Source organism: Mchenga conophoros, linkage group LG12 (genome assembly GCF_057382185.1).
Source record: "Mchenga conophoros isolate Kocher_MC1m ecotype Shallow Benthic linkage group LG12, M_conophoros_male_GT1.1, whole genome shotgun sequence".
Classification (NCBI taxonomy): domain Eukaryota; kingdom Metazoa; phylum Chordata; class Actinopteri; order Cichliformes; family Cichlidae; genus Mchenga; species Mchenga conophoros.
Genome location: NC_140537.1, coordinates 31706043 through 31777761, shown reverse-complemented (window position 1 = coordinate 31777761; position 71719 = coordinate 31706043). Strand labels below are relative to the sequence as shown.

The 71719-nt window shown below is 39.0% G+C and overlaps 4 protein-coding genes across 7 annotated transcripts; 1 reads left to right on the top strand and 3 right to left on the bottom strand.

Annotated features, from left to right (window-relative positions):
- Window positions 1-11574: 11574 nt before the first annotated feature.
- Window positions 11575-13627, bottom strand: LOC146562974 (transmembrane protein 17A). The gene is made up of 4 exons (XM_085293179.1): window positions 13341-13627; window positions 12965-13071; window positions 12465-12578; window positions 11575-12219 (listed from the first exon to the last, which is right to left on the bottom strand). Exons 1-4 carry the CDS (start codon window positions 13465-13467, stop codon window positions 11899-11901), a joined length of 669 nt encoding a protein of 222 aa, XP_085149305.1. The 5' UTR covers window positions 13468-13627; the 3' UTR covers window positions 11575-11898.
- A 251-nt stretch (window positions 13628-13878) lies between these two features.
- Window positions 13879-15696, bottom strand: selenoe (selenoprotein e). The gene is made up of 4 exons (XM_085293180.1): window positions 15535-15696; window positions 15232-15308; window positions 14890-14968; window positions 13879-14190 (listed from the first exon to the last, which is right to left on the bottom strand). The coding sequence occupies exons 1-4, from the start codon at window positions 15640-15642 to the stop codon at window positions 14047-14049; spliced, it is 408 nt and encodes a 135-aa protein (XP_085149306.1). The 5' UTR covers window positions 15643-15696; the 3' UTR covers window positions 13879-14046.
- A 10770-nt stretch (window positions 15697-26466) lies between these two features.
- On the bottom strand, window positions 26467-44993 carry scarf2 (scavenger receptor class F, member 2). The gene is made up of 11 exons (XM_085295269.1): window positions 44312-44993; window positions 41783-41841; window positions 41587-41688; window positions 40616-41135; window positions 39939-40157; window positions 39599-39727; window positions 39152-39255; window positions 37883-37997; window positions 37486-37583; window positions 32532-32687; window positions 26467-31963 (listed from the first exon to the last, which is right to left on the bottom strand). The coding sequence occupies exons 1-11, from the start codon at window positions 44419-44421 to the stop codon at window positions 30801-30803; spliced, it is 2775 nt and encodes a 924-aa protein (XP_085151395.1). The 5' UTR covers window positions 44422-44993; the 3' UTR covers window positions 26467-30800.
- A 1269-nt stretch (window positions 44994-46262) lies between these two features.
- On the top strand, window positions 46263-59117 carry prodhb (proline dehydrogenase (oxidase) 1b). 4 transcript variants are annotated; one of them, XM_085295266.1, is made up of 14 exons: window positions 46265-46893; window positions 47695-47903; window positions 50886-50920; window positions 51014-51163; window positions 51311-51375; window positions 51454-51570; window positions 51748-51821; window positions 52330-52411; window positions 53140-53232; window positions 53661-53807; window positions 55143-55318; window positions 55984-56082; window positions 56189-56277; window positions 57293-59117. In XM_085295266.1, exons 1-14 carry the CDS (start codon window positions 46546-46548, stop codon window positions 57481-57483), a joined length of 1875 nt encoding a protein of 624 aa, XP_085151392.1. In that variant the 5' UTR covers window positions 46265-46545; the 3' UTR covers window positions 57484-59117. The 4 variants fall into 4 exon arrangements, 3 of the variants coding, with proteins under 3 accessions (XP_085151394.1, XP_085151393.1, XP_085151392.1); XR_014894703.1 differs by lacking the exons at window positions 56189-56277; window positions 57293-59117 and adding an exon at window positions 55500-55644 and having other exon boundaries at window positions 46263-46893; XM_085295267.1 differs by lacking the exon at window positions 55984-56082 and having other exon boundaries at window positions 46264-46893.
- Window positions 59118-71719: the final 12602 nt, after the last annotated feature.

Sequence of the window (71719 nt, the reverse complement as noted above, 5' to 3'; positions counted from 1 at the left end):
GAGAGATGTCAATCAAGTCGACCCCAAGGTCCAGGCCAGTTTACTTGTGTGAGTGAGGATCTAGGAGACCTATTTCATGCCATCAGTGTCAACACTGATAGCAGATGAAGCGTTCACTGCCGATGCTGGATCGCTACATTTAGTCCTATTCAAGATTTCTTTTTACTCTTCATTGTTTGGTTTCATTTTTTCCTTGTGTATTTGTTTTTGACAACAAACGTTTTTAGTGTTTGCAGTTTAATCCTGCCCGCGATCGAGCTATGTTAGCGAGATTTGAAAATTTTCTAAGCAATCTTTCTCTCCATTTTTTTTAATCCATTCTGTTTGGCTTGTAATATTGCTTCTATAACCTAATCACTATAGATAACGTCTAGATATATTAATGAGCAAAAATATATAGGATATAAATGGAATTTTCCCAAGATCACAAAAACAAAAAAGAAGGATTTGAATGCATTCTCTCAAGTCTTAAAAACCAGGCGTATATAACAATAGCTGGAATATCTACAGTATGTTCCTAGTGGAATCCACTAAGTCGGTTTTATTCCCCATTCGCACTTATATTCATGTAACACTTCACTTCATGCCTCTAAGCACTTAATATCATACTCACAATCCAAAGGATGAATCAGTTAAGAACACTTCAAAATGCACACTAAAAAGATCAAACCACCAACCTGCTGATTAATACAGTAGATGACCTGCTCTACCCTCTGAGTGCCCCTGCACAAAGTGTACAATCGTTCTCTTTCCCTGAGCGGAAGCCTAAAAGACAAGTTATATGTAAGTGTTACAAATAACTTGTCCTAATACTAGTACAAGTCTTATCCTAATGCTAGTTTTAGGGATTTAGTTTTGTCGCTGATTTACTTAAACTAAGGTAACTGTAGCAATCAGCCAGCTGTGACTGGCAAGTCAGCATTTTTTCTTTCAATTTATTAACCACCAGTTATTGTTTTCTGCAAATGTTCTCAAGAGTTTCTCTAAGGAGCTTGGAAAGAAAAGCGTCTGGACTTCTTTCGTCTGGACGCTTTTCTTTCCAAGCTCCTTAGACTACGATGACCTGGATGACTGAGATGCTTCACAGACTCTAGAGTTTCTCCTTCTCTGATTATAGTTCCACATCATTAGCACTGGAAATAAATATGGACTTACATCAGCATAACCACAAAACAGCCTTGGATGAAACACTTTTCTTCCAGCACTGAAGTAAAACACAGTCTCTTTTTAGACAGTTGTTCATCACACAGCAGTGACTTACAGGCATATGCTTGCGTTTTTAAAAATTCATTTCTATAAGTTTTCATCACGATGCCAGATTCTGTACTGTCTTGCTTCTGTCTTTCTCGGTAGTTGTCTTCAGTGTCATTATCATTCACGTCATGCTCATGGACCAGAGCCAAGACCTTGATTGGATCAAGAGTCACAGAACTTCAAGTTTTAATTGAATTGAAGCTGCTCTCCCCAGGAGTCTACCAGTGGTCCGTGGAAAGAAATGACTAAGCAGGGCATTAAGAATAAGCATGAGACGGTTAAGGGTGCATTAACTGGAGGCTTAAAAGAGGCTAATAGCAACTGAATATCAGTACTGTGCCAATAAAATTTTTCTTCTAAGTGTAGCATGACATCAGAATTAGAAAAAATAATAATATAAAAACAAATCAATATTCTATGCTTGCATGACTATTTCGTGAGCGTGTCTTTCAGCTCTTTTCAGCTCTGTGTATGCATATGCATATACTATATGTGTACATATGGGACTCACTTGAAGAACTGTCAGCACCCTCTGATATGTTTTTCCCTCAGCTGTTTGTCAGCTTGCAGGCAGCTCGATCATCCGGCTAACTATCACAGTTAAAACATGTTTTCCCATAAGCGCCTTTGGAGAATTCTAAGAAGCTCAGTGGCTTCCAGCTTCTGCTGTTGCTGCCTCCTGACAAAAACAGAGAGGCAAAACATGCAGAAAATAGAGTTCAGAAGCAACCACTTTAGGGGAGATTGGGAAATAAATCATGCTTTGTGAATGAATTATTATTATTATTATTATTCAAAAATTGATTAGCATTTTCTTGTGTTTGGGCGTACAAGCGCACCCACACACGCGCACACCAAATGTTTTCATACTGTCGATCAATTAGCTTAACTGCTCTTATCCTCCTGGAATCTCACAGACCAAAGACTTTAGTGCTTTTGTCTGAAAACACCTCAAACAGAAACCAGCCCAGCCTGAATCAAACTGGCAGGCCTGCAACTGTTTCATCCCAGCTTGGAAATGGAACTCTGCTGCTCAGTTTTTTTAATACAAGTGCCCAAATGAGCCTCATATTCATATTCATATCATCAAACTCTCTTTTGAGAACAAAGGAAGAGCTGGTCAAATGCTACTATAGCAAGCGATTTATCTGAAGAACCATAACTTCATACAGAATATGTAATATAAATCAAAGGTTTGAGAAAATAGAGCTGACAGTGATTTAACTTTTGAAAAATCTTGAAAAATTAGTTGCATAGCTGATATCAAATTGAAGATTAAGCTTGAAGAAAATGTGAGATGGAAAATCAGGTCTTGAAAGCACCTGCAGTATTCTGGGCATTGTACTAGATTGTTGTGATGACAAAGGACCTGAGCCAGGAGGCAAGGTTTTTGATTTATCTATAATCCAGCCCTCACCTATGGTGAGTTCTGACCAAAACAATGAGACTGCAGATACAAACACTATGAATCTGTTATCTGTGTGAGGTGGCTGTAGAGATGGAGTGAAGAGCTGGAGTCTGAGTCTCTGATGACTCACTTGGTTGGTTTATGCTTCCAGAGCGCCTTACTTTAACTCTCTGGAAGGATCTCATCTGGCCTTGAGATTCCTCAGGAAAAACAAACAGCAAATTGTTGCTGGAGATAAGAGTGCCTGAAATACTCCCCTTAGTATTTTGCCACATGGGTAGTGCCAGCAGTGGATATTCTGTAGTAAATTACTAACCACAGTGATATTTCAGATACTTCTGGAGGTCACAAAGGAGCTTAAAAAGAAAACAACTGGACTTCTTTAAGTTTCGTAATGTCATGTGACCCTCTAAGCAAGTCCTTAAACCAAAGGGAAAAGCAATTCATGGTGTTCCACTGATTGTTTGTATTGTGAGAAAGTCTATCCTTGTCACTTCTGTCTGCTTGCAAACTACTGAAAACACTACCAACAGTTAATGTGATGAGTAGAGTGTGGATTGTAATGTGGAGGATCTAAATGTGAATGTGAAACCAAAGAACGAACTGAAAATGAGCCTTTAATGGCTGATGCAAATAGAAACAAAAGGGAAGAAAGCAGTCATCCAAAAACCAAAGCATGAGGAATAATTCTAAGGACATGAACAGCCTACATCCAAGGACAACTTGACAAGGGTAAAAGGACACACTGCACTATTATATATGCATATAGAGGACTATTCATTAATGATAAACAGGATGGAGAGGAACACAGGTGAGCAACAGGTGAAAACAATCTGGGGATCATTGGAAAACACTAAAGAAGCAAAACTAACAGAAAAACAACAGAAAATAACCAAGGGAGACAATAATACTAACACTAAATAAGATTTATGAGACAAAGAAATGAAAGGGACCAAGGTATAAACACAGTATGAGACAGAGCGAGGCCAAAAAGAAAAGCTGGGGAGGCTACTTCTACTAAATTATAATAAAAATAGACACAAAGCAAATCTCATCACAATAAGTAAACATAAAACTAAAGACCTTGTAATGCAAGAATAAGACTGACAGAAAACTAAACTAATAGGAAATCTAAAAATTCAAACAAAAAGTTAGAACCTCAAACACCAGAACAACAAAACACCACAAATAAACTAAGGTTGTAATATATAAGCTAACAATCAAAAAACAAGAATTCAGCACAGACCAAACAAGAGAACCCAGGGATCACTACAGGTATGCTAAAGAATGTTCACAGCATGCACACTGTGATATAGTGAAATCTGGAGGGATTGGAAAGCTATCTTGTAAGATTATACTTGCACATTATTCATCCTAGTTATTTGTTAGGATTTTCTAGACTGTTGTTAAGCAAAACACCATCACACAAATGAAAACCAGCTGTAGATTTGTGTAATGCTACTGGTTTTTTTTGTTTTGTTTTTTTGCCTGTCCCGTTTTGGCTCTTTTGCCATCAGAATTATTGTCTAAAGGCGAAGAAAGATGCCCAACGGATTTACTTTACCAAATGGACCATCCCAGCCTTGCTGTAATGCTCTATTTGATTCACCTTTTATTGTTTATTTTTATTTTATTTTCACTTGCTAAATACAGGACCGATTTGACTGGGGAAAAGAAAGGGGAGAAAGAAAGAGGGAAAGAAAAACAGCAGGGAAGAGGGATGGGGATAAAGGGCAAAAAACAAAAAACAACAAAATAAGTTAATTACCTGATATTTGTTGTCTTACACACACACACACACACACACACACACACACACACACACACGACGGAGGGTTACATTGCATCATATTGCACCATGTGCCTTCTAATATTAATGATATGATCATCACTGATTTTAGTATTACTAATTACTAAAATCTTGGTAATACTTTATTGATCCATATATGCACGTACACAAAACTAAACAGATGTGCATTATGTCACATCTGTTTATTTTGCAGTGTAATGTGGAGTTGCAGCATTTAAATTACATGCTATGAGATTTGAGACTTACAGCAGTGTTTGCTCTCCCTTAGCTCCTCCTAAAGCCTGCACCTCACTCCTCCAGGTGCAATTAAAGCACTGAAAAATTCTCTGTGTTGGAGGAGAGGGAATAATTCTCAAGTTCACGAAGGAGAAAGAAAGCATAAGTTAATATAATGAAAAAGTCAGGATAACTGCAGACTGCATTTTCCAGCACTGATAACGGTAGTGTATTCACCTATACTTAGAGGAGCATTTCCCACCACACACACACACACACACACACACACACACACACTTGAAAAATAACTTACAATTACACCTCTTTCTTTGCAGGCACCTCCCTGGAGCAGGACAATATCGAAGGTCTTGAAAGCAAAATAGTGCATTTGTACAGTCTCTTCAACAGCCAAGACTATAGTATATCCATGAAGTGTCAAACGGAAGTGCCCTTGAGAGAGATGACTAACCCTCATCAGTTGACTGCTCCTTTGATTAGTTAAATGGCTCAGCTGCAATTCACATCTGCCCAAGTGTAACATTCCTGTCCTCTTTTCATTTATTGTTTAAACCAAACTCACTGTAGTTTATTGTCGAAATAACTTTGAATAACTTTGTTTACAAATTAAATGGACTTTGTAGAAGTGGCAGCAAATTACCATAAAGCTCCAATATAGGTACTACCCAAGGGCCTTTATTACACAGGTTGCAGCTTGTGACACAAAACTGAGAAAGTCATATGGAAGACCATGTATTAACGCTACTATGTTATGCAGGCTCTAGAAATGAAATGAAGTACTTCCATGCATCATGTGTAACTAGAACCCGCGTCAAAAAAAAAGAAGAAAGAAAAACATGGAAATCTGGAATTATAACAAATAAAGCCAAAAATGAATATAACAGGATTCCAGTCCTTCATCAAGGCTCTGAGTGCTTTTTATTGAATCTTGTCTGCTAAGGGAGAAATAAAGGCTGGCTGGCTCTGGCTCATGTAAGGCCAGAGAAAGTCTGTAAAATAACACAAACCAAAACCTCCTCCCTCCAGTGCAGCAGTCTGTCAGCCATACCAGGATCCTGATGGCAGCTGCATGTCACCAGTCACACCATGTGTGAATACAAGAAGACAGCTGAGCTAGTGAGGCCCCAGGTTGTGCCAGACGAGTGTAACTCTCAATTCACTCCGCAACTTCCTGCTGCCATGCGCCCCAGTCCAAGTTCATTCTTGTTAGCCAAAAAGTCTTTAAGGACTCCCTCAACAGTTGCAAAATACAAGTGGCAGCATGCTGCTTTCAATGACATTGAAATCAGGTAATGGTGCATTCCCTTTATACTTCAATATATATTAATGCTTATAAAAAAATAAAAATATCATCTGCCTTTTGTCTGAGTGAAAGAAAATTGCTGACAACAAAGATAAAGAACAGCTGGAAAACCTGTGCAGACAATATATGGCAATATATGCAATTTCAAAACACGGTATTTTGTTTACCTGTCTGGCTAGTCTAGCAGTAAGAGAGCCAAAGGGACAAATACCAGGTTGATTTGAAAGTTTTGTTGCAGATTTTAAGCAGCATTTTTGCATTTTGCAGATGTGCTGCTAGCAACCTCACATCACACTGATTCCACTGGATCATATATCAAGGAAGCTTCTCCGCCCCATATGATTTGGGTGGAAATGTATTTGGACCAAGGTTGGATCAGCTTCTTCAGACCACAGATAATACCAATACTGTCAATATATTGTGCTGTGAAAATAGATTTAGCAATAAGAACATACCTGGAATTTTTGCCCTAATTCCCCATATTATCTTCAGCATCCACAAGAAGTTAGGCTGTTTCAGAAGAAATCAATAGATACATGTGGTTGAATATGGGAGCATGGGGGACTATTCATCGCATGATATTTGCCTTCAAATCTCAGATCATTTATTTATGTATTTATTTATTCCCACAATGATCATTATTATGCCACCATTCCAAAAAAACAAAACAAAAAAACCTTATCACAGCTAATGCATCTGTCAGATCGTCTGTATTTATGTTTGTGTGTCAGATGGTGAGGTATTCAGTTGTTACTACAACACTAAGGGCAAGGAATATGGCAGGCAGATGGATTGCTTCAATGGTGTAGTTAAATATCATTTGTAATGAAAGAGGATTTACAACTTCTGCTGCTGAACATTTCAGCTGTTGGTTGGCAAATGTAAGAGTTACATTTTCTGAGCAGTGAAGAGTGTTGGACTATCTAAAATTCACTATCGTCTTAGAAGATTTAAAGATCTACTCAGCAGACACCCTGCTGTAATCTTGGTTGTCGATAACCATCCACTCTCATCACATGTAATTCAGATGCAAACATGTATGGATGGATATGAGAAAGACCCATTTCAAAACAAGCAACTATTGCTTAGCTTGTTTTCAAAATCTTAATCTGGAAGTGAAGATGCTCACATTAGAGCACTGGGTCCTGCTTATAGGAATTCAGAGAAGGGGCAGCCAATCACAGGAGGGCAGGATTTTTTTTTGTTTTTTTTACTTCTCTAATGGAATCCAGATATAACAATATAGAGCTGGAAATTAGTGTTTAGTAAGGCTGTTAAAAACAGCGCCCCTCGATTTACACTCAAGACAATAGATTCTCCCATGTCATCAAACCCTCAGATTTAATACTGCTGCTATAGATAAAATATTCCATCTGTACTGTATGCTGAGTATCCGTTTAAACCACAGGGAGAAGTGAATTGCCCTGCCATTCCACTCGCCCAGGTAATCAGACCCCAAATTGAAAATATCCAGCTGCCAATTTCAGTCCAGTTTCAATATTCCCTGCCTGCCAGTGTGATGTCGCGTTTCCTGCAGGCTGTAAAGGTGGAGACAATATAAGTGGCTTATGAATGAAATTTGAATTTCATGGCCCAATATCATTTAGAGTCAGTAATTGAGCAATATGTGTCCTCTATAAAATGTCTTCTGCTTATTCTGATTTGACTGGTGAAGCAGCTGGGTCATCACAATGGCATCAAATAACAGAACCATACATGTGTCTCCATCAACTACCGTATTGCCCCTTCTTTGCAGACACTAAGGTCTAACCAACTGTATCTAGGAAAATGAATTAAAAAAAAACAAGATTGAAAAATATCCCAGAGGATTTACCACTGAGCCCCTGTTAGACGTTGTATATTTTTGAAAGAAATTCCCCTCAATTTTTAATGGAAACAGGTTATAGAGGTATAGCGGTGTGCTCTAGTGGAGGGTCGGCTGCTAATGTGCTATTTATTTAACAAGTCTTTAAAAAAAAAAGGGGGAAACAAAATACAAGAAGGCTTCAGACAGTTAAACATTTTAATATTTTAAACAAGAACGTGAAAAAAAAGTGAGTAAAATTGAAAAAACAGTTTAAGTACTTTAAGTGTGTCGCAGTCTTCATAAGCCACACCTGCAAGTCCTTGTCCTCAGCTGTTTTGAAAGTTCTTTAAAGGTTTGTTTTTCTCAGGCTATGAGACAGCTCCTTTTTTTTTTTTTTATATATGCTGGATTTGCTTTTTAAGTTGAAAATTTTATTGTGTGGCATTTCTGTGTGTGTAATACCTGAACCTAATTCAGTGCTGAATAGCGGTCCCAAACTTCTTTTTTTTTTTTGCTTTGGCTTTTGTCCAATTCAGAAAGCAACACCAGCAGGGCTGAAGAGTTTTGATTGCCCTTTCAATACAAACCCAAGCAGACATTACCTAAACAACAGTATATCGAGCATTTTTACTAAAGTATTTTCAGCCAAAGAAGCATTTATTGTTTCATCACAACAAAAAATGTTTATAGAAAATAATTAGCATAAAAAAAGAAACAAAAAAAAAAAACCCTAACGATTTAGTAACTGGTACTAACAACTTCTCACCATAATTTATATTGAAGCTGGACTATAATAGTCTGTGAGGGTAAGGCTCATTGTATAAGCACCTGGAATTGAGAGGGCAGGAACACTTCCAGGCATCTTGGCAGCACTGGCAAGCTCTCCACCATGAAGGATTACTGAAATAAGGCATAAGGATGTCCCTGTGATGTCTTGGATATTGCCTCCCGCTGGTGCTTAGCACAGCCTCGTCAGTCACATTTGTGATTACCTCTGAGCTGTACCCAATCATAATTAAGGTGATGACATTCTCACTAATGCACGGCTGACGATGAGCTATGCTGCTGAATTTTGGACACGACGGGAAGAAGAAAACTTTTGCAGAAGAGCATAAAAAGCATGAGGCAAGCAATTTGTTTAGTGAGACGAAAAAGAAAATGCAACAAGACTATTAAAGGCTATTGTTCGGTGCGTGCTAAAGAAAGGCGATTTGATGAGGGAAAAGGTGCAAGGAGCTGCTTCAGATGTGACCACTGTGTCTCCAGGGGGGTGATTTCTATTTCATTTCTTCCCCACCAGCTGAATAATCTCACTCTGCAGCACCTAATAGGAGTTCATAATTAAAACCAGATATATAGAGAAGTAGGATGAACATGAAGTACTCTCTGGAGAATGGAAAGTCTGAACATGATGCTAAAATAAAGATGAAAACAAGACTGTTGTACTACTATCTTTTAGTAGCCACAGTGAATGTTTAGTGGCAAAAATACATACATTGAAAAAAAAGCTCTTATTAATAGTTTCAGTCCACCTTTTCTCTTTTTGTCCCTCTTTGACTTTACTGAGGAGAATAAAGACAATAAACATGATTTATCACTGTGCACATGAATTGACTTGTTCTATAAAGCTATGAAGTAATACAGTAGTTCTTCTTTAAAATCTGACTCAAAACAGCATAGAGCCCACAATCAGCTCCTACTCTCTACAATTGTCTAGTTAATGTGGGAGGAATTCAAAGTAATGACAAATTACTCAAACTCTTTTTTTCCTAGTGCTGAAGGAAACAAATTTCAGCATGATCTGCACTGTAACCATTCAGCCAAACACAACGAATTCATGTACGATTATTTTTATGACAGTGACTTTTAGTGTTAAAAATGTCAAAGCATGAAACATGGTCTGAGGTGTGAATGCTGGAACACATAATCACAGCAGCTGCATCACTAGTTCAAACAGTTGGGACCGAACACTACCCAATGTATAAAAACTGAGAAAAACTAATGGGTACCAAGGTGCAGCTGGGCAGGCAGGCAGGTGAACCTAATCAGGTGATGAAGTGAGAGACTAATGATACAACCCGGCATAAGTGGAGATGTCCATGCACGTTCCTATCAAAAACCTATGCTCTAACTTTCAGTTACACACACTCATCACCCCTCAAGTCACTAGTTAGACTTAAAAAAGGAAGATGCCGGAGGGTTGACATGGTAATTATTTCTTCTGTAGTCTTTAAAAGAATCCCCACTTAAACACTGTGTGTAAATATATTGTGCAGGTAGATTCTTACAAAGATGCAGGGACACATTTTTGCATGTTTAAATATGGCCATAAATCACTTTTGTGGTGCATATTTATGCTGTTGCAGATGACAGCAGCTTTAAATTATTTCCTTTTTATGGGTTTAGATTCTGCTGCTAATAATAAAATCATGACTAAACTACTTTTTTCTGTTTTTATCAGTGGTTTACTTTATTTTGCTGTTGTGGTGGAAACACCACACCAAGCTGTTTCGTTATCAGTACTAATGGCTGTTTCCTTAAACTCTCTAAAGTTACATAAATACATAAATACATAAATACAACTTATGGCTTTACAGTTTATGTTCAACTAACTCTTGAATTCTTAGGGAAGGGAGGGGGGAGGGGTTCAAATCCTTTTTTAAAAGATGCAGTAATATGCAAGCTTATGTTTAGGGTATCGTTTACGCATCTGCTTCTGCATACAGTGCATAATTTCCACCCTCTAAAGGTTTTTCTATTTCCTCCTCTCCATGAACCATGCAGCAACCACTGCAGCTTGTTGTTTCCTGAATGTAAAGTAGAGCGGAATAAGCATGTTGTATCACAGAAACTGTGTCTCTCAAGTAACCGGGTTCTTATCTGTTTAATGCACCACTCCCTAAATAATTTCTCACCAGGAAAGAAATATTAAATCACACAACAATGTTATTTTAAAAACCAGTCAGGCATATACAATGACAATTAGAAGTAAGAGGTTACAATTAAAATGATGTTATTGATTTTCATGTATACTTGACTTGGAGTTAAAAACGATTAAAAAAATACCTCATTTCCGAATGTAGACAGGGCTAACCTTTAATTCTCTGCCAGAGGGTTTCCTGATCAGGACATGTGGTGCATAATAATCTATACTCATTGGACTTTGCAACACTGTCAGATGATCCCCCATCCCTCTTTTGGTCACTGACTGCCACTGTGTGGTCATAAATATTTAACACAGTTCTGCTACAATTCAGTTTACACTCTTTTACTGTACAAGGTTTAAAAAATTTGATTCCTGCAACCCACTTATCAGATTGTAATACGGCATCCTGTAGCCATGACTGAGATAAATTAGAAATCTTTTTTTATTGAAGTATCACAGTCCTCCCAGAAATAGGCTGAAATATACCTGGGGAGAGACTCAACTTTTCTTGTGGGCAAGAAGGTAATCTGCCTCGGCAAAATAATTCCGTTCCACCAACACTACAGGCTCCATCATCCATCATCATTAAGAAAGGAAAGGAAAAAAAGGAAACACTATAATACTGATGAAAGCAGCCACAAGCACTGTACTGCCTTGTATTTCTGATCTAATTTTATTGTTTGATAGTGTGTTTTACCTTACTCCCCTGTAAATGTGTCACTCCATGACAGTTTGGCTGACGTGGCATCAAGTTTTGACATTGAGGCTTGGGCTAAAATGTTGTTTTTCATCTTTTAAAAACATCAGTAAATGTCAGAATGTGGCATCAGAGTTAGTATGTGATTTTTATTTTATTTTTCAAAGGTCTGTCATTTTATACACCATCAAAAGCCATACAGAAAGATCTAGAGCACCCAAATTTCAGCACAACAGTGGCCTAAAAAGTTCTGAATTCTATGCAGTCATAATAAACGCAGACCCGCAGAGCAGAGTTTTACAAAATAGGTGGTTTCTAAATGCTTTCTTTTAAATAATAAATGAATGCTCACACTCATGCTTTGGCAGCTGTTGAAGATTTTCTGGAAAGTTTCAAATATGTGGTTCCTACAACACTAGATTTGATACCTATGTTATTAGGAAAGGATGGATGTTTGCTTTAATTGTAGATATCCTGGGTGGCTGACACTGGCAGCACACTGCGGTGATAAGAAAGCCCATATACTGGGCTCATCCCTGTGTGGTGGAAGCTGTCCACCTTGCCAAGCTGCCGCAGATGGAAGAGCAGGGTGAGCTTTCGGGTCATGGTTCTAAGTGCCAAGAAGGAGGCCAGGATCTGGGCGAGCAGGAAGAGGAGATAGAGGGAGTGGACAGCTCTCTCCAGAGGCAGGATGATAATTCCTTCATCGGTCAGGAAGAACAGCAGCACTGGCAGCTGGAACATGAAAGACAGGAGCCAGAAGGCTGCCAGCTCTGGCACCTGATGACAGGGAGGAAAAGAGAGAAAATTTGGGTTGGCATGCACAAACGATGAAAAGATGCAGCAGTCATCCATCAAGTGCTCTGGTTGAATCCACATGAAAGCAAAGACACACATTCACTAAAACTCAGTAGGCACTTGTAGCCACAAGCAGGTAGAAAACTCCGCAGTTTCCTCCTCTGTGTTTTTTCAGGGTTCATAAAAGAGCTTCATGTAGTTCAGTGCAAGATATAAATTTGAAATACCTTTTCTTTGAGGTTGCCAGTGTAGCCCAGATAAAGTCGAACCACTTCGATGACCGTTAGTAGGATCATCCCAGTAATGAGCAGAGCTTGATAGTACCCAGGAAGATAGTAGAACTGGCAAAAGTGAAGGGCTGTAATTAATGAGCATGATCAAGGAGTGTGTGTGTGTGTGTGTGTGTGTGTGTGTGTGTGTGTGTGTGTGTGTGTGTGTGTGTACACACAGGCATGTTAGATTTTTATGTAAACTTTTTTTTCAAAATATTGATGAAACAAGTTTTATTTTTCAAAAAGACAGTGGATGTTGAGTTCACTGCTTGTGCCTCTTCTGAGTTTATGTGAGGAGGCTTAGTGTTCATTTTGAAGACACCACTAGATGGAGCCAAAGTCAAACGTTTTCGAATTGATACACTGGGCTTAGTAAATAGATTCGGTTCATCAAAACCTGAACTGTTGACTTCAAGAGGAATACTTCTATTCTCTTGTGTGTGTTTGGCACTAACCTTTACTTCCAGCATGAACACAGCTGAAAACCACCAACAAGGAAAATAAAACATATTGAAATACAGGAGCATTTGAAGGGGGAGGTGAGAAACCAGCTCGTTGACCACTGCAAGACAAATAACAGTGCACAAAACATTAAGTTGAAAAACTGAAGTGAAATTTGACCAAACGAAGAAAAACCTTTAATAGCTGACGTTACAACAGATCTAAAAAGAAGCAATCTGCGCACTGTGATTTACTTGAGAATTAAGTCATAAGATGTCTTGTCCAATCTCTGATCTCTGCCTTTACATTCTCCAGTACGAGATAGCATTGTGCTGTATAGTAAACATATTAAACTAAAGTTCCAAACAGTCTTTGGAAGCACAAACTAACCAGATGCATCCTCTTGCTCCCTGGTGAAGTCACTGTCTGCTGTCCTGTTGTTTGTGAACACAGAACCTCCCATAGACACCAGACCCAGCGGCAGGTTTTCGGGAACAGGCGAGTAAAACACAGGCATTGTTGACAGAGGTGGTGATCATGACAGAGCCAAGGAGTCAGGAGGTTTACAGTTCCAAAAATATGTTTTCAGTATCTGTTGCTCATTTTTGTCTTAAGTTAATCAATCGCACAATACCAGGCTAGAAGAGATACAAGTGGACACATAAAGGCACATGCTGGCAGACGCTACTGCTAATCTGATTATTGTGAAGGAGGCGGGCTGAAGATTAGCCTGAAACAGTTGCATGCTTACTTGAAGTTAGTGTCCATCTATGATGATAATTTGATTTTCTAATTAGGGAATTCAGCAGATACTTAAACTTTATAGAGATAAAGTTGCACGTACTCTTTGCAGTATGTTTGAAAATTCTACATTCTTTGTACACATATTTAAAGCGAAGGTTCACTCTGGCAGGTTTTGGTGTATTTTATAGTCTTTTTATTTAAATTCTGCAGATAAACACAATGACATAAGACTCTGCTCAATGCACCCGGCCAGCGAGTCATCAGAGTGGTGCCTGGCTTATTTTGGCCTTTGGGCCTCACTCGTCATTATTGTGACCATGGTGCAGAGACAGAGTTTGGCCACAAGGTGTCATCACAGCTCGTCCCTGGGGGCGCGCAGGGGAAAATGCTGAAACTCCTCTGGCACCTCTTCCCCTTTCTTGGACCTCTTGTAGAAGCCAAGTGAGTCTAACAAGCTGCTGATCTCGTCTGCCTTCATTTTCTTCACAGAAACAGTCTGATCCACAGACACATACACATACACAGGAGGGCAGACATGTTTGGTTCACAACGTGGTTAAAGGCAGTAATGCTTGTATATTAGCTGTATATGTAGATATAACATGATTTACTAAACCCCTGTTTTTACTTGGAAGTGTTTAGCCACTACAGATTTAGAGGATCCAGCTATTTTTTTGTTTCTCCTTACCTAAAGTCAAATTATAATCTCCCAGAGAAGCCACATTAGAAAAACTTTAGCCTCTAAACGAAGCTTTAGATGGAAAATTTAAAAGGCTTTACTCAAGAAAGCAGTAATACCTGGCTTTTTTTCGATGTAGGCCAGCATTAAGAAAATTCATTTTTATTGGTTTTAATGGAGAGGCTAATTGGGCAATAACTGCAACAGGGGTTTTCTACCCTGGAAAAATAAATGACATGTGAGAAGTGCTTTCAAGGCACACAATTTTCAAAGTCACATCAACTCTCCTGTCTCGGTACAAAAAATATTGCTCCATTCTCAGAATCCCCAAGTTCATATACTGTATGTATTTTTTTTTAACTCTCATTCAAGTACATCCTCTTTCTTGGTATCTGACAGATGATCTGATATCACATGAAGTAATATCGAAACTTTCCCACATGAATCCTGTTTGACATCTCTTGATAAGCTCCATCACAAGGCAGCGGAATAAAAGGTCCCTGTACTCACTTCTCACCTTAACAATCTCATCCTTTTCATTGTAGAATATCAGACGGGGTTTCTTCTCTTCCGATGAATCATATTCCAAGTTGTGGCTACACAGGAAAAAGCAGATCAAGGAAAACAGGTAGGGGGGGTTGTGAAGAACAAGGCATATCCATCTGTTTCGCTATTTTTAGGCTCACTTAACATGATTTTTTTACTTGGAATGCTCACAGAGCTGGCACTGAACTTGGCAGCTTGCTAGGAATACTGTTTTGTTTACAAAAGAGGTCATGAGAAAATCAGTAGTGATTTTTGTGGAAAGCTCACAGCTTAGCAAAGAATCCTGAGGAACATGAAAACAATACAAGGATACTATAAAGCCATTCGCTCCATGAGAAAATGATAGAGCTCAGGCATTTTCTTTATGCTTCATCCGACCACACTGGGAGCCTGCAGGGATGACAAGAGACATTTGTTAAAACAGCATGACAAAGAGGAGTGTACATATCTCATTCTTTATGTAATCAAAGGTGACAAAAAAGGTGTCACATTACAGCAGAAAATAAACTGCAGCACAAGACCTATCCATCACCATGCACACTATTTCCTCACTTGTTTTTTGAATATTATGTGTAGATTTCATTTTTCACTTCACAGGAGTTTGCTCTATACTTACCAGCAGTTTAGCTCTGGCTATAATGAGCTTTTCTTCACCTACTGTGTCATTGTTAGCTTCGGATAGCCTAAGAGCGAGGGTAAGAGTAAGCACCAAGAAGGTCCACATTTTTACTAGATGGCAAAATCTTTAGCTCCTTTTTCTGAGTTGAAGCACTGATAAGTGACCCTTTAATACTCTTGGACAGTTTTTTCAGGGTGGACAAGACCATGGCCACCTCTGTAGGGGAGCAATGCACACCTGGGCTGAGCTGTTAATCTCACTTTTGTGATTTTCTGTCATAGATTGTGTGTTAGTATAAGAATTAGGCTGGTAGCTTACCAAGTAGGTAACCACCACATACTTATTCAGCAACAGAGTTAGCTGTTAGGGTGTTTTTCTATATGTCAAAGGGGCCCCCAGGTTTATATTTTATAGTTTCTTCCAGATCAGATGTCATTGGGGGAACACAGAACATCTGCACTCTTATCAGTTTTTCCCATGCAGTAAACTTGCAGGTGGTTAATGGTCACAGAGAACCACATGTTACTACCGACTCACTCCCCCAATACAGCTAAACTGGTTCATGACTAAAAACTTCATGAAACCATCTGCCATCGCAGGAATAAGAACATGACAATGTTAGCCTATGATCACATTCACATCTATGGGCAATTTCAAATAACTGATAACCCCAACTTGCACTTCTTTGACTTGTAAGAGAAAAAAAACCCACCGAAACACACAGAAAGTCCTCCACATGTCACATTTTTTCCAAGTACTGTAGCTTTATAATTACATTTACATAGAAGACGACTATAACTGCTAATACAGTAAAATATTAGAAAGATCACTGAGTGTACAGAACATTTCAATGCCAAATATTGAGTATATTTGCTACAGATACAGTACAACTTTTTGCACTATTTGGGGGCAGCAGCAAAAATTCTGAGACTGACAAAGCATCCATCCATTCAATCTGATGTGTAAAAGGTTTCACAATGCAACTGTCTATGCATAGGTTCAAACGACACAGAGAAAAATTCTAATTTACAGCATGTAAAAGAAGTATTGAAAACATCACCAATTTTCTGAGTAAATATATTTCTAAAGCTGCTATTGGCATGAAGTTCTCATCGACTGTCATTAACAACCCATCAAATCCACACATGCAAAGAAATCAAATCATAGATGTCTAGAAATTATGTCTAATAATGAGAAAAGACGCAGGGAAAACATATTGAATACATTTACTGAAATGTATTTCATACTTTGTACAAAAGCCTTTGTTGGTGATGACAGCTTCCTGTAAGAAGAAGCTACATTGTTTGCCTACTGTATATGAAGCTGCATTGCTCAGGTGTGACACTGGCCCATTCTTTCACACAAAAACAGTCTGCATGGGATTTGGTAATGTGTTCAATGCTCATTATACCTGCTGTATATGCAGTTTTAGCCACTTTGGGATTGTATGGAGTCTTAATACATCCTTTTATCTGTGACAGGCAGAGTAGCTGCCTTACCCTACTTCCAGTCATTGTACTAAGCTAAACTATCACCGTTCAGTTCTGGAGCTTTACTGCACAGACATGACGGTGTTAGGGATCTTCACATGTAACTCTCACCAAAAAAGCTATTAAGTATATTTTCTAAAACATCGGACTAATCCATTAAGTCTCAGCGATATCCTTTTATTCCGCATTGTTTAGGACTTTGAACAGAATGTTTCTCTTGACACACATTTCTTAAGTCATATTTTGTAAATCCTGCAGTTATGTAGTTGAACAAAACACTAGCTCTATTCTGATCCATGAAAGCAGTATATGGCTTGTTCCCACTGTTTTTTCATTCTGACTTTCCCTTTTCTAACTTTCTTTCTATGCAATGTTTAATTCCATTGTGCTCTCTCAATGAAATCAGGCCTTGTGACAGCATAGCACATTTGCACTGTGTCAACACCCTGGGGGGAAGAAAACATCTCGGCCCTCCAAGTTTACTCTACTGCTTTGTATTGTGCAAAACTCCAATTCATTAGGTCACCATAAGAGGGCGGTAACACCCACATGTACACTTCCTGGCAGTTTGGCGGGTAACGTGTACTTCCAAATCCTAGCCACAGACAATTATGTTTCCAACAAAAATAAACCATTCCTGCCTGGAATGCTGAAGCGAAAACCATCTTTCTGTCTCTGTCTTTTCCAGACACAGAGCGTTGCAGCTCAGAGTCTTGCGCTCTGCATGTACTGTTTGGGATTATGTGTCAAACGGCAATAAAACAGTCCTCTTTTTTAACAGGGTTTCCTCCCCTTGGCAGCTGTTGTAAATCTACAGGCTTGTACACTTGCAGCAGTTTTACGTCTGCATCTTTGTATCGTACTGTTCCAGGTCTCTCTTTCACAATGAAAGTTGGACCCAAAAGAAGTGAATGAGAAATAAGAATTTTGAGAAAAAGGATGGCTTACATGAAAAAGAGAGAGAGAGAGAAAAGCACACAATGAGCGGTGGGGGTGGGGAGAGCTTGCCGAGGCTGACTCCTCAGTCTATACGTGTGGATGCATACCATATGTGTTCACAATCAGCATGTTTCAGCTTACATCACATGGTGCATGCCAAAAGGGGGCTGTTGTTATTATTACTCTGCTGACAAAGGGGAAATACAGTCATTAATAACTGGAAGGTTATGGAGCTTAGACGGGAGATGATGAAAACATTTACAAAGTTCGCACTGAGCAACTTTTTCCAGTAGGAGTTTTAAAAATTGCAACACTAGCAGCTGTTAAAAGATCAAAAGCTACAACACCTCACTGCAATCCTCCCTCCTTCAGAGAGCTTGTTATAAAGATACACACTTCCTTTTTCTCCAAAGCACCGGATGCTGCCTACCAGCCGGCAACCAACAATTACTCTGTGTGTCTGTTCTCTTATGATGTGGACAATTATTTGTGGGTGTTTGTGAGAAATGTTTGACTCTTGTGTCTCCTCTGTGCTCCAATGCTAATATCTATAAGTATGTTCAAGAATAAGCAAAGTAGATGGTTAAAAATGTATCTTGATTAAGTTCTAAACGTTCAGCTCTGTCTTTTCTTGCTCTCTCTCTCTCTCTCTCTCTGTGTGTGTGTGTGTGTGTGTGTGTGTGTGTGTGTGTGTGTGTGTGTGTGTGTGTGTGTGTGTGTGTGCGCGCGTGCGCTTATCTGTCTGGTGCCGTGGGGCAGCTGCTGCAAAGTCTGATGTCTGCCTGCCTGCTGTGCTCGAGTCAGCTTATAAAAGAGAGGCAGCATTGAAGGAAGTGAAGGAGGATGTGGAGGACTTTTAAAAAGATTATAATGCTAATGAGTGTGCTCCACTTCAAACATACAATAACCTTGCTGTACAGTAGCATCAAATAGTTTGGCAGAACTTGCTCACCACGATGCTTCTGTCATTACCGCTGGGCAGCTTAACACAACTTAAAGGTTCAATTTAAAAACTATAAGAGGGAATTAGGAAATAAAAACAGGAGAACCTAGGGAAATGTCTATGCGTGACAGTAACTGTAAGCAAATTTACGGCTCAAGGGAGTCACCGAGTTTGATTTAGCTTGTGGTTTAGCTTGAACCTACGACCTAAAATAAGTGGCTCCAATTTTCTTCACGCAAGGAGGCCACAAAAGGCTGTGCGAAGCTGCCGGCCTTGGCAGAGAATCTATCTTGTACAGGCATGAAATACAAGGACGGTTCTTGGAGCTTGTTCGCTGCGTGATGGTGAAAGTGAAATAGGATGGCTGCTTTTCAGTAAGAGCTTCTTTTTGAGTATTTAATACCTGATTAATTGTTTACAAGTTGACAATGACTGTTTTGAACAATGTACACTCTCTGTGTAGATAAATGCTTTTATTCAAGTAAATTGAATTAAACTTTCAAGGATGTTTACTGAGCGGTTCAACTTTAATATACTTTTAATAAGACATTTTGAATAAAAATGCTCTGCAAATGAACATTTTAAATAAAACAGTGCAGTATTTAGAATTGTAAATACATGCAGCTGTAACCCTCAAAATTCTGCTTCACTGCAGAGGTAATATAAAACAATATTAAAAATATATAAAATACAAAGGCCATAAAGAGAAGTGATTACTTACTGCATAATATTACTTTTCAAGCACACAAAACTTTAATGTGAGATTCAATAGTGTTTTCTGTTTTTATAAAGTCCATCCATCAATCTTCATCCGCTTTATCCGGGGCCAGGTCGTGGGGTTCAGCAGCCTAAGCAGAGAAGCCCAGACCTCTCTCTCCCCAGCCACCTCCTCCAGCTTATCCGGGGGAACACCAAGGCGTTCCCAGGCCAGCCGAGCGATATAATCTCTCCAGCGTGTCCTGGGTCTGCCCCGGGGCCTCCTCCCGGTGGGACATGCCCGGAACACCGACCCCAGGAGGCACCCAGTAGGCATCCTTGTCAGATGCCCAAACCACCTCAGCTGGCTCCTTTCAATGTGGAGGAGCAGCGGCTCTACTCTGAGCCCCTCCCAGATAACCGAACCTCTCACCCTATCTCTAAGGGAGAGGCCAGCCACCCTTCGGAGGGAGCTCATTTCCGCCGTTCGTTCTTTCGGTCACTACCCACAGCTCGTGGCCATAGGTGAGGGTAGGGACATAGATCGACCGGTAAATTGAGAGCTTCGCTTTTACACTCAGCTCCCTCTTCACCACGACAAACCGGTGCAGCGTCTACATCACTGCAGCCGTCGCACCAATCCGTCTGTCGATCTCCGGCTCCCTTCTCCCATCACTCGCGAACAAGACCCCAAGGTACTTGAACTCCTCCACTCCTTTTTATAAAGTCTCATTTTTTATTTTTACATAAACTAACTAGTGAAGTCTGGATGTGGTGATAGATTATAGCCTCAGCAAAGCCAGGGTAACTGTTTTGTATGTTTTCAAGTAAAGGACGGATACGATCGTGCCTTTAATCTTCACATCTAACTCAGAAAAGGTTAAAGCATAATAAGCATGTTTAGCAGAAAGCTGAACTACTTCCCTAAGTAGCCACCATGACGTCACCCATTTCTGGAGCAGATTGGCATTGTGGGCATTGCCCTATTTTGCATTCCACTGATTTATTTATTTTTCCATTAGATAGACTTGGCTGTATTTGGACATGAAGAAGAAACTGTGAGCAACACTTGAAACGTGACTGGGGGAACATATGTCTCTCCTCTGAAGAAGACAGCTAGTACACTCACTGGAAGGAGTGACCTTAGCTAATGACATCTTATTGACATGTGGGGAAAATTACTTACAATTTCATGAAGCAGTTGACTGGGACTATTGAATGGGAGTCTATTTGAAATGGTGGCATTGCACTTCAAGGCATTTCCATAATTGCTTCACTTAGCTGACTTGGTTACATCATTTATGAGCGCTCTGTCACCAAATCGCTATCCCATTATTTATACCTAAAACAGTGTTTATAATTTTTTTTAACTTATAAACTATACACTTATACAGCTAAATTAGCATCTGCCTCATTTGTTTCTTAAATTAGAAACAGTTTTGCTTTTTTCTTCACTCCCCTTGATTTGTGGTGGTGTTACATACAGGACATATTAGTATCCTGGATGTTGGTGATTCTATGAAGATTCAATCATTCCTTTCATGAAAAAGTTCTGTGATGCATCAGGGGGAAAGGGTTCATCTAAACACCATCTGGTTCATTAGATGGGATGAGGAAAGCTTAAAAAAACATCCACACCTGCAGAAACTCAAACTCCACTGGCAGAAAATGGAAATAAAAAAAGCTGAAAAACTGCCAACACTGTTTGATTATCTGTCAAGATAATAACACCATCATTTTTTCTCTCTGTGTTTTTGGATGCAGTCATTTAAAGATTTGTTTTAAAAAAATCCCATGTGATGGATGATGAATTCCTTGTGTATTTTGTGTAGCCTGTTGGTCAATGGTTAAGTGCTGAGGTCCCACAGTTTGGGGTCAGGTACCGTGACAACATCTTCACTCATCATGGGCATGAATGTTATAGCCATGGCTTGTAATAAGTTTTTTGAATTGTTTGTTTTCTAGAGTGGAATGATTGTACAACACAAATCTTTTAAAAACAAGACTTGAGTGCACACTTTTGAAATTATTTAGGATTTTCTCAAATCCACAGAAAGTTTAAAAGTATACATACGGGCTCAAATATGCACACTTGGTGCTGAACTTTCTGGTTGTCTGTTAACAGCCCTCAGCTTTGTCTTGTTGGTGATTGTGATTGGCTACAATTATTAGCTTTTTTTGACAGCACTCACTGGATTGACCAATAGGCAGGACAATGTGGGAAAGTCCAAGAAAATATGAACATGAAAGCAGAATTATACATTAAGAAAACTAGGAAGGTCTCTTAGGACCATTTCTAAGAAAGTGCAGATTCAAAGTTAATCAGTTCAAACAACTGTTTGCAAATACAAGTTATGTAGAAGTGAAACTGTTAGTGAAGAGCTGCATATGGTTTCATATTCTTCAGACATTTCCCCAAAATGTCTGGCAGTCCACATTGATTTGTTTCTGAAAGCTCTTTCTTTTATTTGACAAATGTCCAAAATACAACTAATTTAGTCAAAATTTAATAAATTGAGTCTGTATTTGAGAAAAGCAGTTTTGCATTTCTCTATTGCTTGGTTTCAGTACAGTCTTTTGAAGTCATTAAAAGAAAAGTAGAGCTGAGTTGAGTATCATCTTGGAATTTCCTGTGAAAACTTTCTTCATTGGTTTGTTGGAACTGAGAACCACTGTTGAGGCAAATGGAGCTTGATTAATTACTGAAATGCTACAATCATTATTTGTGACCTCTCTATTTCTTGAGTTTAATGGTCCTGTTTTTGGATGTACATTGGACAATCTTTGAGACATGTCTGCTTTTACAATGGCAGAGACATTTTGCTAAATATTAGTGGGGATATCTGCATATATTTGAGCTTGTGTATATGTGTGTGTGTGTGTGTGTGTGTGTGTGTGTGTGTGTGTGTGTGTGTGTGTGTGTGTGTGTGTATATAATATATATATATATATATATCCACCTATGTGGATTAGAGAAAATGAAAAAGAATAATGTCTTAAAGACATTTAAAATGTATAGTATACAAACATCATTAAATACCTCATATTCATGCCCATGATGACTTTATGTAAAGCTCTGAATACAACTTTATTCAAACTGGTGTCCTTGAGAATAATCATTCTAATTTGTCACACAGTGTTGTGTGTCTGACCTTGAATTCCCTCGAGGGGGAGAAATCAAAAACAAAAATCCTTGTGGAGGTCAAACAAATATCACACTCCCGAAGCAACAAAAACATCATACTGTTGTCCTCTGTAGTAAAAGGCAACTGTGTTTACGATTTAGCAACAATAACACATTTTCAAGAATAAAGTACTGAGAGCTTTTGGAATTGTAAGTAGGTCAAGTAGGTATATTTTCACAGACGGTCCCTCTTGTATTTGCATAATTCAACTGGAAACCGGATAAAGTGATAGATGGTAGAGGAATCATGACTGATGTGGGAAATGGTTTGTCGTGGAGGTGGGAAATGGGGTGTGGGTGGTGAAAGGATTTGCCCCGATCAATGTCCAGTTACTAGCCACATCAGAGGAGCTGGTGGGCAAGCAAACAGCAAGCACTGCTCCCCTCCCTCTAATCTGTGCCTCAGTAATCAGAAACACATGGCTCCCTATAATGACTCCACTGTTGTCCCATGAAGTAGAAGAAGGCTGTAAGGGTCACATATGTGTGTCACCTATGTGTATACACACAAGCACAGAGTCAGAATGATGGAAAATATACAGCTAACACTTCCTTTCACATGCCAGCTAACTGCAGCCACATAAAGTAAATAGATCCTGACATCCATTTAGGTGAAAATTTCTTTCTTTTTTTTAGGTTGTTGCTAAAGTGTGTTTATCCAACTGGATAAGAGTGGTGCCAGTATCAGTGACTTGGCCTCTGACTCACAAAAACAAAGATGTCATAAAACAAATCTGATGGGGGTTGTAAAATGGGGAAAATGTTTCTGCAGGGTACAGGCCTGTTCCTGTGACTGCATTTACTTAAAAATGGAGAGGATGCATCCCAAACAACAAAGCTGTACAGTTTGTTGGTCACAGACAGGACTGATTGTCGGGACAGCTGTGGTTCACTGCACAAAAACATAAACCATCTGTTTATTTTCCTTGGGTTTGGGCGGACACAATGGGTCTTGTGCTCATTTTCCATCCCAGTATCTCTTTTTTGCGGCTCTATGATGAACTGAGTAAGCAGTGAGGGGGAAAAAAACCCAAAAAATTTTGGGTCAGTCTGTGGAATTATGTGAAAGCTGAAACCCCAAACCATATTATGAAGTCTGTAGTCCCACTTTACTGCTCAGGTAGTGGATAGATGGGACAGGGGGAAGGGGAGAAAGGGGAAGGAGTAATTGAAGGAGAAGGAAAACAGGCTATGGGCACAAATACAAGAGAAGAAGAGCTTGTGAAAAAGAAGAAAGAAAAAGAGAACAAAATGAAAAAAAAATAAAAAGAATCTGACTGATCTGCTTTTTATTAGCCATCCAAACCATTTCCCCTAATATGCTAGTTCTTTTAAATTATGCTGACAAAGGGGGAAAATTCAGGGCAATTTGAAGTCCCAGACAACTGTTTGCACACCCTTCCATGTGAGAGAAGAGAAAAAAGAGTAAGAAAAATCTCCATCTGGACAGTAAGAGAGAGGCTACGGATCAATTATATTTTGCACTATTTCTACTGGTTGATTTTTTCGCAAATGAGTACGAATAGTGCGTGAGGAAAACCGCGTGTCTTTCTGAAGTTCTGCCGCTGCAGTCAAGATGCATGCACTGAGCTCAAAGTAGCGTGGAAAGTGTCAGATAGAGCAAATGGGTTTTCACACTGACTTAAAGAACAATACTGATATGTTACTATATCCCAAACTGAGCCTCATCCAGTTTCAACTCTCTTGACCTAGTTTCATCACTTTACCAGCTTGTCTAGGCATCTATTTGGGAGGTCGGCTTGTTGTGCGGTTGCTCTTAATTTGTGCATTAAGAGCGGCCTATTTTAGCTCTGAGCCAACGCGTGGAAGTTTTGGGTTTATGATAATGACAGTCTTAAATCGCAGAGTATGTAGATGTCACTGGAAATCTATAAACACATTTGATGCTGGTGCCCCCCCTGCCTCCCCACTTCTGGTTGCATGCTGACCACAGTCTTCAGTGGTTTTGGCTCAAGAAAAGCACCAGCTCCATTTCCAGTAAATGTCATTTCATAGTTACTGCATTTCCACAGGGCTGAGAAACAACATTTAATGTGTAAGAAAGACTGCAATTAGACAGTGTTTCTCGCAGACAGCCTGTCGACAGGGATAAGAGACGGGGGGGGAAAAAGCCCATTTTTGAATCTCCTCTGGCCATGTCTGATGCAATGGATCAGCCAGGGGAATGACAGCATTTGAGAAAAATCGTACTACAGCAGACACAGTAATGTCAGACATTGTTTGAACACTTGAACAAAGAGCAACTGTTCATTTGAACTTCAATCAAACTTTACATCACACCGAGGTTTTATGAGAAATAATTTGTGCAAAGTTCATGAACCGTGTTCACACCGTGAACATTTCAATATCAGATTTTCAAAATCAAAAGAGAGATTTGCATAGAATATTCTTTTTCTTGCCTTTGTTTCTGGTGCATGCCTTTGCATAGAGGCGATACACGTCTCTTTACACTGAATACTTCTTACTGAACCTAATCCACTGTCCTGAACTTACGCGGACAGTGAAAAACGGCTCGTGACTCAGGCCATGCTTGAATTAATAATCTTCAACCACTTTCAAGTGTAACTCGACTCCACTTTCTTTCTGCTTTGCATTGCAGAAAATATTTGTCTTTTTCCCCCTCACTCATAAATTTCTTTCTTCCTTTCCTTGCAGGGACTGAAATGGCTACCAGATGTGGTTCCAATCTGTTCCTGTTGCCATAGAGACACAGGGACTGGAATAGGTTTTTTGAGTCCAGGGCTTTTGGCTGACTCATAGGCCTGAGTTTTAAAGCCTCGCTGTTCCTATAGACATGGCACATTGAGGGCGCCCCAGCTCCAAGTTATGTTTAGACTGGCAGCCGAAATGTCACTGAACCCCCTTCCCACACGCCTACCCCTGACTTTTTGACCAAGCTTGGCATTATCCAGTGTAGTAGCTCCTTTTTGTGCATTTATGTTGCAGTGCTACACGTAACCTTCAATGCCAAGTCAATAAATGAGTAAAAAAATTACTTTAAGTTGATATGAAACAGGACAAGTTCTGTAATTGTAAATCTGTTCTATTCACGAGCAGCAGGCACAGAAATCCATCAAAAGTTGTACACATGCTTAATCAACACGGTTGATCCTGAGATTCTGTGCAATGGTGACATGCAATGTTCATTTCCAATCTGTGACTTTCCCACAGCATGTCAAGGATGAAAAGACAGAGAACATGTTTCGGTATCCTCAGCTGAGAATCTTTTCCATCTGTGAGTTGCGGATGGGCAGATGGAGGCAGTTGTGTTAACATTCTTCTCTATTCTAGCAGTAAATCTGACTTCAGGCTGTTGTCACATGAAAGATGGTATGACTTTTTTTGGGGGGGGGGGGGTGCTCATCGTGAGAGTGTACATTTCAGTATGGTCAGCAGCTCTGTGAAGCTCTACACAGGGATTCTTTAAGCCTAATGCCAATATCAGCAGGCTAACATCTGCTAATTAGCATTAATTAGGCGGATATTTGGTTATGAACCAAAAAACTAAAGTACTGAATTAATTTTGTTTTTAATTTGAATGGCTTTGCCAAATGAATGATCCAAATGGCTATTAAAACTCCACATGCATGCACCATATATGTCAACACCAAATGTCACTGGGTTTCATTCAATGCACAAAAATAAAGTAATACAAATAGAATAAAATAAAAGTATTTAATCTTCATCGTGACTAAAGTAGCATAATGTCTGAAAATACTGATGCAACAGAATCATCAAGGTTCATCCTCTTTGGACCATGAATTTAACTCGTTCATGGTTTAATTTGTTACAATTCATTCAAGTCCAAAGCAAAGTGGCGGCGTGACTGGCACTTTGCCACTTGTATGACAAATAAGGAAACCATCACCACAATGATTAAATTGTTTGCTCTGCTCTACAAAAGACATCTTTTTAGAGTGCTCTGCAAAGGTCACATCAACATTATTGCTGTCAGTGTCAGTAAAAAGCTTTATCACACTGCTATCTCCATAAAAAAGTATTGGAAACCAGGCTTATGTTTTATAGCTCTGAAAATGTAGCATAAAACTTCTGTATGCATAACACATATGTACAGCTGTAAGTAGAACATCATGTCAAAAGAGCAGAAACCTAAACAAAGCCACTTCATCTTCTGGTTCCAATTACCCATCACATGACCTATCCATCCATCCTCATATACAACCATTCATCCTCCTTCATTGCCTTGTGGCCCAGTTTTGGCTATATCCCCTTTTCTCCCTTCCAAAAGACGAGACATATGCAGCGCGTGATTAACTCCTTAACACAGAGTTTCCACTGTTTTTCCTTCATGAAAGAAGCGCTTGTCCCCTCCTGAAGGAGCCAAACTGACAGTCCCCTGGTTCCCTCAGGGTCTTTGAAGAGCCGCTATGACCGAATGACTGTGAGAACATCCGCAGTACTGTGTAGCCTAACAGCTGAGACTTAAAAGAATGGATAAAATAAAAGTGGATCTGTTAAGGAGAATACAATACATGATGTATTACAAAATTTATACTTCTTTACCATGTTGTTTTTCTAGTGGACTGTACACTGGAATCAGGCAATAGAAAAAGAAGCCAATAGGAGGTCATGATCCCATTAAAATGTCCAGGAGATGCAAAACGGTATACAATGATTGTCACAGGAAACTGATTCAATGAGGACTGTTTTTAAAGCTCTCTATAGCTACATGTATTGCTTTTTTATTCCAAAGAAGTAAATGAGGAAAAACCAACCAAATAACCATACACAAATGAAAAACAAATCAAAACTGCTATGAAAGAACCACAAAAGACAAAATACACCTTACAGTCAGTAATGTTTTCTGCAGCTTTTCAGGCCCTTTTCTACAAAAATGTTCTGTAAGCCAAAGAAAAAAGCACAGACCAGTCAGATAAAAATGGTCATTTCCTAATTACACAACATTATGGTCAAAAGTATATGGAATTGCTTCAGGAGTGGTATTATAGTACGACTGTACAACCCTTTTTGTATGAGTTCGTTTTTTGCAGGCAATAATAACAAATGGAAGGAGCACAAAGGTTACAAGGTTCTTCTGCAGCTATCAATGCCATATAATTACACTCTGCGTCATGCAGTTAAGTTTCACATAAACATAACATCAACAGAGAACAATTACAAAGCCAATGTAAACTTGACCGGAGGAAAGCACTGATACTCCAAGTTTGCTTCAGAGCCCAAACTAAGCAACAAAAGAAAACAGAGAATGCAACATAAAAGTAAATTCAATGATGTCAAGGAAAACATATAGGCACTGAAAAGGTCATATAAGCACAGCTTACAAAGATAATAAAATTTACACAATGTATACAATGTTGAAAAAACAAATCACCAGAGAAATATGTTGTACCTTGATAAAAACACAAAACAGCAATATTTGGTTCACGAAATTAGCTGAGGGTGCGATGTGGACTTTTCAGACGGAAACACACCATGGCACGTTGGTATAACTTTCTGCTTATTTTAATTCATTATCCATTATTTATAGCTCATATTGTGACAGTTATTTTCACGTGTGTATCTTGAAGAAAAATTGAATTTTTCAAGATGGAGTATTTCACTGCAATACCATTTTTTTGTGTATGTATTTTAGGATCAGCAGTTAAAATAGAGACTGGCAATAACATTAGGCAAAAATAGCTTTTTTCACTTAAACCGATCCACAGTTGAGGCAAATTATAAGACCCGAGTACCATCTAGTCTTACAGTCTACACCTTTTTATTTTAGCATGGTTCTGATAGCTTAAGATAATCTGATCCTTTAAGGTAGAAAAGATCTTAGTCAAGATTTAGTTCCAGAAAGTACCCAGGTGGCATAACACAACGTAATTTGAAATGAAAATACCTTTGACGCAATATCAACCTCACTTTTTGACTAAACTGAAAGTACACAGAGACACATGGCAGACTTCTTCTGTAGTCTGATCTGCAAAGAATGCCACTAGTGGTGAATATTTCAACAAAACTATATTTTACTTCTGATTAATAGGAGGATACCATATAATGGTATGCTTTTTTTAAATAAAGCATACAAAACTTCATCACACAGAAAGTAAGTGAATTCAAAGTGAATAATAAGCATGAAATAAAATGAGGTGTGCTTTGGGGTTTCATTTTTGGTTTAGTGGTTTAGCTGATTGAATAAAACATACAGTAAGAGCACATTATGTTGGCTTGGGTTAAGCAGAAGTATGGAAAAGCCATGTATATGAAATAGTTGGACAAAGGAGAGCAAAAGGCTGAAAATCCCTAAATACTTTATTTCTGTATGGAAAAAGAAGCAGTAATAATGCTCAAAGCGGAATTAAATCTGTCTCATAAGTACGGATAATTTCGTTAGATGATTCTAAATGTAGTATTTCACGTGTACCTGTGTGTCAAAATTTCAAATTTAGATGTGAAGAATAACATCATTAAAAGCTTGGAGAGTAAGATTTTTAAGATTTAAGATAGACTTTCTTTTGCTAGAGATGCTGTTCTGCAGCAAATACAGCATAAATTAAAGTGTTTCTTTTAAGAATCAACATCAAATAGACCCTTATCTAAAATACATAAAAGAGATGAGGATTATATCCTAAACTAATTCAGGACCAGTTTTTGGTTATTTTTAGTACCTTTAGTACCTGTGGAGAGCATATATAGAATAGCTATTTTTCTGACACCTGGATGGCAAATTAGTTTTCTAACCTCAACAGCAATTCATATTCAATTCGTGAATATATCTGCAGGCAAATATGAGGCGGTCAAACAGTAAAATAGGCCGGAGACATTATATCAATTTAATCCAATCATGCTAAGTCTGTGGCTGCAAGGTCACGTATGAAAAATGTGTTTTTGCCTAATTTGGTACCCCAGTCATGAAATTATGCAAATTAAATTTTGGATAACCTGAAGTCCTAACACCAAGTTTTGTGTCACGCTATAGGTGTGTCCAGGTTCAGTGGCCATGTTCTTGGAAGGTTGTAAAACCTTATTTTTGGTTATGTTATGACTTCACTTCCTGTTTGAAAATTCTGATTGACTGCAATAAACAGGCACAGAAAAAATCTCACGACTTTTGGTGTATAGTTATCTCTACGCACTTTGCTGAAGGTAGGAAAAACTGAAAAAATATTAATAAAGCGCAGTTTTTCAAAAGGGGGTCTCAAGTCTATGGAACTTTTTTGGTTTTTAATAAATCAAATGAAAACTTATTGCCCTTAAATTAAAAAAAATGCATGTAATAACTCATTTACTACTAAGTTTTTTAGTGTCAATTTTAAAGCCTTTTTTAAAAAAAATACCACATGACAGATAATGATGACACCATGCTCTGAAGACAACCCAATCCCAAAACTTCAACTATACCTTTTTAAGAGAAAAAAATGGGGATGTACTTTAAAGGTTAAATCTTGCAGTTTGACCAGCTGGTGGTCCTAGAGTGTTTATTCACTGAGATGAAACTTTGAATAGGGACAATTCTCTGCCCCTTTGTACAGAATTTAATTTTTCAAAACTTTTTATGATACAGTGTACGGGTTGGCATACAAGCCAGTGGTAGAACTGAAAGAAAAAAAAATCTAATGGATGTCTAAGCATATAAGCAAAGTATAGTGGTGGACATACTGCAGAGTAAAAGAAATGAATGAACTTTGGATTATGCTTTTGCACCACTGTTCTCACAGTTGTGTCCAGTTTAGGCACAGGTTGTGGTGTGAGGTTGATATATAGTTGTTACTTTAAAAAAAGGACTCCTGAAACGAATACAATGATGTATATAGGTTATTATAATACACCTTACCAATATGACTCAACTGTTCCTCTTGATCTAAAGCACTTCTTATTCTTGACTGGTCCTGGATTCACCCTAAACTCTAACAGTAAAATTACAATTCCTTGACCGAAAAACTATGTTGTGGTTAAACTTCCAACAAATTTTAGTCTTTTGCAAATCCATCATAAACTTTGTGCAATTTGTAGTTCAAAACACTTATTTCACAACCTGTGGTGGCATAATAGCTGTCTTTTGCTGTGGTGTTTTACTTTCAGATGTATCCAAAGTACCTTCCTTTCCTTTCTTCCTGGGTGGTTTTTTTATGGGAGTCTTCTTTGGTGTAGGATCCAGTGGGTCCCCTGTCCTGGAGCCGTTCAAGTCCTGCTTTTCCGGGCTCTTGGCTTCAGGGGTCCCAAGGTTGGTTTTTACAGGTGCCACCATTTTCTGTAGGCTACTTGAGGTGGGCAGCTGGGGTTTGGTGGAGCCTTGCTCAATCTGGCTCAATCCAGTGGAGCCGGTTCTTTTGGCTTTCTGTGGAGGTGTGGGCTTCTCCCGGTTTGCCCTTGGTGTGGAGAGACCATTGGTCTTTGTCAGCCCTGTTCCCTCATTCCTGTTGATGCTTTGGGTTTTTTCCTTGAGCTGAGCGGCAAGCAGCGTAGCAGCCTCTGAGTTCATATGAGGATGGATGACCTTTGGGCTCTTGGGTGGCTCCTTAGGGGTCTGCTTTGAACTATCAACACTTTTCTTTTCAGGCGAGGAGCAGTGAAAATTACTTATCTTCTTGAGGGCACTCTGAACAACACCATTGATGTGCTCCATGTGACTGGGACTGCCGTGCTCATCCCCAGACTTTTTTCCTCGCAGAGGTTTGTGTTTTTTAGGGGAGCCACTGGCATCTGCCTCCTGCCCCTCCTGTATCTTCTGTCGGTCATGATGCTTTTCCTTTATTCTTTGCCACTCTTCACTCTTAGATGAGCCATCACTTGAACTTCTCTTTTTCTCCTTTGACACTGCAAGTGCCTTAATTCCCCCCTGCTGCTCAGGCTGGGGAGACCCTGTGGTATTCCCGTGTATCCATGACACCTTGGGTTTAGTGGATGGGTCTGGTGGCCGGGGTTTGGGCTTGCCAGGTGAAGGCGGTGGCTTTCCATTGCGCTTGGCTTCTAATATAGGAGTGCCATCTCTATCCTTGCCACTGTTCTCATCCTCCTTCGACTGCTTGGAGAGGCGGGCGACCAAGGCATACTGTGGCTCACTACCTTCTGTTTTGGTTACACTTGTGTCTTTCAGGGAGGTGTATTCACCAGCGTCATCTTCATCAGGGACAGATTCTGGCTTCTCTGCTGCAGGGCTGGGGCTCCGCTTGTCATTCATGGAGTCTGTGGATCATTGGCAGGTCAAGAGATGCTACTCAAAAATGGTGTTTGTTTATTTCAATCCTGATTATACGTGCTGTTGCAGCATTACATTACTTGATATGATCACTACGTTTACTGCATGTTTGCTGTTGTTCAATTATACTGAAAATAACTGGGTCAATAACTGGGTCAATTCGGCAACTTGATGATCTTACTCAAAATCCATTTTTGTAAAGAGACCCACATCAAAGAGAAACAGACTAAAACTGGCTAAAGCATCATTTGCAATTTCATAGTTCAAGATTAGAAACTGACGGAATGGGTGTTTTCCACCAAACTTTAAGGATTTAGTCACTGTTTGGATGTGTGCAATATGCTGACTTGACCATTCCATTTCCTGTTTATGCTCTTCTTGTTCTCAAAGGAGAATCTAAATTTAAATGGCATAAATGCCAACTATTATGTAGCTATTAGAGAAGTGAGTGAGTCACTGGATAGTCACATTGGGGAATATGATTATCTCGCATGTGTGTCCATACAAGATAGCTGAACTGTTTTTTTTTTTGGTTTTTTTTACATGATTACTCACCTTCATGCGGAACACAGTAAACTGGCCCCTCATCTCCGCTCTCAAAAGAAGAGAAGGACCCCTGGGATGACCAGGAGGAGGGGGAGTGCTGTTCAGCCACAGAGGGGGGCTCAATGAAGCTGCAGTTGAAGGTGTTCTCTGGGTCATGGTGGGCTACTGAGAACAAAAAACAAATGCAAAAGTCAAAAGGTCAGTCAGAGGTTTTTTTTTACTGTGTTACAGGACAAACAGTCTGCTCTTACTCAGTCTCACAGCAAAGTTGTAGAAAGCATTGGTTTAACTAACTCTGTAGAAAAATAGGTTTTACATGTGAGCTAACAAAGGCTCTGACACTATGAGTTTCTAAAAGCAAATGGTGATAGTTTCATACCCATTCATAATTTATTAGCTGGAGCTGAATTCCCACAGCTGACGATATTCAGATTTTCTTTAGAGTTTGCTTGGAAAATCTTAACCAACAAACAACGCTCTTTATAATATACAGTATACTAATAAAGAGCTGAATGGTGAGATAAAACATTGCAATGTTATGTGGTTGCTTACTGTCTCTGCTGGGCTTTTCTAGTATTTTGTGGGTTCAGCAAAATGAACCACAAATGGGTTCTTCATCGTCATCTTCCACTGAGTCCTCTCCCTAACAATAAGTAGGTCAAGTCATGTTTCCCTCTCACAATCTCCCTTTCACTCTCTCATTCTTCTGTCCTCAGACACTACAGCATTCTGCTAACCCTTCAGTCTCAGGACAGCTGCGCTTTCTGAAGGGTACTTAAGCTTAATCTTCCCATCTGGTGTGAACCGGACTAAACCATACTGGGTGTTAACTTGCATGACCGGCCACATCAGATGCTCCTGTTTATATTCCTGATGACACATGGGTCCATGCGTTTGTTTAGACCTTAGATAAACCATCTATGGAAGGAATCCCCTAACTACCAGGACACTGGCCAAGACTGGCCTAAAACGATTTGCTAGTTTAAGAGATCTACAGCTAGATTTTTGCAGCCTGACTTGCAAAATGTATCTCTCTATATTCTTGCTGCATTTGTATTAGTGTTTGATATGGATGCACTTTTAAAATGTTACAAAAGAAGAAAATCCAGCAGATTATCTGCTTAGACGCTGTTTTTATATTCTCCCATTATAGCAAACAAGTCTGGTTTATCTGTCACCCTAAACCAGTCTGAAGTTTATTCTCTTGCCTCCCATGTGAATCAATGTGGCTCACACCATGTGACTTTCTGTTGAGCCTTTTGTGCTTTGAACTTTTTCTCCAAAAACAACATGATTGAGTCATGTTTTCCCCTTTAGTTTGCTGGATTTTATCTGAATTTCTACTTTCTAATTTAATTTTACGTTGCCCCTTTCAATCTGTTTTGAAAGTCAAGGTTTTCCCTTAGATATATGACTCACTTGGTTATTTTTACATTGATCTAAAATGGTTCCTTAAAAGGTTTCCTTCTTTCATCAAAACAAGAAGTCTAACTCCCTGAACAAAATATTTGATTTTGGGGTTCTATTGTCTTGTTTTATGCACTGAGGGGTGAATGTCAAAACAGTTGCAACATGTCTGTCTCAACTACTTGTATATATAAAGAGGTCACAAGATAGTATTTTTAAACACAGAGGGCTTACATTTCCAGTATCATTTTAAGATATCCCCATAACAATCTGCTATCTCTATGTTTTATATTAATTAATTTATAAAAATAAATCTGAAGCCAGAATGGAACTTCAATGTAAGATCGAAAACTATTTATGCTTAAGTAAATATTTGAATTATACAGGAAAAAAGCTATTGTATATGTCTTTTCCACCACTTATGCAGGGTCCTCATAGTGTAGCAACAGGCAGACAGGCACAGACTGAAGGACAAAGGAATGTAGAACGGCAAAGATTTCAGTCATGTTAGTCAGTGATCTAACACATGGGCATTTTGCAAGTGATGTATGCAGCGATGAACAACTGCTGTCCTTAAAAATTGCTTGGTCCAGACTGTGAGTCTAGTAAGGAAGATCGCTATGCTGACTAGACGCCACTGTGATCCCTCTCTGCATGAAGGCCAACACACAACAGGGTATTATTGACCCATCTCCACAACAGAACTCCACCACCACAGCTGCTCAGTAGGGTGGTGGAAGTCTGGAGGATACAACAAGAAAGTTGATAGATCAAACACCTGGTCCATCTCTAGAAAACTGTGCACTGAATAATAATATGGTTCACCAGTAATAACAGTAAATAAAAATATACTTCAGCCTAAAACAGCATATGGACATATGTTGCAACGTTGCATGTAAATTCTCATATACAAAGCCAGCGTACAGCCTACAGCCATTTGGACACTTCTGTTTTAAAAGAATGAATATATACAGCAGTATAACAGTAACTGGGTCATTCTAGTAAAAGCCAAAGTGTGACTTTGAGAAAATATTCTGACTTTTTGATTAGACAACTCCCAACTACACTGTGAGTATTGCAGCAAACACATTTGCAATACCAGCCAAACTTTGCCCGGATAAATAAAGAAGAAAAAAAGCAGCTGGTCTTAGCATCCGTCCATGAGGAAGCGTTTGGATATAGAGGAGGCAAGGAATGCCAGACAGACACGAATGTGCAGGGTGTGGAGTAAATATGCTTAGAAAGGAATGTTAAAATGCAAGCAAACAGCATTAGTTTCACCAAGAGGGAAATAGGTGACAGTGTGTTTATATAGGTTTTTTTTTTTATTGAGTCTAACTTTGCTAGGACTAAATGCTGTCCTTTAATTCATCCCTGACTTCTAAAATGTAGTTCCCATGCTGATAAATATTGCATTTTTCAATTTCAGGAAAATAAAGACAAATTGATTTTAAAAAAGTCTTATATTTAAAAAAAAAAAGCAGGCATATGGAGGCATAATGTAAAAGATTTTCATTTAGGGTACTGTGGTTCAACTTCCATGTGTTTCCAGATGTTTATTTAGCTTAATTTTCATTGATTGTTTATTATTGTTTATAAACATACCATTTCAAAACATTGACCACATTAGATATTTCTTCACCATGTTCTGCTTTATCAGACCATTACATTTGACTGATAGGACAGCAAGAACTCAAATGGCAAATATAGGCTGACTATAAACATTTTTAAATACTACAAACAAACTGAAAATTGAATTTAGTTTCATGGGAACTTAATTTTTAGGTGAGAGCCAACACCCCCCAGCCCCCATCTCCCCTACCCCTGTTTTATTATCATTTGGTCTTACCACATCTGTTGCCACTGACCCTGATGTGGATAAATCACACTTCTGACACTAGCTGGGGTAAATTTGACCACTTCCTGTTTCCAGCCCTATGGCCCCCCTCTGGAATGTGTGTGTGTTTGTGTGTTCTGTGTGCAGGACTGTGTGGCTTCAGTCGGAGCTGGAGTTTCTAAATGTTGGCAAACCATGCTTCTGTGAGTAGCACAAATGCAAGCAGGGTAGCAAAGATTTATGCAGGACAAACGAAGGAGAAGATGAAGGTTGGTATGAGGGTCTGCCTTCAAGTCTGACTGCAACATTTTTCACATTTACTGTCTAAAACTGTTGAAACTTTAGTTTTTCAAGGCCTAAAAATAGATTTTTCTTTACTTGCATTCTTAAGAAATCCTTTTACCTACATGATTTGCACTTACTCACAAATAAGCATTAATGTCCCATAGGATGACACAGGCAACACAGTCCATGTGTTGTATTTTCAAATGAGGCATAATGTGGACAGATTGTAGCTTAAATAATCAGTTGGAAAAATGAGAAAGCACATGCTGCTCAGACTTGGAAAAGAAACCAGGTCATTATGATTTAACCCCTTATGCACTACACTGACTTCAAAAACACATTTTAAAGCATCTGTCTTTTTCAGAAAACACAAATCAAAGTAAGGTTGGGAACATCTGTGTCACTGACCAGCCATATATGCTTTTAGTCTGCAAAATGTTACAAAATACAGAGAGATGATTGGATTGACAGATTAACTTATCATTTTAGAATCAGAAAATGTCAGGATAAGTCAGTGTCTTGAAAATATTGGAAATTCCATTTAACAGCGCAGCAAATATCGCTTCTGCTGTCTGATATGATGCACAAATGAATGTATTTATTGCATAGGTAATGGGAAATGATTTGATAACAAACCTTAGTGTTTTAAAATTTAAACAACTCCAAATCCAAAGCAAATAGCCATAATACGTTGACTAGTCTGACATCTGTAGAAAAGCAAAACAAAAAACGAAAAAAAAAACCCCAAAGCCTGGGGTCACAAACACATCTGTCACACACCACGAGACCTCCACATGGAGCAGCAGAACTACAGCGTCCACCCAAACAGTGCAGCCTTTGATAGCTCGTCACTCACCACCATGTGGGGCCCCCAACAACCACTGGCTTTCTTTTTAATAACACAGCCTCCTCCTCAGCACAAGAAAAAAAATTCTTGTGAAGAAGATGATGGAAAAGAGTAAAGAAAATAGGGAGAAAAAAGCCCAAGTTTAGGGTCGTAATAATATGAACACATGGCATTTGGCAGTGCCAAGAATAATAATGGGCTCTAAAACCAGTGCATTCTTTTCAAATGAAACCTCATACTCGCCTGGCAGCCACCATACACTTTTCAACCCTATTCATCTTCTAGGCAGCAGCCTAAGGTAGCACTAAAAGAAAATGCTTACACTGATTGACAGACATTAGCGTCATTGTCTACATGACGTTAAAATTAAAAACATTTGAAAGCACTGATAGCCACTAAAACACAGCTTTTATACCATCTACGTATACTGCTTACACAGAATATCATTACATTCACTGGCTTTTACTGAATCTAATAAAAATATACATTTTAGCAGACTGTGCAAGAATCAAAGACAACGATTACAGAGAATACAGAAGCTTCTGGTAGCACTGTGGTGGTATATGAGAAATAGTTTTCGGGCTCACCGACTACTTTGGGCAGTTTCTGTCTCCTCAGTGGAATACGGGGAAGTTTAGTGCTGATTCTGCTGAATCGTCCACACAAGATCCGTTTGGCTTTTTTGCTGTTGAAAAGGGATGACGCCATGGAAATCCAAATGAATCATTCAAACTAGGCATTTTAAACCTGGCCCTCTGCCTCTTTTGAGGGCTCAGGGACTGCTCATATTGCTATTCACAATATAATGTCAATATATAAAAGCTCTTGAAATACAATTTATGTGCATTTATTAATTTAACAACCTGTGAGAAAATGTACAAAGAAAATATTTTTCTCTGTTTTTATAACCAGGGCAGGCCTCCTAATAGAAACTCAAGCCCCTAATGTGGACCGCTGAGGTGAAGGCACCTATCTGTCACTCACTTGTGGTTGTCTTTGTGCCGACAGAGGCAGCAGCAGCACAGCAGTGAGAGGAGGACAATCAGTAAAAAGGAGACCAAGGTCCCAGCTGCAATCACACCCATCCGCTGGTTGGGCTCTGAAAGACAAAATGCAGGGAATGGTGGGTGTGCCACAATGTGTTGGTGAAGTCTGAATACCAGTTTCAACAAATAGCTCTCTCAGTCATAGCTAAAACAAAAAAGCGTGGCATGTAGGACATTATTACGAATTAATATGAAATCGCATTGAAGATACCATAATATAGTGTATAACTCGTGTATTTGTTAATCTGGCAGATTTGACAATAACTGTAGATTATAGCGCTCCCCCCTTTAAAACCAATTGGGCTTTTGTTGTTGATTTTCTGCAATTAGCTTCCTCCTCTCACACCCTCTTTGTTATAGACCCTTCATCATAACTCAAAGATTTATTAGCATTCCTCCCACTTGAAGTTTGATACACCCCAAAGACAATCAGTGGTGTATTGTACAGTTATGGGCACCATTTAGTATTGGGAAAGAGAGACAAGCACCAGAAGAGAAGTAACACATAGGAGTAAAAAAGCAATGAGCCTCGGGTTTTACGCTGTCACATACGTCTCTGGTTGTTGGGTGGTCTGTCCTTGACATGTTGTCACCCTCAATTTGGAATGGAGTTGAGGTAAAAGTAGCAAAGGGTTAGTTTATCACTGACCAACTTGCCACCACCCATCATGTTCACTAGCCAAAATTCATGCAGTCTTTGTGTGTGATATTCTCCACGTCTGCCTCCAATAATCTCTTTCCAAACAGTATTTTTTCTCTATTCTCTGTATCCATTCCAGTTTCTCATTTTTCTTTCCTTTCCTCTATCCCTTTCTTTTTTTTCTTCCTTCCTTTCTCTCTTCTGCGGCTGGACAGGAACAGAGCCAACAAACACAGCCATAAAAAGGACACCGGTCTAGGTCTGGAAACACAATCAAGGCCCTTTGGTGTCCCACTACACACACTGACCTAAATAGATGTATTTGTTGCTACTCAGCATATACAGCCAACTATTAGAAATTTAATATGCAGGCAGTATTGCTGGCATGTAATTTACAAATAAACAGTTCAGAGCATTTGAATTCTTTTGGTGTGTACAGTATAAAGTAAGAAATATCTGTTCAAGTTAGGAGAATAAAAAAGACCCACTAGTTTCTGACATACTCGCTAACCGCAACACATCAGTTAGCTCATAAAAAACTAAAAGTAAAAATAAAGATTTTCTTACGGAGATAGCAGGCACCAGACACAGGATCACAGTTCTTGTCATGGCAAGAGCATGTCTGGTTACAGTTGATTCCATACTGGCCAGTTGGACAGGTCATATTGCAGCTTGACAACAGAGAAGAGACAGAAAACATCTGCTTAATGTTGTGTCTGAGTAACCAGTATGTTACATGGAACAAAAGAAGAAAGAAGGGGATAACTGGGATTAGCTCCATATCCCAATCGTTTCTGCTGTGTTTGAGAGAATTTTGCTTTCTTTGTTCCTAAATTTTATTTTATTCGTTTAAACACATGCATCAAAACACAAACTCAACCTTTTAAGTCCCCAGATATATAAATGTGCTACAAACATCATATCACCACGTTCAACCCTTTGCCACTGCATACTGTACAGCTGTCAAGGGTATAAACAAGGCTGTTTTTATCTTTGAGGTGTCGTTTAACTTACTATGTGCCATAAAACCCGGGGTCACAGAGGCACTCTCCGGTAACAACATGACAGATGCCATTAAAACAATGACTGCAGTTGTTTTCACAGTTCTCGCCATATGTGCCATTGGGGCAGCGCACGTCACACCTATCACACACAGAAAGAATGTCTTGATTACACATAATGTCATTTTAAAGCTTAGAAGTATGAGTCATGGTCATTACCACAGTGCCAGAAATAGTCTCGTAATAGCTAGTAGTTAAATATTTAAAAGGAATACTAAACAACAAAACAGCATGCTCTTTTCTTTACACATTTGCATGTGCGCACGTGCGTGTGTGTGCATTTTTTTTTTTACCTGTCCCCAATCCAGCCAGGGTTACAGTGCGAACACTTGCCATAGATGGGCTCACAGTGGTGACCATCTTTACACGTAGGACACACTTCCTGGCAGTTTTCACCAAAAAAGCCCTTGGCGCAGACCTGATCACACCGAGTCCCATTCCATCCTCTCTCACATGTAATACAGCTTCCTCCTGTCACTTTACAGGGCTGCTGGCCTTTGCAGTGCCCACACCTGGTGGCAGCCAATGAAACACAGTTTTTTTTGTCTCCTCTTATCTAAATGTAATGAGACAGCTCAGTGATCAAAATCTTCATGAAACCAGCTGTATTAGTTTGCTTTAGATTCTTGCTCTAATCATTTGAAGGCGATAAACACTGAACCGTAGCAGTACTTGAAGCAATTGTACTGCACGTTTCTTGTGTTGTGACAATGATTGTGGGACAATGTGAATACCATTACCTCCTGAATACCAATTTCCATTGAATCTCGCTTGGGCATTGTTCCATTAAATTAGACATGTTTAGATTTAAGATTTTAGATATTAAATCCTCTAAAACCCACAGACCTGCAATATCACATGGACCAGGCATGGAAACTCAACATTATGCATCTGAAAAGCTCAGAATTTCCTGTTTAAATAATGGTACACTGCTTTCTGCCTACTTTTAAAAAAAAAATAATAATCCCACCTGATCCTGCAGTTTTGACCATAAAATCCAGCAGGACATGGCTCCCTGCAGAACTTCCCACGGTACCCAGGCAGACAGGTACATGAACCATCAGCCTGGTTACACTTGCCATAGAGGCACTGGCAGTTTCGCTCACAGCGTGGACCCCAAAGCCTCTCCCTGCACTGGCAGCGTCCCGAGAACTGGTCGCATGGTGAATTGTTACAGTTACACTGGAGTGCACAGTTCCTCCCAGTCCAGCCAGGGTTGCACAAGCATCGCCCTGTCATCACATCACAGATTGAATTGATGCTGCAGTAGCAGTTGTTGTTGCACTGAGGACCCCAGAAGCCAGGATAGCATGTGCATTTTCCTGTTTCTTGGTCACACTTGCCCTTCTGGCAAAGACAAACATTCTCGCATTTAGGTCCCCAGCGATTGTGGTTGCAGGTGCACTCGCCGGTCAAATCATCGCACTGGCCATTGGGGTAACAGTGACATTCTCCCTTGCAGTCTGGTCCCCAGTACTCTGCAGGGCATTCTGTTAAAAGACAATGCAATCAGGAGAAGTTCTTACAGAGTCTAAGACTACAAATACTAGTAAAACTGGAAGGTTGTACTTAAGCGCAGTAGTGCTTTGAGCTACAAACACTGACATTGGAACTTTGTGTAAAAGCATGTTATGATAACTAATTTGAGAGAAATATAAGAACTAGCTGATGCATAAAGAATGCCATTTATTATACATGTATTTGGTCATTTGGTCATCATCCAAAATCCAAAAAATGAAGGTACATGAATTCTGAATACCTGTTTTTTTGGACTAGCCTTTGCCAACTTTTTAAGATATTTGTTGTGTCAATAAGCAATATGTTGAAAAACTGACTGTCGAGAGTACTATACTGGAACATTTATATTTAACATGTAAAATGTATTTGCTTAATACCAGGAATGACACAAAATGAAAAATAAAGTGAGAAAAAAATTCTTACTGGTGTTACAGCTAGCTCCAAAGTATCCATGACGACAGCGGCATTCATTTGGCCTGACACACACCTCATTGTCCTTGCAGGTGAAGTTTCCTTCACAGAGGGCTGAGGTGAAAAGTATAGGCCATATTATTCTATTGGTGTGCACAATGAGCCATATGACATACTGCCAAATGTTAGCTCTAAGTGTGGTACATACGTGTCAGACATTCAGTTCCTAGCTGCCCCCATCCACTGCAGCACACTGGTGTTGATGATCTGGGGGTAAAAGGTACAGAATGAAAGGGGGGAAAGATGAAGCACTTGATTAAAATAAAGCAAAACAAATATATTTCAAGTGACAACATTCACACGAAGTTCCTGCTTCTTTGGCTTTGTGCTTCTTACTGATGCAGCTGTTGCCAAATTCTGCAAATGCAAGCAGAATGTGCTAAGCATATGCATTACACATATGCTTAGCACATTGTTGTATAATTACCTCAATATGGTTCATTCCAATTTCTACAAGACACATACACTCAAAAGCTACTAGCTCCTGAAGCTCTACAGGCTTTTCTGCCTCCCCCAGCCTGTGATGGAGTGTGAATATTCAGAGGCAAAGTTTTGCAGACAAGTATTGGGCCTAACAGGAAAGAACGGCTGCATGTCCTCTTCCTCCCATGCCGGTGACCTCTGTGGGGCCCCTGCAACACGTCAGCTTGCCCTAAATTGTTTGAAGATGGCAGTTTGTGTTCAGTTGATGGGAAGGGAGTAGCACAATTCTATTATCCTGCCAAAACCGGCACGTGTTCAAGATCATTGGTCAAACCTTTGAATTACTTGACTTGTATGGAAGGAAATTTTCCAAAGAATCTCTTTTTTTCTTTTTCATACAGTTTTGTTTAGATTTTTTTTTGTTTGTTTGTTTTGTGTTTTGTTTTTTGTTTTTTCCAAGTGTGCCACACCAAATTTGGACAAACTGTAATCAACCCTTTATAATCGACCCTTTGTTAACCATTAACATTAATCCAATCCATGCCAGAATGCAGAAGGAGAAATTACCTTCACTGTTTAATGGAATTAATTTGGTCTTTACATGCTGTGTGCTTTTCATTACCACAGAAAGAATGCACGGACTACTTTCACAGACGACCTCAATTGCTGCTTTTTCACTGATTTGAAAAGAAGATTTTAGTGCTGAAAACATCACAAAGCCAGCAACTTTTTGCATTCTCAAAACACTGTTAGGAACACTTGAAGCTAGAAAACAATGACTATTGAGGGCACCGGCAAATGATTTTAGGATGTATTGCCATTAAAGCCAGATTCAGCAGTTGATTTTCCACTATGAGGAGACATATTGGAATGCTGACTAGTTGTGATAAATAATGAACTACTTCCCTCTGTTCATATGATTCAGGGCTATAAAAATAGAACAATAAATGGATAGTGGGGGAAAAAAAGACAATCTAATGGTGAGTTCAGTGTCATGAATGGTGAAAAGTGCAAAGAGGGGCACAATATCAACCTTGTAGAGCAATAGAGGTCATGTACAGCATGCTGAAAACTTCATAGAGCATAACAATACTCTAGAACAGAATTTCCTTTCTGGCAAATGACAACGTTTTGCCCAGTGAGGCAAGATGACAGCACAGCTTTAGCTTTTGAAGAGCAGCTGCTGATGACTTTCTATCTGAGTGCACAGGAAAATACAGTGTGTGGCTTTTCAGATAAGCTATTTCCCCCCTCTCTCGCTCTTTTTTTTCAAATAAGCTATTTTTGGTCCGATAACATTTTCAACATAAAAAAAGTAAGTGATAACTTTTAAGCTCATCCATCCTAAAGTAATCAGCTACAAGTATATGGTTACTTATCACACATTGTTTAGAACATACTGGAAAATGATCCCTGGATTACATTTGCTGTTTCTGGCCTACCACAATTTACAAAATTCAAAACATCAGTTCGAGCTTGGATACTACAGTCAGCAATTATGGGCTTGGATGTTTTTCTTTTACACAAGTTACTGAAAGGCTCAGGAGATCACCAAGAAATGCCTTTAGGATCACTTACTTTTGCTTTTATGACAGGATTTTAACCTAAATCCTATCAGTTTTGCGTTTCATTAACTCCTCCAAAATCTGGTTCTTAAAAGTGCATTATCAACCACACTATTAAATAGTGCCACGAGTGCTGTAAGGGTCTGTAAGAGCGCCCTCTTCAGAGCAACAAAAACATTTCGGTTCCAGATGTAGCACACACATCTGTATAGCTATGCTTTTCTTCAGTGGACTCCTCCTCTTGCTATCTTGCTATGGCTACACTGAACAGGGAGCGCGTTATATGTAAGGGAGAGGGGGTGGTGGGTCGACGTGACATAATGCATAAAAAACAAAGTGTTTCTAAGATCTCCTGACCTAAAATACGTATCTTTTAAATACTAAAGACGGCGGATGGCTTCACAAAATATTCGGCGACTTTGGAGGACCACTATTTACGCACAAGGCCACCAATGGAAACGTCAAATTTATAAAGTTACGCATTTTTCCACAAAACAAGAAATAAAAAACACTTTGAATAACTACTTATTTCCCAACTCTAGCGGAACCTTTTTGAAGGAAGTTCCCATCCCCCCGAAAATGGAGAATAAGAAGCAAAAAAAATGTCATCTTATTGCAAATCTTATTGTACAAGCTGATTTGCAGTAACAACAAATCGAATAGCTCCCATTTTCCCCCTGCATGCTTACCCGGGTACTTTGCACACATTCCTGCCTTTGGGGTTGAGTTCTTGGCTGAAACCGGAGCAGAAGAAAAGACAAACCAACGCAAGAAAAGTAAAAGAGTTCTTTACTTCCATTGTACAAGCAGCATCATCCTTCTAGACGCCGTATTTACGCCGCATTACCCTCATCCAAAAGTTACGACGGCTGGGTTTCAGTGTTCTTTGCACACTCCAGTTTCTTTAATGCACATAAAACGAATGCGCATCCCTTTTAAATAGGCTAATAAATCCTTAAGGTGTTTTAAAAAGTCTCGCCACCACCTACGCCATCGAGAAACTTTCCAAAACTGACCAGCGACGGCAGCTCCAACCGCAAAGGAGAAAAAGTCATAAAGCCAAAGTTGCAATCGCAGTAGTCTTAGTGAACGTCTTTTCTCCTGTTGTGTTACTTATTCCTTGAAAGAGGTCATAAGCCACATGCCTCCAGATTCAAAATGAATCAAATATTTTTTTCTCTTGCCAAAATGTGTCCTCGGAGCTTCTGGGAATGTGTAGACTGTTGATAATCTTTACAAAAAAATAAAATTAAAATAAAGCAGAGTGTCACTATGTCGCTTTTGTTCCTCTCGAATGAGACGCGCTTAATCCTTAACTTTGGTCCTCTCTTGCGCTCTCAGGAGTGGCAGAAGGGAAATTCCTGATTTGTTACTCTATCTTTGGCTCAGTGCGCCATGCGTGAGCCACCAAATTTACATAAGCCTGTGCGCAACAGGGTCTGATTGAAGGAAAAGGGTTAAAAAGAAATAAAGAAAAAATGTATTGTGCTCCGTTCTTAGATTTTAACAAACAGTAGAGGTAATTACCTATATTGATGACATTTAGTGGAAATATTATATTTATTAACAAAAGTTATGTACATAGATCATCTTAGACGTTGACTTATCAGATTTATAAGTATAATTTATAGAAGACTACGCATTTCAACCAAACCGTATTTTAAAGTAGTTGGGGGTTTTTTTGGGTTTTTTTTTTTATTATTGTGTGAGCCTTTGTGTGGCGGCTTCAGGGGGCAGCAGTGTATTACCCACAACTGAGACAATAGCTCCCCCATCTGTCAACATGAACGTAGTGATGCTGATAGACAGTACCCTGCATTAAATCCTCTAAGTGCGTCGCACGTAAGTTGAACATATCACTTTTGTATGAGTGATTTTGTATCCATGAATTCATTTTAACAAACTGCAGCACTATACGCATTTCACATTCTTGTCTATATAGCAGTGTCTTCTGTGAACCTAATTTTGACTAAGTTGTGTCCTACACATTTACAACATATTGCTTCGTCGAAAAATGGAAAACAACCACTACTGAAAGGATGGAAACGCCCAAATGGATACTAATTTACAGGTGATAAAACAAAGTTTTATCCAAGAAAACTTGAGTAAAGGTCTGACATGATCATGATCGTGCAATGCGCCCATTTCATAATAAAGCATAATTTTTTAATATAATTTGGATAATAACATATGGGTACTATTTATCTATGTATGCAGACGGTGTTGTTGCACGATGCTAGCAGACAGTGCATACATGCAACTACATAACCAAGTGGCTGACATAGTTCATCTGCGCAGTGTATGGCCTTGAAAGTCCCGAGGTCAAAATGGGATACGCCCCCAAGGTTGGATAAGAATGACCTGTGTGACTTCCAGATACCGGACGTAGTAGTTGAGAACAAGCAGAGGAAGGAGGCCGAAGCGATATATTTAGCTATACCAAAGTGATGGCAAATTCAACTGCAGAAGCTGAAGAAATACCAATATAGCTTATTTTAATGTTTTAAGTTATATCCTAAGAGATTGCCATTTAATCCTTGAGTCTAACATAGTAAACAAAATGTTTATTAGGAAAATACCTAATGTGAAGTGGAATGTAATACAAGCATTTTTTTGTACCTCTACACGTCATGGTAATTCGTGTTTTCTGCGGAAGTTGACAGCATTGCCAATTAAAAAAATACCCACAACAACGCAACGTGCTCACAAAAAAAAAGAAGAAAAAAAAAACGCGCTGGTGGAGAGATGCGGGAAACTTCGGGAAGGAAGCCGTGAGTGCGTCACCGTCTCAAACCACCAACCAAGTGATGATAATGTGCCCGTTCGGGCCCGAGTTTGTTTACAGTTGGGCACGCGCAGCTAGCAAACACTATTGGTGTGCTAGCTTCACCTCAGCGCTGATACCCGGGCCAGCTATCCGCTGATGTTTTACGTCAAAACCGTGCCAGCCCTCAAACGGGCGAGGGCGGACATCCACTTTAAACGGTTAGTCTTAAACCGAGCAGTACGTTGCACCGTGACCTCCAGTTCGACGGCCCAGACGGAGCATGACGGTGTCAGAAGCCGCGGCGGGTCAGAGTGTCCCGGACTGTCTGGGAGAGGAGGGAGAAGGAGAGAAGGCACCGCCGCCGCCGCCGCTGCTAATGAGATCTCCGTAGACTTTGAGCAGACCCGGGAGGCTTACAAGAGCAAAGACTCATTAGAGCTTCTCAGAAGTTTGGTGGTTTTCAAACTTTGTTCATATGACTTCCTGGTTGATAAGAACAAAGAGGTAATGAGGCGCTATCTCACCGCGCAGCCCGGCAATTTAACACGAAGTCTGTTTGTTAATGTGCCTTTAGGTGTTCAGATCACTTTCTAATTACAGTTTTTTAAAAATAAAGTTGAGCATAAATACTGAATTCTATGTGAAACGTTCGCATAACAAGCAAATGAGATGTCACAATCAAAGAAAACAGGTGTAAGCAAGTCACTGGACGATAAATTGTATAGTATAATACAATATTATATTATATACTATATAATACAATTTAATTGCTACTATGTTATTTTTTACTAATAGATATAGCATTGACAGTGATGTTGACAATTTCTTTTCAAACAATATGGGAATATTCCCATTTATGTCAGCCATAAGTAGCAGCTGATCAAATCTCAACCATAGGCTGTATGTAAAGTAATGTACTGTAGGCTATATATGTTCTCATATGAAGACAGGCCTAACAGTTTCCGCTCCACCCTTAAATGCAATGCACACCTCTCAAGTTGCAACCTGTTTTTCAGCTATCCAGTCCATGTTACATAACCTCAGCTGTCCTGTTATTGTAGTGTACTGTTAGCATACAGGCTGCTGTATAAATCTATCAGGGCACAAGGCAGTTTCCATTCATCTAAGACTTTTAAGCAAATGTGTTATATACATGGGAGTAGAGTGCATTAAAACACATCCAGCATGGCACACATATTTACATAATCAATGGGGACGATGTAAAAGACATGATGAAAGCCCAAAACATATTAGAATTACTAATCAGAAATGTAATGTATGTAATGTCCTTCCCTTTTTGCCCAGGTAATGGATCTGGCTAAGAAGATTCTAGGCCAGAAAACCTTTGACCAGTTCATGAAGATGACATTTTATGGTCAGTTTGTGGCTGGTGAGGACCACAATGACATCAAGCCACTGATTCAGAAGAACCACTCCTACGGCGTTGGCGCTGTCCTGGACTATAGTGTTGAGGAAGACATCAGTCAGGAGGAAGCGGAGCGGAAAGAAATGGAGTATGAAAATTCTATTGCTTTACTTAATAATACAATAGACTCAACCCCGTTACAGTGATAACCATTGTTGCCTCACAGAAGGAAGGTTTTGGGTTTTGACATGCTTGTTGCCTAACGTGCACATCTTTGGGCTCACGTTTTTTTTTCCACTGTCCAAGGACATGCACCAGAGATGAATGTGTAATTCTAAATTGGTTGAAGGTTTGGAATGTGTTAGCATGGGTAATAGACTGGTGCCCTGTCCAGACTGTTCTTTGCTTCCTGCGCAGTGTCAGCTGGAATAGGCTCCAGCCCCCCCACACCTCACCTTTGTAATGTGTAATACCTTTGACCTTATCCAACCACATCTGGTTGGATAAGGTCAAAGGTATTACACAGTGATGTACCAATATATTAGGCAGTATTTGCTTTGCCGACTGCCATCAGCTTATTAATTTTAAATGACCTTCAACTATTGCAGTGGCTGATATTTGCTGTGTCCTAATAATGTTCTAGTCTTGATTTCTTGGATCCCTTGTCCCTAATTTGTTTGTTTTCACACCTGTACTGCAGCCCTGAACGTTTATCAAAACCACCCAGTGGAGCTGTATGTGAGAAAACAAGTGGTTGACGCAGCTGAATTGCACATTTAACAGTTTTTACCCTGCCAGCGCCCTGGTAAAATGTCGGTGTAATGTCTAATGCATCCATCTGAGAATAGAACAGACAATTGCTTACCCATGCAGCAGCTCTCACCTAAACCAAAGTGAGTAATTTCAGTTTTATGAACACTTCTGATTGGTATTATCTCCTGTTATGCTGTACAGGATGCAGGGCAATTGTGGACAGTGCCCTGACTTAACTTAACCTGGAATTCATTTGTGAGAACAGCTATAATGTGGTGAAGGAGGAAATAACTCAAAAAATTTATTTCTTGATAATGATTTTTTCCCCTGTTGCACAAAATGGGGAATACAAAAAAAATCATCTATACCCTTTTTTTATTTACATATCAGTATTGACCTAGAATTTCACAATTGGTTCAGGCCCAAAATTGCATGCCATTACTGTCAAAGACACATTGAATTCAGGCTATGCTTGTCTGTATTACACATATTACAGATTAAAAAAACAACACAAAGCAAAAGCACATTTTTTTGCATTTTCTTGTAGTTTAATACCAAATATAGATGTGTTTTTATTTTAGCCAGGAGGTCGATCTTCTTTACACCATGAATTGTTGGCATACTTGTGGCTTTCTAGTGTGGAATTGGCTGGCTGAAGAGAATTTCTCACTTGCTAGGTATTGCCTCGTGCAGCTCGTGTGACGGGATTCCTAAGTGATCTGTGAGATGATGTAAACTTGGACAACAGTGCAAACCTTTTGCAAGCAGTATCTCTGTGGGCAATAGCAGGACTTTTACTTTAGTTTCAGCTTTGGGCATTCATGCATTATGAGTAATGCACGAGTGCCATTTTGGTCCCCTTTGGAGATGTTCCAGAGACAAATCAGTAGAGAAAAGGGAATATTTTGATTCCTTTTTCTTTGAAGTAAAAATGACAAATGTACTTGTCAGATATACTTAGCAAAAAAGTTAATATTGAGGAAAAAAGACTGACCTTTTCTAACTCTCAGAATTTCTCTAGTTTTATAAAGCTCAGATGTGATGAATAAATGGGGCTACCTCTAGTCAGGTATCTTATGGTTAAGTCTGTTGACATAGAGTAACAGCTGACAGTGATAACATCTTGAGCCAGACATAATTTTTTGTCATCCTATCACATTCTGTAAAGTGATAAAACTTCTAGGTAAGCTCTTTGCTATAAACTCCCTTTTATTTTAACTGCATATATTTTTTAGACCTCATCACTAGTAACAAGATGTCATGGCACAGCTTTGATATCCTTTGTGTTGGGGGATGCCTGCTTAGAAACATCAAGCGAGGTATCAAATCTGAGCCTAGAAAGATATTGTTTGCCAAACATACACCTTCAAACATTGAGACTGTAGGACAAGGCACATTAAGCCAGCTTGATCTGAGACAGCAGGTTTGACAAGTTCTCCAGTCATATGTCAAGATAGGAACAACATTAGTCAGTTTCTTCCAAAAGAAGGAAGATGCTGTATAAGGAACAGAAGCAAATCCTAGCTTGATGTTGAACGCATGATATTTACAGTGACAGCCTTTGGATGTGTAGACCATCTATACTAAAAATACATTCCCAGTTTTACACTTTAGATTTGACAAATGCACGCTTTTGAAGGCTTGCATGCTTTTTAAAGCAGCTGGGTGCCAGTGTTTTGTGCTGGCGATAAAATATATCCCAAATGTGACACAGAGAGCGTAACACAAATGTTATTTGACACAGACACTGTCCACTGAAGCTGTTTAATTCAATTTAATTTTTGGAGATTTGGCGTCTTATTTTTTAGGGCTGAAAATCAATCAATAGTATCTGAACGACAGCAAAAAAAAAATCTAGGAAATAGTAAATCTCTCATTTTTAAGCATAAGCAGATTGTATATAAAACACTATCATGCAAGGGAAGGACAAAAGAAAAAAAACAACATTTAAAATAGTACACTTTTAGACCATGTCAGATGGACTCCATTGTAGATTTTGCTTTTAAAAAGAGTCCCTGTCAAAAGCAAGCAAAGTTAAAAGAATATGGCTCCCTTTAGTTTTCCTGGCTTTGAAGCCTCTTGATGTCTCTGATGTCCAGGATGCTTACTGTTTAGTCATCTGTTTGGTTACATGAGCTCCCCTGTGCCTTATGATGAGGGGGGAATAGGTCAAGTGTGGAGTGATGCTGCAACTCCCCTCTGCAGAGGGTGAGCAGCTGAAATTCAGCAAAGCATCAGTAAACACAATTGCAGCCTCGAGCATGCCACTGCCACAAGGCCACAATGTTCACAGAAAATAGTGCAAGTTTTCACATTTTTGAAGTTGCCTAAATTCATGACCATGATCTTTTATCCTTTCATATAACTTCTGTTTTAGCTCATGTGTGTCTGCTGCAGAGAAAGAGAACATAGGTAAGCTGCCTTATTTTTCCCCCTCATTTGTGGACAAACTACTGTGAGATGTAATCAAAAGTAATGATATGCAAATGTGTTTTTCACTCACAGGCAAGGACCACAGAGAGAGAAAATATCAAGCGCACAAACAATTCAGCGACCGCCGTGGGGGAGTGACCGGAGCCCGCACATATTTCTATGCTGACGAGGCCAAATGTGACCAACATATGGAAACCTTTATCAAATGCATCAAAGCGTCTGGTAGGCAAACACAGGAGAAGCCACACTTGTATGTGTTTGCATTGAAGTTGTAGTCTATGACACCAGACATCATTCTATCGTACCATCACACTGTTATCTTTAGTTTTTTGTCATTTCATTTATTTTAATGTTATGTGCCACTTGTAGGTGGGAGTTCAATGGATGGTTTTTCTGCCATCAAAATGACTGCACTAGGACGACCTCAGTTTCTGGTAGGCACTAAAGAGCGATGAAAAAGTCAGTGTAAGCTTTTAGTTTTGCTGAATGACACTACTTTCTTTCTACAAAAGCTCCAGTTCTCAGAGGTGCTGGTGAAATGGCGGCGGTTTTTCACCTTCCTAGCGTCACAGCAGGGTAAAGATGGCTTGGAGGCCTTAGAGCAGAGGCTGGAGCTTACACAACTGCAGGTAGTATTTTTTTTCTTTTTCCATGTTTTTCGCATTGATGAATTATGGTGATACTTGTGTAATATGTGCTAAACATGTCAGATAGGTTTTACATTTCCATAAATGCACAACTGGGATAATGCAAGACATGTTTTTAGTGTGTGTTGTGCAGAACTTTAAATCTCTGTATTCTCATAGGAGTTCATGACCAAACTGGGTGCAAATGGTGACTTCTATGGCTGGTTTACAGGAAGGAAAGAGGACTCGACAGGGTAAGCGAGACCGGACTTCTCAAATAGTTATAAAAGACGTGTTGACACAGAGAAATATTTCATTAGTTGTGAAGCAGTTTTGCAGAAGAAGTAATTCATGAAAAAAAATTGTATGGAAATTTTAAACTAATATTAATTTCATAAAGTAAATTAAACTAAAGAAGATATTCTTAGTTCATGCATTTGATAATTTATTTTATACAATGTTTAATACTATAAAATACGATCCCTTTAATATATGTTACTACTTCTAAAAAATGGAAGAAATAATCATCACTTTCCTTTCTGCTAACCTGACAAAATTCGGCAAGTAATAAAAGTAATGATTAATAATAAAAAGGGGGTAGCTATAAATATGTCTTTGACTTTAAAAACATAATTATCCACAAAGTGGCCAGTAAGACAAAAAACCAAAAAAACCAAAAAAGATTCTGGTAACAAAAAGATACTGGTAATAGTTTCACCAAAACCCTGTTCCTGTAATACTTTCCATCCTTTTTCCTGACAGATGCATTGACATGCTTGACTGGAACAGCCTAATAGATGACAGAACAAAGATATCGGATCTGCTTGTTGTTCCAAATGTAGAGGTCAGTAGCATAGAATCCTGAAAAAGAGAGATTTTTTTGTTGGGACACAATAGATTAAAGAAAACAGTTTTCAAAATTAAGAAACACTTTTAAAATATATTTCTACCATTACTCCTTGGAGACTACAATTGACTTAGATAATACTGCTCCAAGTTTGGCATGCTTTCAGGTTGTAGCAGGCAGGAGAGTTTTAAGTGTCAGCTGTGCCTGCTGAGCTAATTCTGACTTCTAAGCAATTCATTCAAATGTACTGTAGCTGCCATAGGCTGTTGTTATTGATCCAGTTATTTTTGTTCCCTGTTGTAATATGTTCATTTCAGAAGCAACTGGAAAAACTGAAGCAAAATTAGTAATTAATTGTGATGACATTTAAAATAAGGATTTCATTACTAAATGGTCATTTGCTCTCTGGCTGCTATAGTGAAAATGAAGTGCTTTTTGAAGTTTAAATGTTCTTATCTGAAGTTATTTTACTATAACCAGACCTTGAACACAATCAGCTCAATTACACTGCAAATCGTAAACAGCCATTTGGAGTTTTATTTACTTTAAAGTCTGCAACCTTTAACTGCAGATTTTCTGCATCATTCATTGGAATTTCTAGGGTGAATGACTTAGCCCTGGGTTAAGAAGAAGCCATAAAGTGGGAAGACTAATAGGTGTCATGCTGTGTGATATTTGGTTTATTAGTATCTCACAGTGGATTCTCTCCTGGGTTGTTTTCATAGCTAGGTAAGCTGGAGCCTCTGCTGGGGAAGTTCACTGTAGAGGAGGATCAACAAATGAAGCGGATGTTACAGCGTGTAGATGTCTTGGCGAAGGTAATTACATACCAGCCACAAGGACTGATTACCATACATGAACATGCCCACACTTAGAGGCAATTTGCTGTTTAACTACTATGAATAAACACCTATAGATCAACTATATGCGATTAGTAAGATGTTTTTATGTGTATCGGTTAAATGAGATTTGTAAATCTTGTAAATATGATATAATTCCCATAAGTATATAGCTACTATAGTCTATAAAAGCTGCACTGGTATAATTATAATAATAATTAAAAAAATTACAGGGATTATTATTATTATTACTGTGTTTTAATGTCACAGTGTTAAGAATCACTGATTCTTTTGTTTCATTTATTTAATAAAAAATGTTCATTAATTCAACCTTGAAAACTATTTTAATGAAACTCTAGGATATTAGATGATATTACACCAAAATAATGAGATCTTTCATGTTTCAGCATGCCCTAGAGAGTGGTGTTCGTTTGATGGTGGATGCAGAGCAAACCTATTTCCAGCCAGCCATTAGCAGACTAACACTGGAGATGCAGAGGACCTACAACGGAGAAAAGCCTGTCATTTTCAACACCTATCAATGCTACCTAAAGGTCGGGCCTACAGCGGGCACAAAAACAGATCTTCAAAGCTGCAAACTTCTACTAATGCCTTGCTTATGCAAAATGTTTCTGTGGTGAATGGGAGGATTGTTATTGTCACTGAGTGATTAAATCCATGTTCTCAGCTCACAAGAAACCTCAAGTTTTGACAATGTGCTTCTTTAGGTTAGTAATATATTCAGTGTGTTTGAAATAGATCCAATGAACAGTTGTTGAAAATAGCTAAAAAACCCCAAACAAATAAAACCAAAACAGATGGAGATTCCTCTCTTTATTAATGAGATCCATTGACACAGCCGTTGTAATTTTTATCGAAGAAAACATGCTGTGACAGGTCCAAATGCCAGCATGTAAACAGATTTCTATTAGTCAGCCAAGCTGGGCTCGAAAGAGTGACGCGACAAAGACGAGAAAACAATAGTGGTGGAAATATGGTGATTTATTTTTTGTGTGTTTTTCCCAGCATTATTATTATCATTATGATATCAAAAGTGCATAGGTTCATAATAGGTTCATAATAGTTGTATTTTTAGAATATTATCTGTTGGTTACAACATAACTACAAGGTTTATTGTGAGTGTTTTATTTTTTATGTTGCTGGCATTTACAGTCATGAAAAAAGAAAAATTTCACAGAGCTTTGTGCAATCCTGTGAAAAACCAAATACTCCTCATAGTTCAATAGTTTATAGAGCCGCCTACAGGAAAAACTTGAAGTCATTATTTTCTGTAGGACTTCTGCAGTCTCTCAAATCATTTGGAGGAATTTTTAAACATTTCACTATGCGGTTGTTACTTTGGTTCACTAGTGGGCATTTGTTTAGGCACAGGTCTCGAGTTGATCGAGAGGTTAATACCTTGATTCTTATAAAATATTTTCTTTTGTCCTTTGGATCCAAGCTAACTAATGAGCTCATATCTAAAATCCTTCCGCATACGTAGAATACAAGGTGTCCAGGTCCTGTGGCTGCAAACCAAGCCCAAATCATCACCCTCGGCCCTGCCATTGTGCTGATATGCTGTGGTGCTATACATCATCTCCACATTGGATAGTTGTTTTGTTTTACAGAGTTTGTCTTCCATAGTTCTTTTTTTGTTTTTTTTACACGTCATTTTATTTATTATGTAAAGGTAGATAGGACAGGTAACCCAGATTAAGTTGACTAATCCTTCTGTAAAAATAAAGCAGGTATATCATTGCACATTTCTACTTGTAATAAACATGGAAATGCGGTCAGCTCTGTATATAAAACATGTTTTAAAACTGGTACCTAAACTTAGAGGACTTGATTTTCATGATTCGGTGCTCCTCCTTTTTGTTCTGCAGGAGGCCTATGACAATGTAACTATGGATGTAGAATTGTCTCGACGTGAGGGTTGGCACTTTGCTGCCAAGCTGGTGCGTGGGGCCTACATGTATCAGGAGCGAGAAAGGGCCAAAGAGATTGGATATGAAGACCCTATTAACCCTGACTATGAGTCAACCAATAGGATGTACCACAGGTAAGAGCCAAGGCTTGTCAGTCTGTTTGTTCTGCATAAATCTACACATGTAGAGTTTGATTGCTGTTAGCCAAGCTCTCATTTATCATATTCAGAGAGGAACAGTCTGCTTACTGTAGTTTTTTTCGTTTTTTTTTTTTTTTTTTTTTTAAATAACAGAATTAAACTGTCAACCTTTTAGGCACCGGTTAACACCACAAAGGACAGAGTCTTTCGTCTCAAGAGTTTGAGAAGATTTTGATGGAATAATGTAATCAATGAAGAAAAAACTCAGGATGCTTAATTGGATACAGTATAACATGAGGTGGATTCAGAACATGCAGATGGTGATTATGAATATGTGTATTAATATAGCCTTACTAACAGAGAAACAAATGAACAGGGCCAGATTTCTGTTTACATACTGTGAATACTTGATGTTTATAGAGATTTTTTATGGAGTATAGGTTTGTAAAAGTAGTCCCACACCTTACAATAAATGTGATCTGCTGATGAAATTGATTTATTTCAATGTGCCATGAAACAGTGTAAGCACAATAGAATAAAAATGCATATTTTATAGTGAACAATATAAAAGAAGTTACTAATTCCTACTTGAAAGACAAACAAACCTATTATTATGACTACCTAAATTGTCCCTGTTGTGTGTCATGTATTTGTGCAAGGTGTTTGGACTATGTGTTGGATGAGATTGCACTCAACAGAAAAGCAAATGTAATGGTGGCTTCCCACAATGAAGACACAGTGAAACACACCTTAACAAGGCAAATTTTATGCTGTATCCAGTAACTTGAAACTTAAAACTATAATTCTTTCATACAAAATTGCATCTGTATAAACATGCTTATATTTTTATCCTCTCTCAATCAGAATGAATGAGCTGGGTCTCATTCCCACAGAAAACAAGGTATACTTTGGTCAGCTACTGGGCATGTGTGATCAAATCAGCTTCCCACTGGGTAAGAAAAGTACAGAAGCAGAAATACACAACCATGCAATGTCTAGGTACCAATCTGTCTTGTCATAAATAGTAAGAATAATTTTGACAGTGCCAGCCAGACAGGCCATACACCCTGTGATGCTTTCAACTCTGTCATAAGACCTTTAAGTTGCACAAACGTACCTCACAGGCCCCAAGGAGTGCACATGTAGAAGCCAGTCTGCATGACATATGAGCCAAGACACCTCAGTATTGAACAGTCCTCTTAACGAAGTGCCTCTGCTGGATCTCAGTGCTTTGTTTGTCAGTCAAAGCTAGACATAGTGGTGGCAGGCAGTTGTCTGTCAATGTGAGGCTGAAGCTGACATGGCCTTGACCAGTATTGATGTAAAGAGACAGGCATGTGTTTCTTTGTTGCTTTTTTGAGGGATGGAGCTGCCAGCACTGCTTTTGAATCCTGAAACAATAAAGAAGTTGTTTCATAAAATAAAGCAGACTGGAGCTGAGACCCATATTATTTGTCCATCACTTACTGCACCAAATGTACCTTAGTTAGTTTTTATAATTCAGTTTTCAGATAAGCTGTTACTCAGGATGTGCTTGTCAGGGCAGAGTTTATTGTATCATGTTATAATGTTTTGGATGGATTAGTTAAAACAACATTTATTTCGACAGAGCTAAAGAGTTAAGCCCTGGCAAAGCAGTTTCACAGTGTGCGAGCCTAACTGACAGACGAGAGGAAATCTTCAAATAGAAATGCTGTAAACTGAGGATGTCAGTGCAAATACTGCAGTCTCGTCTGATTACACAGATCGTAGCAAACATTCAGTGAGAGAAACCAATCAAGATGATGCTCATGCTGTGGTTCTATAGAGTTTGTCCAATATAATCTGTAAAAAGTATACTCTCCTGTCATTTAAACTAGTCAGTCAAAATGATATTTTATGAAAAGGAATTTCATAATATTGACAAATAAAGAGAGAAATCGTTTTTGTCTACATTTATCAATCCCATTTTCTTTTGTTTCACTCCAGGCCAGGCAGGCTTCCCTGTCTATAAGTATGTTCCCTATGGACCAGTGAATGAGGTAATGCCCTACCTGTCTCGGAGAGCACAGGAGAACCGAGGCTTCATGAAGGGGGCCCAGAAGGAGAGGGAACTGCTTTGGAAAGAGCTGAAACGGAGACTTGCCTCTGGAGAGCTTCTTTACAAACCAGTGTACTGAAAAGAACAAAAGATTTAGTAAAGATTATTGAGGGTTTCTTTATCTGGTTCTTTGGTTAGTGTCCATCATCATAGCTGCCTGTGCTGTCTTTTTTAAGCACATCTCTTGTTTTAATCTATATTTTGAAGTTGTTTTTTTTTTTTTTTACTGATGGACTATTTACATAGGTCACTAGTTTTTCTTTTTCCTACTAGTGTTTTTCAGCATTCTGCTCTTGCAGGATTTTATCCACCTTCACTCCATTCACTCCTTCTGTTCTGCACCTCTACATCCATAAGCATTTCTCATTTTGTTTTCCCACTGTCTGTAGAGCTCTAATATCCATCATATGGGCAACTTTACTGCTCCAGAAGGACTTCCTAAAATGTCAACAAGACTGGGCTGGGCATCTTTTTTTATTGCTCTATTTATTTTCAAGGAGAACGGGAATCATAAGAATAACATGCTTGATATAAATGTTAGCAAAGTAAACTATATAGGTATATCTACTGTATATGTGCTTCTCAGTACTGTATGTTTGTTTTTGAGGTTGCACTGACATTTTTAAAACAATACAAATGGCCTGCATTTGTATAGCGCTTTTCTAGTCCATAGGACCCCAAAGCGCTTTACACTACATTCAGTCATCCACCCATTCACACACACATTCACACACTGGCAATAGCAAGCTACATTGTAGCCACAGCTGCCCTGGGGCGCACTGACATAATACAAGTTTATGTGTCATGAAGAAGTATAACTGCCTCATCAAAGCACATCTCTCTTCTTCATCCTTGTTATTATATTCACTAGGAGAAGTTATATTTTTGCCCACAGTATGTGTTCTATACTCAGACTGAAAGTTTCTCCAATTTTGGTCAATTCATGTCCAAATCTTGATTTTAAATCCAACTCTTAACTTAATTCAGATCAATCCCAGATCTCTTAACCATCTGTCTGCTCAGTCTCATAAGTAATTGTTAAACATATAGTTTTTAATTCTTGATCAATCTTTTTGATGATGAGCTTTGTAACTGTAAAGCAAATACAATAATATCAACAATAATTTCATCCTATTAGTCTTAAAAGGTTGATTAAGTATTTTCTTGGCTTTATCACTGAAGTGTATCTCCGTTATAGTTTCCTACCTATTAATAGTTTTCTTCCCTTCCTGTGATTGTGGTTCTGTTTCTATGGTTAATAGGCCGAGTACTGATGCCATGCTGGTGGAGAAGTGAACGTTTAAATCTGGGTCTCTGTTATAGTGGAATTGTTGAGGCTCTTTCTCGTTGTTTGTGACTTGTTGATGTGGGCACTTTGTCTTGTTTCTCCATTTTGACTGATCTACAGCATGCCCTTATCCATTTGGGGTGTCTATAAAGCAAGCTAAATCTGGTCTCAAGAGGCTAAAAGCCCCCTGAATCTGGCATTGATATCTGTTTTTCTGGTCTGTCTGACAGACTGGACCTCTTACAACAAAGATACCTCCTAGCATGTTGGAGCACTATCTATTACATTAGACAACTCTGTGCAATTCTGATTTTTGACAATGTAAATATGTTTAACTCAGAATGTATTTGTTGAATTTGCATCTTACCAAATATGCTTGTGAAATTGCTAAATATGTGAATATAAAGTATGTGAAGTCATGCATATTTTTGATGTCCTTGACGGAAATGCTATAGCTTTGAACTGTTTGTACAGCTTGAGTTGTTTGAGGTTTTAATTTGGTGACATATTCTGCTTGGTTATTGATGCGCAATTAGTATTTGAGTCAGAGGGTAACCAAGCTTCATGATGATTATGGCCTTGTCATTTTATGAGAGCAGTCGGTGCTCTGTAGACCATCATTTAATTACCCATGATGCTACGCTCAATACAGATCACAGAAATTGGATGCATTAATCATTACTCAGAAGAAACTTTAGTGGCTGTTCAGTTTTACTGAGGCAGAGCACCGCAGAGGTGTCACCGTTGCTGTGTTCTATCAGTTTAATTAAGAATCAAGTCTACTTTTGATGTAAGATGTGCCTTTGAGTATACATTTGCCAATAAACCCCTTCTTATAGGGTAGTGGAGTTTTTCTGGTTAGCATGAGTAGATTCAGAGGACACATTAAGAAGTGAAAAATTCTACCCAAGTTCTAGGTCAGCAAAGCTCTAAGCACAGCAACAGTTCTCTCTACATCAAAAGCACACAAGAATGTAATAACATCAGCATAGACTAATTTACTTTATATAATGAATGTTGACATTGTATTATGCAAGATGTGATGTGTGGCATACATAACTGGCTTCTTTGGGCTCTTGTTTCTACCATTTTGGACCTAAGTTTGTGTCTTGGCTGTGGCCATTGGCTTGGAACACAACAGCCCAGGGTTTTTCAAATAATGACTACTTACGATGTGACAGGTTTTGTTTAAATACATACAGAACATCAATTTTCAGGGGTGTGACTTTGAAAAGTTTTGTTTTTCTGTAGAACAAAGGCTAGATTGGATTGTTGCCGCATTCTAGGCGTCACTTAAGCTCTAATCAGGATTTGTATGCCAATAGATAAAGTGACAGTATGGTGGCTTTGAGCCATCCAAGAGTATTATGTTTTGGTTTGTTTTTATCTTTTGACAGCAAACTGAGAGATTAGTGGCTCACAGTGCACAAAATAGATAACTAGGCCAATGCACATTAACTTCAACATCTCTAATCATATCCTCAATTTTAAGATAATGTTAAAATTAAGAGTAAACTTCGGGGGAAGTGTGCAAAACTATATTGTAAAGTATAAATAGTTAAAAAAAGTCATTCTGAATGAGAAAGTAGGAAGAGTTTTTAATTTTTTTTTATCTTTGTAAAATCCTTACATGCAGTTTGTCGTAACACCTGACACCTAACATTTACACAATTTTAATTGCCTGGGTCAGCCAAAAGTTGGCGAAGCGGAAACGGTAAAATTAAGTTAGCTGTTTATAGGCTTAATTAGTTTGAAGGCCGATGAGTTGGCTATGGTGTTTAAATTGTTTTCTTCTTCCATACAAATATTACTTAATAAAGTGGAAATAGAGAAAAGTGCAGAAAGAAGACTTCCAAGAATAGACAATAGACTCTATTTCCTGACATTGCACCATAATCACAAGATCATTTCTACATGGCCAGTCAGAATGACAAGCACAGTATAACTCAGCATCAGTGAAAATGCTGCATGACATCTTGTCAATATTTTATAACAACATCTGAGACAAAGTTGGCTCAAATGTCTAACAAGGAGGAAGGGCTGTTAACTTTCTGCAAGACACTGACATTTCCTGGTAAAATAATTGGCAATGCTTAACAAGAAGGTATGCATAAAATCCTAAGTAATTACAGAAACACAACAAACCAGAAACGTTGCTGCTTAGTCCTAATTAATGAATACCTCACACATGGTTCCTGAAAAATACTTAATAGGCTATGCTCTATAGTCTGCATCCATTTTACAAATGTACTTTGACATTATATGCTTATTTGCTCTGTAGACGACCTTTAATAAATAGTTCAGTTCATAACCCCTAGTGAAACAAACCAAAACTACCACACAGTGCAGTTAAAAAAAGACTTTATTACTGAGATACACACACACACACACACACACACACACACACACACACACACACACACACACACACACACACACACACACACACAGGTGTCAGTCATCATAACAAACAAATGCTGCTGATAGTGTTTGTTTTTTTAAGATATTCATTATGATAGCAGAACTATAGTAAAAATAATAATACTAATAATAATAAATATATAAATAATAGGTCAGATGTTTTATGCAAAAGGATAATGAAAAAAACAAACATCAAGACTAGAGTCAAACAGCCCCTGTTACGACTGTCTTAATGTCGGTTCCTGCGGACTGGCAACGTATTTGATGACACCGCCATGGACGGCCAGCCATTCATCCTCGGCCCATCCCAACCCGCAGACTTTGTTACCTGTCTAGTGATGTTTGTTTTACACAGGAGCACGTAGGACTGCCTTTTTGTTTAATTACAGTTTTCTTAAGTTTTTTTTAGTTAGGGAGGTAAGTTGCTGTCATTTGGTTTAATTCTTTTGAGTAGGCAAGTTTGATTTATCCTTGAGATAGGCTCCTTTTTGTTTGCTGTTCTGCTGTTAGGTCCACCCTAAAGTTATAGTCTGCTCCTTTCCCTGTTTTAAATCCACTCATTGTAAATAAATCACCATCAAACTGTACTAATTGTGTGATGTGCTTCTTGGGGTCGGACGGGGATGGATCACCCTTATGTTATGGTCTGGCCACCCCTAGACGGTCCATAACAGCCCCCCAAAATTACCTTGCATGTCTTTTCCTAATCATTCATCATGTTATGCATTGATATAAAGGAGAATTCATAAGGACTTGAACCACACGGCTGTACTTGCGCTACACTCTGTAGTAATGTTATTGACATGGGTCTGCCGTCGAAATGGCTCAAATGACCCAACTGGGTTGTGGAGGGTTAGTATCTTGCCCAAGGATATTTGGCATGTAGACTGGGATTGAACCACCAGCCTTATAATTAATAGGTGACCTGCTCCACCACCTGAGCTACAGTTCCCGCTGGCACGCCTTACATAGAAGAAGCAGAGCCTAGGGTCGAGGGGGATGATGTGCCCATCACTAGAGGTGAGGACACTGAGGTAGTTAAACAACTCCATAGGCCCTGGGGAAGATAAAATTCATAATTAGTTCCTTAAGGCCCTGGATTTTGTTGGGTTGTCTTGGAATTGGATTGGAATGGTTTTGCAACATCCATGGGAATGTGTTTCCTACGGAGCCCCACAGGGGACATGGGAGAAAAAAAAAATTAGGGAGAAAAAAAAAAATTAGGGAGAAAAAAAAAAAATTAAGACGGACTTTTGCGAGATCTCGCAAAACAAACTCGGGATTTTGCAAAAGTATTGCGAGATCTCGCAAAAGTTTTAGCCGCATTCTTCGGAGGCCGCCAGCTCGAAGCCGACCGGGAGGTCGAGGCACGATGTGCCGGGAAAGCGGTGTTCCTCCCGGCTGTAGTAGGTCTCGACCTCCCGTTAGCTTCGAGCTAGTGGGTGTCAGATCTCCAAAAACGTCGGAGCACTTTTGCAAATATGTGATGTCTTGTAAACCGAGCAGGTATCTGACGTTTACACAACTACATTCACGCCTCAAAATATCTTAAAAGTGTATTTTGTGACCCAGAAAGAGTAATATTACAACTAAGTAGCTGCCGCCATTGTTGGAATTCAACTTTTGCGAGATCCCGAGTTTGTTTTGCGAGATCTCGCAAAAGTTTTGCGAGATCCTGAGTTTGTTTTGCGAGATCTCGCAAAAGTCCGTCTTAATTTTCTTTTTTTCTCCCTAATTTTTTTTTTCCTCCCATGTCCCCTGCGGGGCTCCGTAGTTTCCCATGTTTAAGAAGTGAGAACAGAGGGTATGTTCCAGTTATAGGGTGTGAACTGGAGCTGGTCTATTTTGGTAAAGAGATTAGCATGAAAGCAAAACTGTCAATTTATCAATCAATCTACACCTGAACTTAGTTATGGTCATGAACTTTGGGAAGGGAGTAATAATTGGACTAAAACTAATTAATAATAATACCAAAGTCTATTAACATACTAATACAGCAGACATAACTAGTGTTAACTGAATTATGTTAAACCTTATATTCACTTTGAATATTCATGCATTTTAATATAGGTCATATTTATACAGAGCCTGTTTTTTAAGTATATTTTTTCACATGAGGCAACAACTTTATACTGAGCAGATTTTATTGTTGAAGCTTAATGTTTGTAATTCGTAGATTTTATAAAAAAAGCTTAATGTTCATAGCTAACCTGCCACTGAAGGTTCAAAATATATCAGCTATTAATAGCATAAAATGAAAACCCCACTATTAACAAAATTTACATGATTTGTATGACTTGCTGGTGAAGTTGATTTTTAGTTTTCATGAAAAGTGCTTTGAATTGTGGAACAGTATTATCTTTTTTTCCTTCCATAAAAGATGGTCCAGTGATAAGGAAGGCAACAAGGGAAGCACTGAAGGGAGTATTTCGTAAAAATGTAGAAGATTTGACCAGCTGTTCTTTCCAATGTCATGCAAATACTTCCATATCTTTTATTTGAGTTACATTCCTAAGCAAAATTAACTGTTCATCTGCAACCCATAAAAGAAGATACACAGAATAATGCCTGAAAAACTCTGGTGAGAACAAGACAAGCTGGGAAATGACACATGAAAAACTAGAGCTACATATAGAGGGAGGTTAACTGATTGGGATACCAAAAAACAAATCATTATTTTGTACCGATACACTATACACAAAACACTTTTGCATTTATTTCTGTGTAATAGTCTAAGATAGCTATTATGCCTGAAATTGAAAACATCTTTCACTTTTGTATATGTCATCACTGATAGCAAAGAACTGATATATGAAGATTGAATTACATAGCAAAATATATGGATAGCACAAGGTTCCTGTTATCCAGAATTAGTACAAGTGGGTATAAAAATGAATGAAGGGATGGATAGGCAAGCCTGGGGAAATCAGCTTAGACAAAGAGGTAATTCCCAGTCTGGCATATATTTAAAAGTGTTGGTGGACAACACTGAGTTTCAGCAAAGTTTTGATTGTGAATGTCTCCAGCTGCCTCTGCTGTCTTTACTGCTCATCTGCATAATGTGAATTTATTGCAGTCTTACCTAACATCACCACCTGTTCTAACAACCCATGTTCATGCTCACAGCTATTTCCCCATGGGCAGCAAGCACCAACAAACCATTTTTTACCAAACTGCGTCCGGACGATGAGCACTTGTTTGTTTTTTCTTGAAAATTATCTAAATCTATGAGTAGTGAAATCGTTGGCTGACCTGACCAACCAACTGTTGGTTAGTTCTGTCTTTGTTCCGTTGGCTCTTTAGTGACATTTTTCCACTACTTTGCTTTTCATCACAGATGGAAATGAAAGGAATCTGTGTTCATCACAGCTACTTAGTGAAAAATATGATGAATCACTGAGCTCAGTTGACCCTAGAGCCCAGACCTTGTCCCACACTGAAGGAATCCCCCCTGGCCTCAGTAAGCTCTGATGTGAACCAGTGAGTAAACAAATGAGTCGTAAACACAACAGATGGGACCTTCGATGACTAATTTCACTGGCCCATATAGAGTGGCAGAAAGGGGCACATGATCAGAAACACTGAAAAGAAGGGAGCAATGGAAAGTTTGTGTTTTTCTGTCTTGCCTGCTGTCAAGTTTGGATCATGGAAAACACTTTTATTTCACACACCAAAGCATCGCGTCTTCCCACTTCCATCGGTGTCATCTCTGCGCTATCAAATTGAAATCACAAAAAAAAAATCATCTCCTGAGTGGATTTGTGTGGCAGAGTGTCGGCCTTTATCGCAGTTTTTATGACAGGGGGGGATGAAAATTCATGCAGATAACATATCACACGCCTCACACATCGCTGAAATTAATTTTTTTCTTTCAGTCACTCTGTCATCACTGACTGGCTTGTGTTTTCAGTAATCTCATTTGGAGGCGAGTAAAGCTGCCCAGGAAGAATTAAAAACACAATGGCTCTGACAGCAACCTCCAAATTCTCTCCCATAAAGTCACCAGTTAAGGGGGTGACTTGATTTCTTAGAGTTTACTGTTGCTACCATCTCCTCTTTCTCCTTTTATTCTGTGCCAATGAATGGCACCCATACATTACAGATTATTAAACCACTTTCATCTTCTCCCTTTGAGATGTATGCTGGTTTCTCTTTGTAAGTGATAAGCACGGTGCAGCACGAATGACTGACGACTGCATAAAAAAAAGGAAAATTGGAAAGAAGATGGGAAGCTCTCTGTGTGTGTTGAAGAGGAAACTGCTTAGAGAATACCAACAGTGTGGAAAAGGAGCAGAGCAAGTGATCTGTCACAGCCACTGGCTTCACAGCCTCATTCCAGTTCTTACCCTGAAAGCACAGATATCCCACTATTGCCTCTAACACACACACGTGCAAACAGATGAACACACTTGGTATTACCACACCTGCACATGCAATTATGTATATACATATAGGTGTGGAAGCAGATATGGAAACAAAGTCACGCAATCGTGTACCGGCTGTGGGTTCACACAAATACTCGCAGGCACCCACACTTTTCTTCCCATCAGTTCCCACATCTATCAGTGTGGGGTGAGAGATGATTTGGAGCGGCTCAGTGTTTTGATCATTAGTTTGGACTCATGGAGTGCAGCAGCAGTGAAAAATGAGACTGCTATCTCATGGCCACCTGTTCTTTTAATAAGAAAAAGAACAATTCCCAATCACAGGATGGATTGAACCTGATGTCTGGGGTGTGTGTGTGTGTGTGTGTGCGCGTGTGCGTGTGTGTGTGCTTCCATGCATTAGAATTTTGTTCTGTCAATCTATGTGAAATCTACAACAGAGGTGGGATAAGGGTATTGCATAAAGTAGAAAAATCATACAGCAGAAACTGCATGTGTGAATATGTCATGTGGTAGACTCCATTTCTTTCTTACGCATCACTCAGTTTTTACACAATTACAGTTTTTCTCTGTGAAAGGAAAGTTTTGATAGTTACATTGTTTAATATTCTTGCTCTGCCATGACATTATTCTAAAGGAAGCACTGATATTACAAATTATACATAAAATTACATTTGCTTTATTTAAAATCTTTAAACTATTTATGTTTCTACTTTTCTGGCCTCTTGTTCTTTTGTGATTTCTGACCTCTTGTAGAAAGAAAAGGAGATATAGTGTGATGTTAATAATTGATTCCCTAAACTGCTAAGGCTAGAGACACTAGAGGTGACTGAACTCGATTTTGTTACATTGGTTGAAAAAATTATTTGACCCCCTTCTGAATTTGTACATTTCCTCACTTACAAAGAAATGAACAGTTTCTATTTTTATGTTAGTTTAGTTTTCATTGAGAGAGACAGTGTATCAATCATTAATAAGCTCCTCCCATGTAGTTTTGGGGTGATCTGCCACCTATCTCATGATCATTCTTACCCCAGGAGGCAAGCTCTTGCTTGAAGCTTCAGACTAAGTGTCACTAATGGTTATTTCTTCCATTTCTGAATAATCGGACCAACAGTTGTCACTTTCTCGCTGATGGTCTTGCAGACCATTCCAACTTTGTGCAGGTCTACAACTTTGTCTTTGTTGTCCTTCGACAGCTCTTTGGTTTTGCCTATTGTGGTGAAGAGGTTGGAATGGAAGGAATCAATTCTGTGGACAGGTGTGAGATCAGAAGTTTCTGTAACTGATTGATTGTAATCTGTCTGATGGGCACAAAGCCAGCACACAGTGTAAATTTGTTGCGGGTTGTACGAGATCAAATACTTGTTTCATTCCAGTAATTAATTTAACTTTAATGTAGTTTTTCTGGATTTTTAGCTGATATTTTCTCTCTCTATTAAAATGAAATTACCATAAAAAATATCAGATTGCTCATTTTTTGCAAGTGAGCAAATGTACAAATTCAGCAGGGAATTATTCCCCCACTGTGTACAAAATTGTGTCCAAGATCTTTTTATAATTTGTACAGTGAGTGAGATATTTTTCATTCCCTATAAAATCCCCCACATACTTGTATGCAGGTTGTTTGATGATACATGTTTATATCTTTTTAGAGAAAGAAGCATCTTAACAAACAAACACAGCATGGTGGCTCTTGGTTCGGGGATCAAATTAAAGTGCCGAAACAGTAGGAGGAACCTTTACATGACCAGTGATGCTGAGAGCAGAAGGAGTGCAGGGGATAGACTGGTTATCTTGCAGCTCTGCAGTGAGCAGACAAGCAGCGATCAACCAGATTGGTGTTAGGATTCGGTGGTGATAACATCGAGTTGCTTTTTGCCAGCAGTAGTTAACCATGTTAAACTGAACTTTGAGTCATTTCCAAAATGGGGCTATTTCTTCTCCCCGCCCCAATCAGCATGACTAGATACCAGGGGAAATAAGACATATTGCCCACATTTAATTGATGAAACCAATCTTTTACCCTCAGAGCCAGATCAGCTCCAGTTCATTTAGTAATCCTGCCACCTCTGTCTCCTTAAAATTATTTCTCTCTGTTTTTCAGCCTTTTGGGGAAATACTCATAAAACTACTCAAACTTTGAGAATGAACTGCAAGTTGCCTTTAGACACTATATTGTTGCGTTGAAGAAAAAAAAAAAAGAAAAACTTCAAAGCTACTGTCGGACAAGTGACCTATAACAGCAATCTTTTGATCATGAATGTTTCAGTTTCGCCAGAGAGCGTAATAAGTGACTTTTATCCGTTTATCCTACATCTTTCAGAACATGAGACTGGAATGGGGATTATGAAGGAAAAATCATTTTAAAAGTTTGGTAAAATACTTCATTCTGTATGAATTGGCAGAAAGCCACTGCTGGGTTGAGGATTGCTTAAGGCAAAATATTGTTTGCAGATTTCGATAACCTTTGCATGTATCTAAATGAAAGATTTCTTATCACAGCAGAGCAGGTGAGCATACCGACATTAGCAAACATCTGGCTTGTGCTGGAGTTTCTTGCGGCTTTGAGCAACAGCTTCATGCTGTCATTATAATCCACTGTGAGTCTCTGCAACCTGCCTTTTTTTGTAGCTCCAGATTGGCAGCATATGGGTAGGTACAAAAATGCCTTCAAAGATGCTGTATAATATCTACATTTAAGACCTAGAATATTTGATTCTGTGTATAACATGTAGCATTGTCTATCCTCATTACGTGAAACATCACAGATCATTTATTTCCCTAAATATTTCGTGTCATTACCCATTCTAAAATCAGGAAATACAGTTTTCACTCACTATGGGACTCAGAAGTCTCTAAACATATAAACATTGCATCATTTTTCATATAATAATAATCTAAAATGCACACAACATGTTCATATTTAAATCCCAACTAGCTATAGTTAGTCCCCAAGGTCTGCCTGGTTTAATAACATGCTCTTAATAAACAGATAAAACACAGTCTTGTAAAATCTTATGCACCAAAAATCCAGGGAAGCAAATAGCTAGCAAGATAGCAAGTATTACGTGGTACTTAAAATATCAAGGACCTCTTGCGGTGGTAGGCACATGCTCCTTCTCTCTAATGTTCAAGATCTAATTTTGTTCATTTTTGGGTGAGAAGGAGCAGGAAATAAAATCTGAACAGAAAGCTAAAGGACACAATTATGGTCTACAATGCAATACAGAATTTTATTGTGTAGAAAAGGCTCGGAATATGAGTTAAATAAATTAGTTTTTATGATAAGTAAAACAAGTTTTTATGGAACATTTTAAACCACAAGTCCAATCTTTCATTGTGAAGAAGCTGTTTTAAGAGATACGGCAGATTCGTTAAACGGAGTTGAACAGAAGAGCGATTGGAGGTGAGCTGAGAGCCTTGTCAGCAGTATTAACTCACTTGATCCTAAAATATGAATAATTGCTTGGCTTATTTTGGGATGATGAGTCAGAGATTCCCTCCCTATTCTTATGCAACCACAGGCGGAACGTGAGGTGGCAGCTTATGAGAGCTCCAATTTTGTGGGTAAGTCTGGCACATCTTTATTGATTTCTTCTTCTCCCATGTGTTTATGTAGGCTCCACTACATAAAGAAGGCGTGTGAAGGGGAACAAATGTACATCTCATCCGTTCTCGTTCAGTGTTTAACACCCACACCTTGACTGAAGCCTCGGTGAGATGATTTCTATATGAGGAGACTGAACCCACACGTTTTTGCCTCTCCAAATGCTCAGTAGGGGTGAGCCTTTGGATGTACGCCCAAGAAAAACACACTACCACAGAGGCAAACACCAGGGGGCAGTAGTAGTCTTCAAGCCCCCTCAGTGAACCTCGACCCAGCTCTGTGTACGCGTGTGAGAGAAAGGGATCCTCAGCAGCATCTTCTCCACAGTCCTCAGTCCTAAAAAGCCTTTTAAAAGGCTGTATGAAAATTCATCGTGCTTTCAAACTGACCTATTTTGGGAGATTGGTTGCTTAGCTTCTCTGAAATTTTCCTCTTTTTTTCCCCACTCATATTCTCTCTTATCATGATGAGGATTTTGAGAAGACAGAGGAAATATTGGCAAGTTGCTGGAGCAGATTTAAAAGCAACGGAAGCAGGAGCATGGTTTGAGATTGCCTGTGCTAAAAATAGAGCTGTAATACCCAACGTATCTCTTATTTTCCATGAATTGCCTAAAGAACATATGGCAGTTATGCACCCACACACAGCCAACATCCACACACACAGAAATATTACACATTATTCCTCTTCCGTTCATTTTTTTTTTTACTCTTTTATGCCTTTTCATAAAGCTTTTTGGACAAGCAAAAATGCCACCATCACTCTGTGGTAGCACTCCATTTCAGGAGAAACGCACGTAGTAAACAAAGTAATCCCCTCCTCCATATTTTAAGGATTAATATCATATTTATTCATAAGCTTAGCGGGAAGACTGCTGTCGTGCCTGTGAAGGGACACTTAAGCTACACACATTCACAGACGGACATGCGCAAACAGCCATTAAGTGTCATGCGGGCCGGCTCAAACACACGTGTCCTTGTCTTCTTTTCGTGATAACATGATGTGTGGGTGGCAGATTGATTTGGTCCAGCGAGGGAGAGAAACAATCAGATCAAAGAGGAAGTTAAAGTGAGAGAGAGAGAGCAAGAGAGGGAGAATGAGCAAAGGGGAAGGGAGGACGTTGCGTTGGGGAGGTGAGAGAGCGAGAGACGGAGCTCTTCCACTTTGACTTGATAGATTTAACTCTCATTCAAAGAGACAGTCTTATGACACATGGGAAAGAGATTCGCTTTTCTTTCCTTTTATCTGTGCTACTAGCATCTCTTCTATGTGCACAACCCACTCATGTACACATCCATTTTTGTAAAAAACACCTGAAACTCTGCTGTCCACACTCTCTGCTCTGCACACAGAAACTCACAAACCTCTAGCACTCATCTTTCCTGCTTCTCATACTTCTCCCCTTCTTTTCTTTCAGAGGTGGCTCCAGCTAAAAACCTCAGGGCTCAAGGGTTGCATTAGGGAGGTCCACTGTCTACATTCCCCAATCACTGAGCTGTACGAAGGGTTTCAGGACACCACTATCTATCTGATTGCCTGTGTGATAAAAGAATAAAGCTGTTAAAAGAGGATGAGAAGAAGAAGCAAGAGGGGGGTGTCACCATAACAGTCTTTGGGGTGCCATAAGTTTCCCTCCCTCAGGGGCAAGATTGTGCGCCTCCGATTTCCCTGCATGCTCAGTACCCAGACTGATAAGTCCAGGCAAAGTGTGGGGGTGATTCCAGATAAGTGCTTGTGCGGTATCTTGGTGACATTGTGTTCATGACTGTGTGAGAATGGTGTGTTTATTGTGTGTTTGCTTGTGGTCCCAGGCGAGGATTACCTTAGCACTCATTATCACTCATGGTGAAGATCATCATTACAGCCCTGCTGGCCTAGCATGGCTCCCCTACATCCCTCCAGTAGCTCACTGCTAATACCCACACTGCTCTGAGACACACTGTAGGCTGCGACTAGCAGCAAAGGGCATATACTGTACATAAAAAGAGAAGGTCTGATGCTTTGCTTCCATCAGGAAAAAACACCAAATATTAGCCATAAGTGAAACACAAACATCCTCTGAAAGCACGTGCGTTGAAAGCCTGCAGATGTACGACTCTGTTGGTATTGTTTCATCTGAGTGAAAGCTGCTTACAAGCTGCTCCAGCGGTTTACAAATCTGTCTCTGGAAAACAATTTCACTTTCACAGACCTCCCTCTCCCTCACACCCATTGTTCTCAGTCTTCTGTTTCCCAAGTGGGCATTACAGCAAGCTCACCCCTTGATCTCACTTTCTGGATCAAATTCATTCTTCCGTGATAGCAGCTGCATAGCAGATTAACTGCTTTGTTATGCAAATTGTTAATGTGCTGAAGTTACTACATGTGCATGATATTGATCATATAATAAGTAAACTGCAAACTGAAACGTTTGAAGGCAGAAGGTCAGAAATATTGTGTGTCAAACTCCAGCTTTAAGCGTTACAAATAAAATCCCAAGAATAATTTAGAATTCATGAGGCTATAGTTCACAGATCTTTCCAGTTTTTATTTAGACCTCTGAAGGTTTTTTTTCCTCTGCTCAGCTCATTACCAGCAAACTTTCAGGATGATTGTAGCCTCTGTCCACCCA

What these genes read in the sequence shown, in the direction of transcription:
- LOC146562974 (XM_085293179.1), bottom strand. Translation starts at nt 13,467, where the DNA reads ATGCCTGTGTTTTACTCGCCTGTTCCCGAAAACCTGCCGCTGGGTCTG. An exon ending in TGTTCATGCTGGAAGTAAAG is followed by an intron (nt 12,579 to 12,964) that starts GTTAGTGCCAAA and finishes CACTTTTGCCAG; the next exon opens with TTCTACTATCTTCCTGGGTA. An exon ending in CTGGCAACCTCAAAGAAAAG is followed by an intron (nt 12,220 to 12,464) that starts GTATTTCAAATT and finishes CCCTGTCATCAG; the next exon opens with GTGCCAGAGCTGGCAGCCTT.
- prodhb (XM_085295266.1), top strand. Translation starts at nt 46,546, where the DNA reads ATGTTTTACGTCAAAACCGTGCCAGCCCTCAAACGGGCGAGGGCGGAC. An exon ending in CAAATGCATCAAAGCGTCTG is followed by an intron (nt 51,164 to 51,310) that starts GTAGGCAAACAC and finishes TGCCACTTGTAG; the next exon opens with GTGGGAGTTCAATGGATGGT. An exon ending in TCAAATCAGCTTCCCACTGG is followed by an intron (nt 56,278 to 57,292) that starts GTAAGAAAAGTA and finishes GTTTCACTCCAG; the next exon opens with GCCAGGCAGGCTTCCCTGTC.
- scarf2 (XM_085295269.1), bottom strand. Translation starts at nt 44,421, where the DNA reads ATGGAAGTAAAGAACTCTTTTACTTTTCTTGCGTTGGTTTGTCTTTTC. An exon ending in AGGAACTGAATGTCTGACAC is followed by an intron (nt 41,689 to 41,782) that starts GTATGTACCACA and finishes TTTTCACCTCAG; the next exon opens with CCCTCTGTGAAGGAAACTTC. An exon ending in TTACTGTGTTCCGCATGAAG is followed by an intron (nt 31,964 to 32,531) that starts GTGAGTAATCAT and finishes AATGATCCACAG; the next exon opens with ACTCCATGAATGACAAGCGG.